This window comes from Mirounga leonina, unplaced genomic scaffold (assembly GCF_011800145.1).
Source record: "Mirounga leonina isolate KUSES-001 unplaced genomic scaffold, KU_Mleo_1.0 Mir_129, whole genome shotgun sequence".
NCBI lineage: Eukaryota > Metazoa > Chordata > Mammalia > Carnivora > Phocidae > Mirounga > Mirounga leonina.
This window is the reverse complement of record NW_023270323.1, coordinates 33,634,055-33,706,143: the sequence shown is the minus strand read 5'-3', so window position 1 is coordinate 33,706,143 and position 72,089 is coordinate 33,634,055. Positions and strand designations below refer to the sequence as shown.

The 72,089-nt window shown below is 35.3% G+C and overlaps 1 non-coding gene and 1 pseudogene across 1 annotated transcript; both read right to left on the bottom strand.

Annotated features, from left to right (window-relative positions):
* Window positions 1-48,573: 48,573 nt before the first annotated feature.
* Window positions 48,574-49,287, bottom strand: LOC118010877 (annotated as a pseudogene).
* Window positions 49,288-60,860: 11,573 nt separating this feature from the next.
* On the bottom strand, window positions 60,861-60,976 carry LOC118011001. Its single transcript, XR_004679394.1, has one exon. It is a non-coding gene; the product is annotated as a U5 spliceosomal RNA (small nuclear RNA).
* Window positions 60,977-72,089: the final 11,113 nt, after the last annotated feature.

Sequence of the window (72,089 nt, the reverse complement as noted above, 5' to 3'; positions counted from 1 at the left end):
TTTGGGTTCATTCCTTACATTTGAAGTAACTAAGGTAAAACAGAGATTAAGTAGTTTGTGTTAACACCCCCTAGCTAGTAAATGGCAAAACTAAGATTTGAACCAACCGGTTTTTACTTTGTTGATATTGTCCTTTTTAGAACATCATGTTTCTTATTTCTAATGCCTCTGGGTTTTTTTAGGAAACCAGGTAAATGTAGCTCTCAAACAGTGCTTGACTTGAAACTTACAGAAAAAAAAAAATTCTTATTTTACTCTTGACAGGAGAAATGTGCTTGAGTATTTTAGATACAAATCACTACTTAGTTGTGGCTCCTTTGCTGCAGTAGTCAGTGTCAACAGAGTCTACAATTACTTTTCCCATTTGCCTCATTTGACTGACAATAATTGACTTTGTGAACGCTTAGCAATATTATATCACTGTAAGGGGCCCCTCTTGTTCCACTTTGCTTGAAGTCTCCTCCTATTGCTCTGGATGATAGAAGTTAAAGGGGTTTTTGGTGTTTTTTTTTTTTTTTTTTTTAAGATTTTATTTATTTATTTGACAGAGAGATAGAGAGAGCACACAGATAGAGCGGCAGGAAGAGGGAGAGGGAGAAGCAGGCTCTCCGCTGTGCAGGGAGCCCGATGCGGGGCTCGATCCCAGGACCCTGGGATCATGACCTGAGCTGAAGGCAGACACTTAACCGACTGAGCCACTCAGGCGCCCCTGGTGTTGTTTTTGTTCTTGTACTTTTAGATGTAATTTTTGCTTTTAATACATTGAGGCTTAATTTAAGGAATTTAATAGCATTTGGGCGGACACTAGTATAAGTGGGCAATCAGTACTATAATGATTCATTTTAAATTGGGAATGAAAAATTATATAATTCTCCACCAATTCATAAATTGGATTAGAGAACTCTAACTGCAAGAAAAAACAATACAAAGCATCTTAAAAATGAAAGTGATTCTTCTCACACAGTGAGCATGATTTGTTGATTTATAGCTATAAAAATTTCAGTGTATTATAGTGCAGATTTTTTTCTCCCCCTGCGGACATTTAGACAACTGTATATTATAGAACAATAAATAAATTCATTGTCCATTGGCACATTCATAATTAAATGGCAACTTTAAAACAACATTTTTCATGAGTTATGTTCTGTAACCCAGCTTTTGTTACTCATCATTCTAAAAAGAGTAACAGCTAAACAGTGTCCACTCAAAGTTAAAGGAGTCACACTCAGTCACAAGCTTAAAGGGAGCTTAGATATACTAATCCCACTACTTAAAGATCACGTAAAGGACCTCTGGCAAATTGAAAGATCAAGGAGATTGGAAGTGGAAGTGGAAATATACATTTAAATATGAGTATAGGGGCGCCTGGGTGGCTCAGTCATTAAGCGTCTGCCTTCGGCTCAGGTCATGATCCCAGGGTCCGGGGATCGAGCCCCACATCAGGCTCTCTGCTCCGTGGGAAGCCTGCTTCTCCCTCTCCCACTCCCCCTGCTTGTGTTCCCTCTCTTGCTGTGTCTCTGTCAAATAAATAAAATCTTTAAAAAAATAAATAAATAAAAATAAATAAATAAATATGAGTATATATTTTTCCTGTCTTTTGCAATTTTTCCAAATGTGTGCTGAAATAACTGGTATAAAATTAGGTAACTGGTGAAGAATGTCATTCTAATAAAAATGGTCACATAAATAAAGCAATGGATATATCATATTACTCCCATTTCCAAATCATTTATGCTATAGAAAAGTCTGTATATATATATATATTTTTTTTTATATAAAAATACAAATATAGGGTCTCCTGGGTGGCTCACTTGGTTAAGCATCTGCCTTCGGCTCAGGTCATGATCCTAGGATCCTGGGATCAAGTCCTGCTTCAGGCTCCTTGCTCAGCAGGGAGTCTGCTTCTTCTTCTGCCTGCCACTCCCCTTGCTTGTGCTCTCTCTGACAAATAAATAAATAAAATCTTAAAAAAAAAATACAAATACAGTTTATATGGAATGAGAACCCAGTATTTCATTTTTTTTAAAGATTTTATTTATTTATTTGAGAGAGAGAGAGAGCATGCAGATGGTGGGGAAGGGGCAAAGGGAGAAGGAGAAGCAGGCCTCCCACTGAACAGGGAACCCTACACAGGGCTTGATCCCAGGACCCTGAGTTCATGACCTGAGCCAAAGGCATCTACTTAACCGACTGAGCCACCCAGGAGCTGGAGCCCTGTGTTTCAGATAATTATGTCATTATTAACTCATGCTGATTCTTAAACTAAGTAGGGCCCTTGTTACTTAGTCCCATACAATTTTGTATGTCTTCATAGATCATGAATATCAACTGTTCATAATTTTTATTTGTTAATGTGTATATATGTCTCCCTAGACCATAGTTCTTTGTTGGTAAAAACTGTGAATGGCTTATTCACAGATCTCAATGTTTAGCCCAGGGCTTAGCACAAAATGAAAACTCAATAAATGTTAAATGAATGAACAAGTGAATGAATGAATCTATAGAAATCTCATTCAATAAGAAAAAATAATTTAAGGGAAAATTACTAAAATTATGAATTCTTTTGTTTATGGCCAAATTCTTCCCATTTATAATAAATAAAAATGTATTTCCCCTTAATCTCATAGAAGTGTTCAAAAAGTAACAGCTCTCTTCCAACTGGACATTGTCTTTATTGGGAGCTAGCAAAATACACTCTGTCTCCTATTTGTATGTAAACTTTTATTAGAATAGAACCACGCCCGTTTGTTTACTCATTATCTACATCTGCTTTCTACAGTAGCTTTCAAGCTACAATGGTAACTGCAAGAGAGCTTGTCTCACCCTCAACACCTGAAATATCTAACACATAATCTTTCAAAACAAGTTTTCTGACTCTTTTAGTACATGCGAGCTACCTGTTGAGATAATATTTAAAAGCTGGCAATTCCAAATTTTGTCAAATTCTCCCAGGTTCTTTCTAAGAGCCGTGAATTTTTCATTTTACTAGTAGGTCTTTTGGAATAAATGTTATTCCAAAATAACTTTCTCAATGCAATGTTCTATATGTAAATTAATAAGGTTAATATCATAATCCTAAACAATTTGTTAAAAATGTGGATCATTTGCAAGAAACTGTCATTCTACTCTTGACTTAGAAATTTAGTTTTAAAAATAACAAAACTAAAAAATGACAACCACATGCATAAAGATGTTTGTTGTAATAACACTAATAATCATCATACATTAAGGTATACAGTACATATAGCCATGATGTATTTACTTAATCAAATACTGTATAATTAAAAATATGAAAATTACATAACCAACTGGGTGACAGCACTGGATAACCTCATAACTAGAAGGAAGAAGACAAAACTGTATCTATACTAACTATGCATGCTAAGGGATAAGAATGGAAAAGTTATTTTATGATAATGGACTTTTTTTTTCTCATTGGCACTTAGTGATTTTACTTGCCATTGTGTATTCTTATATAGTTTTTTTTTCAATATGGATGAAATCTACCACTTTGTTAACTTTTTTTAAAAGATGATATGAAAGGAAATGTAGTATATACAAAATTATTCTTATAGTTGAATTTGAAAAAATACCCAGGTATGAATTATTGGAAGATCTCAACCACTAAAAATAAAATTAGAGAATAATTTTTAGGGCTGGAAGAAAGAGTTGTCTCACTTATATTACAAAAGAAAAAAATTAAACCATAAATATGGTCAAATGACTTACCTGAGAAAGCATTACGTATTAGTAGCTAAAGTTTAACTACATCTGAAGTTTCCTATATCCTAGTCAGGTGTTCTTAAATCAAACCTCTTTACTATTGTTCTTACTTTAGAAAACATATGAAATAGAGGGAAAATGTTTTACAACTTCTTATTCAAGTCTTATTGATAATGTAGAAGCAAAATTTTTTGTTTCTAATTTTAATAGAATGTGGATGTTATTAGCTCTATATAAATCATAAAAAAGCACAGAAGTCTCCTCATATAAGCAAAAATAAAACCATATGATCTTTTTATTTCAATTACTATATATGCCTTTCAATTATTTTGGCTTTGGAAGAGACAAATAATCTTTCAGTACTTCGTTTATCCATCTACAAAACAGAAAAGTAACCTTGCTCCCAAAGGACTGTATTAAAGAATGTGCAGTCAAATACTGTACAACACTGTCAAAAATTAATGATTTAAATTTTAATTCTTTGGAGACTAACACTAAATTAGATTAAGTGAAATGAAGAATTAAGGATCATAAAGATAAAAAATTTAAAATACTTTCTCTTTTAAACATAGTCCTATTTATACTTTTAGTAATTCTATATTAAATACATTGAATATAGGGTACATTTAAATTTTACAATAGTACTATTTGTGATGTCCTATATGTGTCTTACTCATAATGTTCATTGATCCAAAAACAGTTTAGGACAGTTTGCAAGAATATGTGCACAAAAAGGGGAAAAATAATACAACATAATGGTGGAAGAGAGGTAAAGGGAAAATAGAAGTCAGAAATGACATTAGAACAAAAAATATGGCAGAGTAATGGTGCATAAATTTGGTTCTAAAGTCATGAATAGCCATGGCAAAGTAGGTAATAGTTCAGTTACATAAGCTAAATTTTTAGTTCATAAGCTAAAAATAAGCAGTTACTGACAAATATAATTGTTCCTTATATGGATACCAGAATGATCCTTTCATGTTTCATTCTTGTTAAAGATGTAATTGAAATGATATCCTCAACAGGGATTGTTAAAATAAATATAACAAGTAGTCTGAAAAAGCTAATTCTTAATCTACTCCTAAGTGTAAGCTATGGTTTAATGGAAGATGTCAAAGAAGTAGACCAGATTCTAATCTTTTTGACAATCTGAATGATCTATAGAGAGATTTTAGAATGTCCAAAATAACAGATACTTAATTAGAAAATATATATTGTTTCTCTTACTTGAGATTTCTATTGTAGAGAGTGGCAGTAAATTTGATATTGTATTCTGACAGATTCTTGAACTTCAGAAAATATTAGCTGCTAATAAATATTATTACTATGTGCCTTGAAAGTGAACTAAACTGATGAAGATTTTGTCATTCTCTTACAAAATTGATCTAATGAGGGACTTACGACTTAATAGAAGTTCACGTCAGCTTCTCTAAGAAGTGAGCCAGTGAAATAGATGCAGGAAATTATAAGTTTATCTCAAAGAACTTTTGTAAGTGCAAAATTTTTGTTTTGAAAATTTTAAAAAATAGATGACAGCAAATGCCCACCTTCATACAAAAATTATATGTGTAAGTACATTAATAAAATCTCTCGGGGCGCATGGGTGGCTCAGTTGGTTAAGCGACTGCCTTCAGCTCAGGTCATGATCCTGGAGTCCCAGGATCGAGTCCTGCATCAGGCTCCCTGATCAGCAGGAAGTCTGCTTCTCCCTCTGACCCTCCCCCCTCTCATGTGCTCTCTCTCTCCTCTCATCCTCTCTCAAATAAATAAATCAATAAATAAAATCTTAAAAAAAAAAATCTCTCTTGGAAAAATAAAACTTTCTAATTATTCCAGAATGGTGTCTGGTTACAACTTTATGCCTGGTCACAGAATAAAATTGCTATGTAGTGTTATTAGCTATGAGCAACTAAAAGTTGTAGTGAATAGGGTACGCTGAGGAGGGGATATCATTAAATTTCTGTCCAGGGAAATGAATGAGTGAATCAATACATTGTGCTTTAAATTTACAACCTTTATTCACCAAAGTTTTTTTTTTCTTTTTTTTTTTAAGACGTAACATGACTCACAAAATGAAGATCACCTTTCCTGCGCCTAACTATATCATAGAAAAATTTTGTCTACTTACTGTTAGGATTTCTCAATATTGCAAGGACACATCTTGCTGAAATTTCTCCAGTATTTAGTAGAAAAATATATTACTCAAAGGCAATAGAAACAGGCTTGTGAAATACCTTAATGTTAGGGAATGGATTCAGAGAGTAAAAATATCTCTCTCCAAATTGATAAGCTTTGTCCCTGATGTGAAAGCTGAAGTATAAAATACATATGGCTGAAGAAGATGTATAAAAAAGTTTATTGCTTAAATACACAATGTTTTTCAGATCTAAAAATATCATCAGTGCAATAAAAGCTTCATTTGCCAATTCAAATTGCTGTGCCTACCTATTTGCAAACTCCTTCATGTTAAAATTCAAAAAGAGTGACTCTGAATGGAAACTTAATGTGTGCCGAGTAGGTTCCATTATTGAGAACATAATTACCACATACAGTGCCTTGCCCAGCTAATAACACAAGCAAACTAAATGACAGGGCTGCAGTGAGAGGTGGTCTCAATTTTAATGACTAAACACGAGAGGTTTCATAAATCTCCACTAAAATAAAAGACTAACTCCTGGAAGAAAGTGCCATTAAAGTTAGGAAGTGCTGACAGAACTGATTATGAATGGATTGAACCAGAATATTCATACACATCTCCATTTCGTATTTTTTCTCTTGAAATTTAGAGAGATAGCTATTATATTATTTGGCCCACAATGTGGAAAAATGCAGATCCAATTGTCATTTCACATTTAGTATATCTCTTATCTATATATCTTTACCTCTATAAATCTGTATATCTATATTGTATATTATATCAAATCTATATTTTATATTACTATATCTATATTATTCTGTTATATTATTCTATATCTAATTATATGAATATTCTATATGTCTACAGTGATAGAGAATGATATAGAGATATATACATATATTTATGTATTTATATATATTTTACATATATACACATATTTATATCACTACTTAATATATAATATGTATATACTCCTACATACATGTATATATATCAATTTTGTGATTTTTCTCCCCATATATAAGCAGAATGATACTTGATGTATTGTTGAACAATTATCATTTTTCATTTAATATATTCTTCAGAATAATGACAGACATATGTATAATCCTTGCCCCTGAAATGAATATACATATTCAAATTCTAGGAAAATTATGTTCATAAATTTATAGAGGCAGATGTCTGGTAATTAAGATGCTGTAATTGCCTTACAATTAATTCTCCATTTAATAATAGAGAAGACGTCACATTTTTGTCACAAATAGCACAGCAATTTTCTATGGGTAATATATCTTTAGATTTCCTGAATGGACTTTTCTACCAAAGATCAGTGCAGAAAACAGAAATCGCTGTAGGCAGTTTTAAATATGAAGAAATTTCATACAGGAAATTATGTGGTTGAGAAAGCACTGCCAGGGCTGAAGGAACAGTTCTGAAGCCGGGGTATCCTGGAATAACTCCTGCATCTACAGAATTGACCTACTATGGGAGCACTAACTCTGAGGTCCCAACTGAAAATATGCCAGAAACAAGACTCCCTGCCTTTGCTCACGCAGCCCAACAGTCAGGAAGCAGGATAATGTACTCCCCAGGCTCCTCTCCCGGGATGAGACACCAGATTAAGCCACTTCATCCTTCTGCTTGTTAATGAGAAAGAATGTTGGGGTTTGGACTCTGCAACGCTATTATTGGGGGTCCTCACATATCCAGAGTAGTAACAGCCGAAAGCCACAAAAGGATAGTTTCTGCTTAACTCTTGCCTTTCAAATCTTGCTACACCAAGGCATCCAAATGGTGAACTCTAATTTGCATTCAAAATCTTAGATGAAAGGGAGTCTGGGAAATGTAGGTTTTCAATTTCAACCTTGCTGTGAATGAAGGTTTACATAAGATATTAGATTGAATGTCTAATATGAGTTACTTCTAACCAGTATAATCTCCACATAGGAATAAAACATATCCTAAATATAATGTAACAGCATACTATATTAATATTTACTCCCTGAAAAAACATATATATTCCCAACCTTACAGGGTATTTCTGTTCTGGCAGGAAGAACAATTATTCTAATGGAAAAAAAATTAAAAAAAAGAAATTGAATAAATTTGGCAAAGAGAAGTCAAATAGGGACAGTGCAGGAATATGCTAGAAGACTATTAAGAGTTTGATAGAGACAAATTCAGTGTATTTTGAGATCAGCAGCTATTGGTGGTCATCTGAAAAGTAAAAGCCAAACTGAGACCACTTATAATTAAGATCATTTCCCAAAGTTCATCTCTTTAAACTTGGAAGGTAGTGACATTCATGGGATAATGGGGGAGCATATATTTTAACTAGATATTTACTATATGATAATAATATATATCAACCTTGTTTTTAAAAAAATAAATGTTTCCATAAAAATTACTTTATCCGCTATTTTTTCTGTTGCTTATATAGCAATTTGTCACAAATTTAGTGGCCTACTATCACCTAAATCTACTATCTTACACTTTGTAAATTAAAAGTCCAACACACTGGGCTTAAATGAAGGTGAAATCAGGGCTATGGTCCTTTCTGGAGACTCTAAGGGATCTGTTTTCTCATGGTTTCTAGCACCTAGAGAATTCCAGAATTCTTTGGTCTCCATCTATCTTTAAAGCCAACAATTTTACATTTTTCTGTGACTTTTTTTTTCCTACAGTCTCATCTCTATTCTGCCTCTCTCTTCCACTTCACAAGATATGTGTGGTAACATTGGTCCCACCTGTATAATCCAGGATAATGTCCCCAGCATAAGGCCCATACCCATAATCACATTTACAAAGTTCCTTTTGCCAAGTAAAGAAACATAATCACAAGTTTTGGAAATTAGTACATGCACATTTTTGGGTGCCTGTCATTTTGCCTACCACATCTGCTAAGAGTAAGAATAACAATGAGTGAAACTTCCTATGCTGAGAAAACTTTAGCTGTGATAGCTTACTCTCATATTATTATATGTATGATAAAAGGGACACATTTTAATGGACCTTTTGGAAATGTCTGGAAGTTCATATCCTATATGGTTGTTTTGTACCAAATATATGCAGTTTAGACCAATCTAGTTGGAATACAGAAAAAGCAAGTTCACCTCATAGGAATAATTGCATGTGAAAAATAATATTTTATTTCAAAATGATTTTATTAATATAAGCGTATACATATGCTCTGAAAATTATTTCAGAAAATTTCTGAGTATCTAAATTGTTTTTTTAACATTCAACTGTAGATTAAACCTGACACTTGGATCTATATACTATCTCTAATATAGAATGTCACTGTTACAAAATACATAGAAACATGCCTATTATCTGCATCAGTTTTGCTGCATCTGTTTGAGGATAATGATTTAGTTAAAACCAACCTGAAAGTGATTTCCATTTGGAAGAAATGAATACAAGAGGTATATCATGCAGTTTAGAGGTTATAGTTTTTGGGGTAAAAAAGGCTTTACTGTTGACAGAAACATAACATGGGAATGTGAAGGCAGAGATTAAACAGGGACATGAAATAAGCCCTGCTTAGTATGTGTAAACTGATAAAATACAGATGTGTGACCGAAAAAAGAAAAAGTAAAATAAAAATTACACAGTGTGTAATTCTCCGAGGAGGTCAAGTGTATGTGTGTATTCATATTTCTGTCAAAACAGATTAAGAATAGCACCACTGTCATGAGTAGAATTTCCACAGACCCCCACCAGCCCATGGGGTACCATTAACAGAAATCATTTCTATTTCTCAAGCCTTTTCCCCAATGGCTAATGTAGAACATCAGCCTTCCTTCTGGTCCCTGCTCTTTCCACCTAAACTTCTTGGATTTCCCAAGTTGTCTTGCATGTGGAACAAGTCCAGACAACGTCATCCTCTGACTGCTACTGCCACTTTTGTGGGGTACTATTACTCCTGTCACTCACTGAGGTTCACTTCACTGTAGAAAAGCCCTCCAGAGGAACTTCTGACTGCTGCATATGCTCTTTCTTCCACTGGACACCACTCCATTCACTGTCTCTCAGAGCACACCATGAAGGCACCAAAAATGCCTATAAGCTCTTTGGTAGAAATGGGAGAGTGTCTTACTATTTCTTCAGTGTCAGAGCCTGTATGTAAACTACCAAATTTTTGCGCCCAGGTCCTGAAATGCAGCATTTTTTTTTTAAGATTTTATTTATTTATTTGACAGAGACAGAGACAGCGAGAGCAGGAACACAAGCAGGGGGAGTGGGAGAGGGAGAAGCAGGCTTCCTGCTGAGCCGGGAGCCCGATGTGGGACTCGATCCCGGGACCCTGGGATCATGACCTGAGCCGAAGGCAGTCGCTTAACCAACTGAGCCACCCAGGCGCCCGAAATGTAGCATTTTGTTGAAATGCTTTTTTCTATTTGCTGACAGGCTTCCCTTTCCTTTTAGAGGAGAGGTGTCTAAATGACCAATCTCTTCAAATTCATGTTTTCTCTTCTCACTTTGTGTATTCAAACAACCTTTGTTTTTATTTTTTATTTTTTTCTCTTCCTGTGAGTTCTGAGAGCCTCAAACCTCCACGCAAGTGGACTTACGCTTAGACTTCCCCACCAACTCACCAGATAGGCACAGGCACACTTACTTCTTTCTGAACAATAAGACAAAGCTTAAGTCTAAGCTGAAATCTACATGCATTCATAACACATAACACCTTTAATACTGGATCTGTTTCAGGTACTGAAATTTTCAAAAAGCAGAAATATAAAATATATAGAAATATTTTAAAAAATGGTAAGTAAGCCCCATTGATCTGAAACCGAAAATACACCACTAAATATCAAGTTGATCTAGCTACTGCTGGGGAAACTTTTAATCCAATCATAGAAAGCCCATAAATCTCTTATTTCCAAGTTTGGGAGGTGTAAATATCTGCAACATGGTTCTAGGATATATTGGGTGTATCCGTGTCTGAATGAGGAAAGAACAAATTCTAAATTTAGACTCACTTCAACCAGACTTGAGACATGTGTTGTTTTGTGATCATCCTGCATTCTGCAGAATCTGTGGACAAATTCCCAGAGTAGTACTGTGGTATAGGGATTTTGTGGAATTCACTTATCTCTGTGAAGCATTCCTGCAATGATATTTCCCACCTGACGATTTTCTAGTCTCTCTGCTGAAGAAAATGTTCTATTCATTTAGATTGAATACAAATTTTCTCTTATACTTGAATTTAAGAATATCAAGACTTAGGGCTGACATCACCTTTCTATTCTCAAAGGAAGGGAATATGTTTTAAAAATAATTGAAAAGTTGATTGGCTGTTTAACTTTAATATTTGACATACTAAATTTATATATGGCCTGTGGTTTAAAAAGTTAAATCAGATATTGAGAAGAAATAAAAATTATCCTACATATGACAGAATTTTATATACAGTAGGGTAACTTAAAAAAAAAGGTTTTGTTGATTATGTTGCTTTCCCTTTCAATATTTTTTGGCACTTTTGTTAACGTGTTATTTTAACATGTTTACGGTCAGACCAAAAACCATGATTCACTTAAAATATAGTTAAATTGTTAAACTCTTATTGAAAAGTAACAGAAAATGTTTGCTACTCATATTTTATATTTCATAATGTTATATATCATATATTTTTTATTTATGGTTAAAAAAAAGCTTTCAAAAGGCAAATTTAACCTGTTTTAATAGTGAAAGTAGATAAAGATTAAAGGATCTTACCAATAAGTCCTATCACAATCTCTCCATAATACAAAAAAATAAATCTCAGTTTGCAGTGAAACTCATTTGTCAGTATGACTCATTTCAATATGAAATTATTTTATTACTTTATTTGGTGAGTTATCAAGAGTGAAGAATAGGTCAAACTGAGCTAAAGCTCCATCAACATTTTGAAATAGAACAGGGAAAAACAATGGAAGAATCTGTATGAAATGAAACAAATAAATACAAAAAAAAAAAAGAAAGAAAGTTACGTATGTAGGCCAAGTAGATGTGTTCTATATGCAATCTATAAGGCAATTATTTTTCCCAGTATGATCCATGGTCTAATATAAAGAGCTACTCGATTCTATCATAATTACAAAAAAAAAAAGGGAAATGTTATTTTTATACCTATTAACATATATAATATTTTAAACACATATTCAGGTATAATGTCCATATTCTTTGTTACCTTTCTTATGTTTTAACTCTTTACATGGCGATATTATCAGCCTAGTCTTGGTAATTGTTACAACAGTTGTTAAGCCTGAGTAGAGTTTTGAAAGGTAGGTAGGTGGACAGGCACAAAGTCATTGCAAATCCAACATCCCTAGCATGTTCTGATGACATTTAGCTAACAAGAAAATTCAGTGAAACTAAGAAATATACTACTAAACATATATTTATATATAGATACTTTTCATCTGCACTAATTTTTTTGAAGGCTTTTTTTTTTTTTATAAAAGAACATTTAGTTTCAAAAGTCAGCCATTAACCATTATTATTAAGAAGCAAAATATATTTGGGAGAGAATATTCATATTGAAATGTGAAAAAAACCCAAACGATTCGGCCAAAGGACCAGGAATTCTCACTGAAACAACTGTGAAAATAAGTATTCATTTCCTAATTTGGGGGCATTACTTCAAGTTTATCCATATACTTCCCTTTTTCTTGTAATATCTGCCTTCTGGCATTCGTTGTTTCTGATTAGACATTAGCTGTAAATCTTACTGAGGTTTACTTGTCCCTGATGAGTCATGAATGAGTACTTTCACTCGAGATTTTTCTTTTACCTTCAACAGTTTGATTTTAGTGTGTCTAGCAGTAAATCTCTTTGAGTTTAGCTCGTTGAGCTTTTCAGATGTGTAGATGAATATTTTCCATCAAATTTGGGGAGCTTTGGGCTGTTATTTCTTTCTTTTTCAGAGAGAGAGAGAGAGAGAGTGCACGTGAGCATGGAGGGTGGAGGGGCAGAGGTAAAGGGAGAGAGAGAATCTTAAACAGCTTCCATGCCCAGCATGGAACCTGACAGGGGGCTTGATCCCAGGACCCCGAGATCATGACCTGAGCTGTAGTCAGATGCTTAACCCACTGAGCTACTCAGGTGCCCAGCATGCTCTAATTCTTTAAACATGCTTTCCATTGATTCTTTGAACATACATATGGTAGCTATTTTGAAGTTTAAATAACTATAGTTTGATTAACTGTATCCTCTCATTCTTTTTTTTTTTTTGCCTACTTTTATTATGTTTTGTTAATCACCATACGTTACATCATTAGTTTTTGATGCAGTGTTCCATGATTCATTGTTTGCGTATAACACCCAGTGCTCCATTCAGTACATGCCCTCTTTAATACCCATCACCAGGCTAACCCATCCCCCCACCTCCCTCCCCTCTAGAACCCTCAGTTTGTTTCTCAGAGTCCATAGTCTCTCATGGTTCATCTCCCCCTCCGATTTCTCCCCCTTCGTTTTTCCCTTCCTGCTATCTTTTTTTTTTAACATATAATGTATTATTTGTTTCAGACATACACGTCTGTGATTCAACAGTCTTACACAATTCACAGCGCTCACTATACACATACCCTCCCCAATGTCTATCACCCAGCCACCCCATCCCTCCCACCCCTCACCACTCCAGCAACTCTCAGTTTGTTTCCTGAGATTAAGAATTCCTCATATCAGTGAGATCATATGATACATGTCTTTCTCTGACTGACTTATTTCGCTCAGCATAATATCCTCCAGTTCCGTCCATGTCATTGCAAATGGCAAGATTTCATTCCTTTTGATGGCTGCATAATATTCCACTGTATATATGCACCACATCTTCTTTATCCATTCATCTGTCGATGGACATCTTGGCTCATTCCACAGTTTGGCTATTGTGGGCATTGCTGTTATAAACATCGAGGTGCACGTACCCCTTTGGATGCCTACATTTGTATCTTTGGGGTAAATACCCAGTAGTGTAATTCCTGGATCGTATGGTAGCTCTATTTTCAACTTTTTGAGGAACCTCCACCCTGTTTTCCAGAGTGGCTGCACCAGCTTTCATTCCCACCAACAGTGTAGGAGGGTTTCCCTTTCTCCGCATCCTGCCAATATCTGTCATTTCCTGACTTGTTAATTTTAGCCATTCTGACTGGTGTGAAGTGGTATCTCATTGAGGTGTTGATTTGGATTTCCCTGATGCTGAGCGATGTTGAACACTTTTTCATGTGTCTGTTGGCCATTTGGATGTCTTCTTTGGAAAAATGTCTGTTCATGTCTTCTGCCCATTTCTTGATTCGATCATTTGTTCTTTGGGTGTTGAGTTTGTTAAGTTCTTTATAGATTTTGATTACTAGCCCTTTATGTGATATGTCATTTGCAAATATCTTCTCCCATTCTGTCAGTTGTCTTTTGGTTTTGTTGACTGTTTCTTTTGCTGTGCAAAAGCTTCTTATCTTGATGAAGTCCCAATAGTTCATTTTTGCCCTTGCTTCCCTTGCCTTTAGCAATGTGTCTAGGAAGAAGTTGCTGTGGCTGAGGTCGAAGAGGTTGCTGCCTGTGTTCTCCTGTAGGATTTTGATGGACTCTTGTCTCACATTTAGGTCTTTCAACCATTTGGAGTCTATTTTTGTGTGTGGTGTAAGGAAATGGTCCAGTTTCATTCTTCTGCATGTGGCTGTCCAATTTTCCCAACACCATATGTTGAAGAGACTGTCTTTATTCCATTGCACATTCTTTCCTGCTTTGTCAAAGATGAGTTGACCATAGAGTTGAGGGTCCATTTCTGGGCTCTCTATTCTGTTCCACTGACCTATGTGTCTGTTTTGGGGCCAGTACCATACTCTCTTGATGATGACAGCTTTGTAATAGAGCTGGAAGTCCGGAATTGTGATGCCACCAGCTTTGCTTTTCTTTTTCAACATTCCTCTGGCTATTCGGGGTCTTTTCTGGTTCCATACAAATTTTAGGATTATTTGTTCCATTTCTTTGAAAAAAAGTTGATAGTATTTTGATAGGGATTGCATTAAATGTGTAGATTGCTCTAGGTAGCATTGACATCTTCACAATATTTGTTCTTCCAATCCATGAGCATGGAATGTTTTTCCATTTCTTTGTGTCTTCCTCAATTTCTTTCTTGAGTATTTTATAGTTTTCTGAGTACAGCTTCTTTGCCTCTTTGGTTAGATTTATTCCTAGGTATCTTATGGTTTTGGGTGTAATTATAAATGGGATCGACTCCTTAATTTTTCTTCCTTCTATCTTATTGGTGTATAAGAATGCCACTGATTTCTGTGCATTGATTTAATATCCTGCCATTTTACTGAATTCCTGCATGAGTTCTAGCAGTTTTTGGGGGGGAGTCTTTTGGGTTTTCCACATAAAGTATTATATCATCTGCAAAGAGTGAGAGTAAGTATTTTTAAACTTTGAAATTGGAAAGAATTATCTCACTTATTCCTCAATATGTTTCTACTGCTCCCTATGGCAGGTTTTAATTGACATAATTGGATTTTAGACCCAAATAATTAATTTTATATTCTGTGTATTCTTGCTCAATATTATTTTTTAGTTTTTATTTGTTGTAACCATATTAAATACAGGCCATTTAAACACTTTTACTTTATTGATCTCATTTATTATTCTATTTCTTTCCTACTGTTTAGTTATTGATTTTAGTTATCCTTTGTTTATCAAGATTGCTTCTTAAACTCTACTTGGCTTTTCAACAGTTGTTATTCTGACTCATTACCTGTCTGAGAATATTTTTTCTTATTTTCAACAAAAGACACCAATTCTGTAGCCAGGTGTGAAATTCCAAAGTCAAGTTTTGCCTTTAAAATTGTACATATTTCAGCAATAACTTTCACATATGTACTACAGAGAAATTTGATGTGATATTTTTCTTATAGTTCCATATTATCATGTACATATGTGTGAGTAGGGAGGACTGAATTATATACATGTATGCTTACATAACAGGGGTTGGGGGGAGATCATTCAGTGGGAAGCAGAAGCTTAATACTTATTGTAGTTTTACTAAAGCTCAGTATAAGGTAAATCAGAAACCAGCCCAGCTAATACAAAAATGATACCAAGTTTACCTAGTTTGAGTGGTAGGCAGAATTTAAAAGTGGTTTCCATAATTTCAGCTACTAATTTTCACACCTGTGTTTCATCTCAGCTCTCAACCATGATTTTAGTAGAGTTTCATCTACTGTGGCTCAACTTTTTTGAGAGGGGAGATTTTTCTGTTTCTGCAGCTTATCTCTCTTTCAGTCTAAACATATGTTTATCATGCAAGTTGCTAGATCTATACCTGGCCCCAAGAGTTTCTCAACCTCACTCCATCCCAGGCATTGTGTATCTTTTGATTCTATATTTCCTGGAATTAAATGCATAAATGCTAGCCATATTCTACTCATGACACTGCCATTTTATGGGAGTCGGTGTCTCTGAATGAATGTATAGGAAGTAACAAGTGCAACCAGACAGGTTATAAATCCATTAATAGTCAATAGGGCAAATCTTGCTTAATTTCTTAGATCATGTCCTACATACACTTTTGAAATACAAGGCATCTATTTGGGGTAAAATCAAGGACACTTCATTCGCTTTTAGGCAGGAAAGTTGATTTGTTTTAGATTTATGGATCATCTCTTAATTAAACCTTTTTAATTAGATTTTTAAAATCTAGTGTTCATTTGAAAAATTTCCAGATACAATTAGTATGTATCAACCAACTTATCTTATTAATTCATTCAGGAACAATGAAAGTGTCCCTACTATGTATAAAGAACTTGATATTTTGGATAAGATCAATACACTCAATAAAGCCATTCTGGCTTGTTGTGTTTTTTTTTTTTTTTTTTTTTTTTTTTTTTTTTTTTGATGTTGGCCCTGCCCAACATCAGTATCAGGAGCCTCATCTACAAGGTAGGGCTGGGAGATCTGTCCAGCAGCTGGTGCTTAAGTAGCAGGAGGTTTCACTTCCTCCACCACTGCTGCCCTAGCTGAGAAGTGGAAACAAAAGAAGATGATCTGAGGAGTTCCCTGACGACAATGGTTTTCTTCTTTTTGAATAAACCCTTTTTGTAAGATGTTCAATGAAAAGCTGAAACTTAAAAAAAAAAAAAATTGAATGAGGCTTAGAGAAGTAGAGGGTAAGTGATAATATCTAGTTACAGGAAAGACTCCATAAAAGCTTAATGAGATGAGAAAATAGGATGTAGTCATGTTATTACAATTAAAGCACACATGAGGTAAAGACTAGAAAGACAGGGACCATATTATAAAACTCAAAAAGATTTACATGTTCTGTGCATATTATAAGTGCATTATTATATGTAAAAATAAGATTTTAGGATTTATAAAGAAGTTATTCATATAATTCATTTAGTTCCTTCCTCTTAGTAAATTCTTTGAACAGATCAACAAATCCCATTAAAGTCCCAATTAGCGCCCATGCAGAAGAAAAAATTGAGTTAGTCTGATTGAAAATTAACCAAAAATGGATGTAACTTATTGGATGAGTCAATATTTATGTGTGTGGTACATCCACATATTTATGTTTGTGTACATGTATGTGTGTGATACACATATGTGTGTACATATACCTGTATATGTATCTATCTATATATATCCTTATGCATATTTGCATATAAACACACACATAAATACATTTAAGTAAATATACATATATGTATAAAGTACAAATACATATATTTACATATACAAATAAATACATATATATAAATAAATAAATTTAATGGACTCTCACACCAGTGATCATAGATACCTCACACCAATGATCTTGGATAGTTGTTCTTCTGGAAATATGTTACAAATAAAAATTTTCAGGTCTCATCCACATCCGATCTACTAAATCAGAAACTGTAAGGATTGGTCCAATAATTTTTTTTAACAAGACTTCCAGCTGATCATATGCATACTAATTTTAAGAACTACTGACCTAAAAAAGGCATTTTATTTTTTACATAAGTAAAATATTGATAAAACTTTTTCCATGTGTTTTCAAATGAGGACACTTTATTAGGTCATCCTGGAGCAAGATCAAGTACTTTAAGAAGATTATATCCTTTGCCATTTCTAGTCAAGGGACACTGGGACATGACAGTTCATATGTATTTTTATTAAAAAAAAAAAACTAAAATGATCAATGACATATTTATTTGTGTATTTCTACAATCATTACAAAACAACCTACCATTAATAAATGGAGCCTAGATTAAAAATAGAAAACAAGGCAGATAGAAAATGGCAAAAGCATCTTTGCAAAAAAAAAATCATTTTTGTTTCAAAACTAGAGAACTTTTTTCCTGAGCACTTATGTAAGATAAAAAATTAAATCTTAACATGAATAAAATAGAAATCTAGGGTTCTGATATTTGCCATCAATATATTATTTTGGGAAGTATATCATATCTTATAAAGCTAATTATACTTTTTTAAAAGATTTTATTTATTTATTTATTTATTTATTTATTTATTTATTTATTTATTTAAGAGAGAGCACAAGCAGGGGTTGGGGGAGGCAGAGAGAGAGGGAGAAGCAGACTCCCCACTGAGCAGGGAGCCCAGTGTGGGGCTAGATCCTAGGACCCTGGGATCATGACCTGAGCCAAAGGCAAATGCTTAACCAACTGAGCCACCCAGGTGCCCCTATTTTTAATACTGCTTAAAGAATATTAGTAAAATATATGCCATGAACCCACATTCTATCTCAAGACACAAAACTGTAGAAGAGTCTTTAAAGTCCCTGTTTGCTCCTCCTGTTCTGTTTTTCTTTTCCTAGGCATAAAATTCCTTTTTTTATATTATAGAAAATGGATTTAAAAAAAAAAACATTTTATTTTGCAAATGTTTGCTGCTAATATACAAAAATGTAACTGGTTTTCATATATTGCTATTATATTCTACAACCTTGCTACATTTACTTTTTTAAAGTAAATTGTATTTGGAGAAAATGGTAGATTCATATGCAATTGTAAGAAATAATACAGAGAGGTTCTATGTACACTTTATCCACTTTCCCCAATGGTTCCATATTGCAAAACTATAGTAAAATATTCACAACCAGTATACTGACATTTATAGAGCCATAATATAGAACACTTGCATCTCCACAAGGATTTTTCATGTTGTGCTCACCTCCCAGTATCCCACCCCCATTTCTTTAATCCCTAGACATCACTAATTCCTTCTCCATTTTTATAATTTTGTCATTTTAACATTGCTATATAAGTGGAATCAGACAGTATTTAATCTTTAGGAATTTTTTTATCTCAACATAAAGTCATCCCAGTTTTGTATGTCTCAATGGTTTGTTCCTTTTTATTGCTGAGTAATACTCCACAGTATGGTTGCTCTATGATTTGCTTAACCTTTTGAAAGACATCTGGATTTATTCCAGTCTTTTGATTATTAGGAGTAAGTCTGCTTTGAGTATTTGTATACAACTTTTGTGAACATGTTTCCACTTATCTGGATAATGCCCCAAAATGCAAATACTGTGCCATATGACAGTTTCAGGTTTAGTTTATAAAAAAACTTCCAAAATATTTTCCAGAGTTATTGTACAATTTTACATTCTCACCAGCAATGTGTAAGTGATCCAGTTTCTCTATGTTTTTACCAGTATTTGCAACTGTTACTGATTCTCCCCCTATTAAAAAAAAAAAAATAGCTATTTAGCTAGCTATAGAATGATATCCCCATGTGGCTTTATTTTTTTCATGTTTTTTAAAACTTATTTATGTATAATCTCTACACCCAACATGAGGCTTGAACTCACCACCCTGAGATCAAGAGTCACATGATCTATGAGCTGGACCAGGCAGGCACGCTCACTGTGGTTTTATTTTGAATTTCCCTAGTGGCTAGTAATGTTGAACATTTTTTCAAGTGCTTATTTGCCATCTTCTTCACTGAAAGGCCTTCATGTATTTTTCCCTTTCCCAATTGGATAGTTTTTGTTTTTATGTTTACTGTTGATTTGGGGGAATTTTATATATATAACGTGATTCTACTCCTTTGTCAGTTATATGATTTGCAAGTAATTTTTTTTTCAAATTTAGATTTTTTTTTTAACTCTCTTCATAGGGACTTTCACAGAGCAAAAGTTTTTAATGAAATTCAAATTAACAATTTTTTTCATTTTATGGATTGCTCTTTTGGTATCAAGATTAAGAATGCTGCAGAACTCTAGACTCTGATGATTTTCTCCTTTATTTTCCTAAATGTTTTATATATATATATATATATATATATATATATTTTTTTTTTTTTTTTTTTTTTTTACATTTTTTTCATTTAAGTCACCTATCCATTTTGAGTTCCTATTTATATAATGTATAATTTTTAAGGTCAATATTTACTTTTTGTCTTTATATATCCAATTGCTTTAGCACCATTTATGGAGAAAGTCATCCTTTAACGATTTAATTGCATTTGCACCTTAGTCAAAAATCAGATGGGCATATATACTTTATATTTCTACTCTATTAGTATACAGTGTGTGTGTATAAATTATGAGATATATCTATCATATTGCCTTATGATAACACCATATTGTCCTCATTGTTGTAGCTTTATACTGAATCTAAATATCATTAGTGTGAATTCTCCAGCTTTATTCTTTATCAAATGTTTTTGGAGTATTATAGACTCTTTGTCTACTGACATACATTTTATTTTATTTTACTTTATTTTTATTTTATTTTTTATTAATTTGTCTACAAATGTTCTACATTTTAGAAATAGTTCTCGGGGTGTCTGGGTGGTTCAGTCGTTAAGCGTCTGCCTTCGGCTCAGATCATGATCCCAGGATCCTGGGATCGAGCCCCGCATCGGGCTCCTTGCTCCACGGGAAGCCTGCTTCTTCCTCTCCTACTCCCCCTGCTTGTGTTCCCTTTCTTGCTGTGTCTCTCTCTGTCAAATAAATAAATAAAATTAAAAAAAAAAAAAAAGAAATCGTTCTCAATTTAAATACCCTGCTAGACTTTGATAGGGACCATGTAGAATCTATGAACTACTAATCCCTTTGGGGAGATTGACATTTCAACAATATTGAGTATTACATTTCTGTTTCCAGTTGTCCATTAGAAGTATATAGAAACACACTGATTTTGTATATTGAACTTTTACCTTGTGATCTTGATTAATTTACTTGTTAGTTTTAGTATCATTTTTGTTGACTCTAGGATTTTCAATATTCATGATTTTGTCATATAAGAGTAACTACATTTTAACTTACAGTCTGGAGGTTTTTATATAATTTTATTTTGAAATTAGTTAAAACAGTATGCTTTGATAATTTGTATTTCCATTTCATTCAGTTTTAAAATTTTTACTTTCTGCTTATTCATTAATATGTGAAATATTTAGAAAATTTTAAAAAATGTGGTTCTATAGGTATTTTTAGTTTTAATTTATATTTATGTATATGATTTTTACATAATATGTTCAGTGTTAAAAGATATGATTACATTTTTAAAACTTGCTTGAAGCTTACTTCATAGTTTAAGATTCATTTTTCAATACTCTCTCTCCATTTGGAACGACATGTATTCTCCATTCATTTCGTGCACTTTGTCTATTATAGCAAGCATTCTAATTGTGTTATGTAAGTTTTGTTCTTGTCACTGTTTTTTAATTGATTTGATCTATATATCTGTGGAAAAACTTAAAGTCTTTTTTTGCTAAAGCACTGATAATTGATCTTTCCTTTGGAGAACTGACAATTTTTGCTTTATTGTATTGAAACTTTTGGTGAATAAAATGAGTTTTCACATTCTAGTTAGTTGATTACAGCTTTTATCAGTAAGTGGTGATACATATTGTTTCTAGCAATGCTGAAATTTTCTCTCATTTCTTCATGCCTAAAATGAGCATAATATCTAAGTTTAAAGATAAGTCTGATGAGGGGCGCCTGGGTGGCTCAGTCATTAAGCGTCTGCCTTCGGCTCAGGTCATGATCCCAGGGTCCAGGGATCGAGCCCCACATCGGGCTCCCTGCCCAGCAGGAAGCCTTCTTCTCCCTCTCCCACTTCCCCTGCTTGTGTTCCCTCTCTCACTGTATCTATCTTTGTCAAATAAATAAATAAAATCTTAAAAAAAAGATAAGGCTGATGTAAGGTTTAAAAGATATATTTGAAGTTTATTTTATTCAATAAAGAGTACCTACTACCATACTAGCACAATTGTTATAAACAATTGTCATAAAAATATATTGTTTAACAACACAATACCATTTACATTATCACCTTCCCTGATGAAATACTTATATATAAATCCCACAAAATATGTGCAAGATCTATATGAGATAAAATACAACACTCTGGTGAATGAAATTAAAAAAAAAAAAAACAACCTATATAAATGGAGAAATACTCCATGTTCATGGGTAAGAAGACACAATATTGTCAAGTTGTCAGTTCCTCCCAAATTGACTTAGATAGTCAGTGGAATCCCAATCAAAATCCCAGCAAGATATTTTGTGGACATTGACAAACTGATTCCAAAGTTTACACGGAGAAACAAAACAGCCTGACTAACCAACACAATATTGAAGGAAAAGAACAATTGGAGGACTTGGATGCTACCTCACTTTAAAACTTACTGTAAAGCTACAATAATCAATAATCAGGACAGTGTGGTACTAACAAAAGAATAGACAAATAGATCGATGGGACACAATAGAATGTCCAGAAACAGGCCTCCATAAATACAGTTAACTGATCTTTGATAAAGGAATAAAGATAATAAAATGGAACAAAAATAGTTTTTCCAACAAATGGTGCTGGAACAACTGGGCATCCACATACCAAAGGGAAAAAAAAAAAAGGATCTAGACACAGACCTTCATTAATATGAAGTAAAAATAGATCTCAGAACTAAATGTAAAGTGCAAAACTATAAAACTCCTACAAGATAATAAAGGAGCAAATCTAGAACCTTTGACTTTGTAGGAAAAGACAATGACTTTTTAGGTAAAACACTAAAGGTATGATCCATGAAATAAACAGTTGATAAACTGGACATCATTCCAATTAAAAACTTCTGCTCTGCAAAAGACAATGTCAAGAGAATTAGAATACAAACCACAGACTAGAAGAAAATATTTACCGAAGACACATCTGATAAAAAATTCATCCAACATATACAAGATTCTTAAAAAAATTCAATAATAAGAAAACAACCAGATTTTTTTTTAAATGTGCCAAAAATCTTAACACATACCTCACTAAAAAGATATACAGATGGGAAATAAACATATGAAAAGATGCTCCACATCATCTGTCATCAGGGAAATGTAAATTTAAAACAATAATTAGATAGCATTACACACCTATTAGAATGGCTGAAATCCAGAACACTGACAACACCAAATATTGGTCAGGATGTTGGCAATACGAACACTCATTCACTGTTGGTGGGAATGGAAAATTGTACAGTCACTTTGGAAGATGTTTGGTGGTTTCCTATAAAACTAAACATACTTTTCCCATATGTATGGTAATTGCACTCCTTGGTATTTATCCAAAGGAGATGAAAATTTATGTCCTTACAAAACACACCTGGGTGTGTATAGCAGCTTTGTTCATAAATGCCCAGACTTGGAAGCAATCAAGATGCCCTTCATTAGGTGACTGGATAAATATACTGTTGTCCATCCAGACAATGGGATATTATTCAGTAAGAAAAAGAAAGGAGTATCAAGCCATGACAAAATATGGAGGAAATTTTAAGTGCATTTTAAATAAGTAAAAGAATCCAATCTGAAAGGGCTACACACTATATAATTCCAAGTATATGACATTCTGGAAAAGACTAAACTATTAAGACACCTAAAAGATCAGTGGTTGCCAGGGGTTGGTGAGGTGGGAGATGGGGAGGGTGTAGGAGGGATGAATAGGCAGAGTACAAATTATTACTAGGGCTGTGAAAATACTCTGTATGATACCATAATGATGGATACATGTTTTTTTTTTTTTTTTCCATTTGTACAAACCTATAAAATGTACAAACCTAAAGTAAACTGTGAATTTGGAAGATTATGATGTGTCACGCAAGTTCATCAACTGTAACAAATATACCAATCTGGTGGGGTTGTTATGCATGTGTGGGGCTATGCATAGGGAGTATACAAGAAATCTCTGTACCTTCCCCTCAATTTTGCTGTGAACCTAAAACTGCTCTAGAACAATAAAGTCTTAATTTAAAAAACCTATTATTAGTATTATGATAATAGAATATAAAACAAAAAACTGGGTATGAAATTTGCCAGGGATAGTTAATTATAAACAAAATTTTTAGTTTACATTTATTTTTTTAATCAAATGGCTCCAATAATATTTTCTGTGGTATTTTAAGCAATATATGCTTTAGAGCACAAAGTATATTGGTTTTAAGTAATTTGTGTTTCAGAAAAAAATACTTCTGTGTGTGTTAAGTGTGTTAATTTGTCATGTTTGATATATTTTTATTATTTAAGGTGTTTTACAATTCTTTTATTATGATCAAACCAAAAATAATTTAGAAAGCTGAGGAACAATAATGTAAGTCACTTTTACATCTGATTTTACTTATTTGAGTAATAAAGCTAGAACTTTCACAACTATGTTGCCTCAGGGTATGAATGAAAAATTAGTCTTTCATTAAAATAAACATAAAACAAAATTACATTATGAAATTGTGTATATTAAAATACTAACTTAAAATTTAGTGCAAGTTTGCAGTGCTTTCTATTTTCTCTCATTCCTTCACTCCTCATGAGTTGTGGAAATAATGCCTGTTTGACTAAAGAGCAGAAGTTACAGAAAATGTAGCTATTCTGATTCTATAGGAATTGACAAACTTGATTAAAAATAACAGCACTAAACCTATATTATGCAGTTGGCTTATTTCTCATCAGCTAACAGGTTACAGAGGTAAAATTTAATTTGTAATACCTAAAGTGATAGAGCTATTCCCCTCAACTTGATACAATTTCCAAATTTCCACTTGTTATTTTGACTGAATATTTTCTTCACACAGAAACTGTTGTTAGGCAGAATAAAACCTTAGCTTCCATTTTTAAGAATAGCATGAAGAAAGAAAGAAATATATAGAAAAAAGAAATTTATACTACTTTTTAAAAGAAATTTATACTGTTAGTGGGTTAAATTTTGTCACCAGCTAAGTCACTAAATCTTTTGGGACCCAAATAAAAGCCAATTGAATTGTGAAATATATCAAAAAGGGTCTTTGAAGTAACAAATCAATTATATAAGTAAAATGCTATGAGTGGCAAATATTTTTTTTCAAATACAGCTTATTTGAACTGTGGGAAAATATTTCATTTGATTTTAATTTTTCCATTATTTTTATATAAGAATTTTAATTTTAAAAAATTTTTTAAAGATTTATTTGAGAGAGAGAGAGAGAGAGAGAGAGAGAGAGAAACAGCATGAGAGGGGAGAGGGTCAGAGGGAGAAGCAGGCTCCCCGCTGAGCAAGGAGCCTCGTGCAGGACTCAACCCAGGACCCTGGGATCATGACCTGAGCCCAAGGCAGATGCTTAACCGACTGAGCCACTCAGGTGCCCCAAGAATTTTAAGTTTTAAATAAAATCTAGCCAGATATGTTTCTTCTGCAGTTATAAGCACATAGGCATCCAATTAATATTTTTACTTTTATCGTTGGAATTTTATAGTTTGTCCAGTAACTTTGATTAAAGTTATAAAACAGTAACATTCCTCATTTGAAATGTAGGTCCCTAAGAATCCTAAGGATTAGAGGCACACTTGAACCTTGTATACTCCAAACAATATCAAACTGCTGTGCTAGTGCCAGAATACATAGTTGAAATTGTTTTAATACTAGTGACAGATGAGTCTTAGAATGGCACTTTCATGCCATTCTGAGCTTTTACAATTCGTTTCCTCATGGCTGCCAAAAATAATATGATCTTGGATTAAGAGTGTATCCATTGTGACTAATAATTTTTCTTTTTTTGTATTTCAGTGTCATATATTCATAAAAATACTTTAACATTTTAAATTTGATTTAAATGGTTATTAGGTAAATGGGGCTTCCCCTTCATACTTTAATTCTTTATGATTGTACTATAAATTGTATTGCTTGTCTTTAAAATGTATTATTATTTTCCTTGGAAAGAAACATCCTATTGTACTATTCCCTTTCAGAATACTCTTGGGATGTACACCAGCTGTGAAACAGAAGAACAAATTAGAAATGATTATAATTAGAAGCTAAGCCTGCTTATAATTTCCCCCTCCACTTAAGACCAAAGCTGGCACTACCATAAAGTGACACCAGGAGGCCCTATTATAGTCTGTATCAAGTAAACAGATTCACAAAATCTTCAAATGATCTTCCAAAAATCATACTGAATTAGACTTGTTTGGGTTTTTGGAAATCATTTGAATGAAGATGAGGAAGTGACTTCACTTAAGCAATTTCTTGAGCACCTGTATATCAGTTTCCTTTTGGGAATATCATGTCTAAGACTTAGAATCCATCCAAATAATCAAGCACAGATGTTATAAAACACACAGATAAAAGCTCACTTGTTTCCTTTAGGAAGTTATGGAGTTCATGAAGGCATATTGGTAATGCAGGCAGGCAAACCTAAGCAGACTAGGAAATAAAATCATCATTTACTCTTATTCCAGAAGCATCATTGTTCTGACACACATACACTTCTTTTTTTATTTTTATACACAGAGATGTTTAAAATAATTCAACTAATCTAGTAGTCCTAAAAACAAAACCAGAAAAATTCTTGGTGCTTTAACTTGAATGAAAAACTTAATAGAAGAGAATTTGCCAATCCTAAATCAAGCTGACTGGCTGGATTCATCAAGATTCTCTGGAGAAACTAAACCAATAGGATGGATAGATAGATGATTGATAGGTAGATAGATAGATAGATAGATAGATAGATAGATAGATAGATAGATAGATGATAGATAGATGATAGAGATCTGATATGATACTGGTATAAAGACAGAGACAGACAGAGAGGGAGGGGGAGAGGAGAAGGGGACACTGAAAAAATATCTTCAAAGCAACATCGTGATTGGTGTTTGAACACACAAATGTACACCATAGTCTAAACAAGTTTAAACATAAAACTATGACAGTGGTGTATCAAACTTCAGAAAATATAAAGCCCAAGTGTCTGTCAATGGATGAAGGGATAAAGATGCACAAACATACACTGAGATATTATTAAGCCACGAAGAAAGAAGGAAACCTACCATTTGCATCTTGGATGGAACTTGAGGTCATTATGCTAAGCGAAATAAGTCTGAGAGAGAAAGACAAATACTAAATAATAGCACTTATATGGGGAATCTTTTTTTTTTTTTTTTTTTTAATACAGGGCTTGAACTCACCACCCTGAGATCAAGAGTCAGATGCTTAACCAACTGAGCCACCCAGGCACCGCTATGGGAAATCTTAAAAAGCCAAATTCAGAGAAAGCAAGAGTAGAGTGGTGGTTACCAGGGATTGGAGGAGGTGGGAAAATGGAGAGATATTGGTGAAAGTATACAAATTTACATGATCATAATTGACAGGAAGAAGGTATTAGCTAATACTATGGTGGTAAATATTTTGTAATACATAAATTATCAAATCAACATGATGTATACCATAATTTGCACAGTGTTACATGTAAATTATATCTCAACAAAGCTGGGGGGAAAGCTTCTCATATTCTCTCTTCCATGTTTCTGGATTATACTTTTAAAGGAGTTTATCCCTGTTCCTTTGGCTGAGTCACAAATTACCCAAAACGAGGGCATGTAAATGAATTTATTATGCTCAAAAATTCTGTGAGTCATGAATCTGTACAAGGCGTAACAGGGATAGCTTGTCTCTAATCGTAATATCTGGAGCTTCGGTAGATGATGTGAAAATTTGGGATTGGAATCATATAATGTCTTGTTTCCGCAGAGGTCTAATGGTTGATAATGGCTACGAGCTGAGAGTCTTAGTCACTCTGCACAGGGACTTTGCCATGTGGTGTTTTCACATTGGCTAATTTGAGCTTCTTCATAACATGGTAACTGGGCTTCAAAGGTAAATGTCCCAAAGAGAGAAATGGGTAGCCAAGTGGAAATTGTACTGCCTTTGTTAGACTAGCCTGAAGTAACACAGTTTCACCATATTATCTTCATTGAACAGTTACAAAGTCCTTCCTAGCTTCAAGGAGAGGAGGAACAGATCCTATTTTTTAATGGGGAATATCAATTTTCTGCAAGAGGAGCCAGACATATTGCTGTGACCCTTTTCTGAAAATACAATCTTCCACATTCCACCCTCTGGCAACAACAATGAACTCTCCTCCATATGCACGGTACACTCAGATGGACATATGTTGGCAGTTTATTGGCTAATGATCGGATCTGTTGCCTGCAAATGATTCACTGTAGCTCTTGGCTCCATCTTCTGGGCTTATGATCTATCATCTGAGTCATACTTCCTTTTCCATAAAAAGAGTAGATCATTTTGCAACTAAGCTATTTTCCCAACATGTTTCTTCATCTGAAATTTGGGGGCTCAAATACCTATTCCTATTATAGGCTCTCCAATACAATTATTTCTTAAAAATATTTGGTATGTCTTATTAATTGATTTATAACCATTAGACACAATTCCTACACCTATAAATCTCACCAAGAGAAGCTCTTCTTTATTTTGGCCTCCTTTACAGATGCTCTAGGATTTCAAACTTAAACTGAGAGTCATGACTATAGATTTTTAGAGGGTCTTTGCCTCACTGAATGATATTCTGAAGCACAACCACACCATTTCTTTCTGGGATCCTAACAAAGAATCTAATTGTCCTATCTTGGATTTGATGCTTGCCCTTAAATCTTTTAATTTGGAAATACTGAAGAGACTGGAAAGGAGACAGTTTTGTTTTCAAAACTATCATTTCTTGACTCCTTTGTATAACACGTCTTTCTTTGATTTATCTGATCCCTCTCATATTATCCAATATGTAGCAAGAAAATGCCAAACAGCACTTTCCACCCACTGTCTATTCCTGTTGGTTAGATCATTAGGTTTATTTAATTCATTTTTTTATTTTCCAGGCCACCACAGTCAACACTATTGCTAAACTTTTAGCCATCACATACAAGGAACACTTTTTCTTAATTTCCAATAATATTTTTTTCACTTTCATTTAAGTACTCACTGACAATCTCCTCAAGGGTTATCATGCTTCACTTAATAATTTCTTCAGAACCATAGCTTGAAAACCCCTGACATGTTTTTCGTTTTTTGTTATGGCACTGTCTACTCTGGGAACCCAAATCTGTTTAAGTTTTTCTGACTGCATAACACATTACCATATCATCCCAAACTTAGTATTAGACAACTTTTTGTTGTTGTTTCGATAATTCTGTGATACAGGAATTAAAACAAGAAACAGCAGGAATGGCTTTTTGATTCATAATAGATGGGCCTCATAAAGAAGAACTGAAACGTGGGTGCTAAATTCAACTGCAGTTTTGTTCACTCATAATGGTAGTAGATCCTTGTTGTAAGCTGGCCATCTCAGTTTCAAACTATGGGACTCTGTATGGACCAAGAGGGACTTCCTTACAGCCTGGTGCCTGGATTTCAAAAGCAATATTCCAGAAATACAGTGAATATCGCCTGGAAGCAACCCCACTTTTTCTGACCTAGCTTCAGTTATACAGTGTCATTTCCACTACATTGTATTCATCGAGGCAGCCATAAAATCTTGTTCATTTTCAAGGGAAAGGGAAATAAGTTCCAGTATTTTTGGGGGGAGTGGGGCTGTTTGGGACTAGAACTATTTCTGTGCCTGCTTTTCGAAAATGACAATGGCCACAGAATGAGATGTTAAAGATGTTAAAGTAAAACATTTAAAAACACTCTTTTATTTACAAATAGTTTGTGGATCTAAACATTTTATTGATATATTGCAATAAATTAGACAAAAAGAATTTTTATCTAAAACCATGATATTGGTTTTACATATGCCAAAACAGTTTTATTATTCTCAATGCATGATGTTAAATAATCATTGTATTATGTTTTAAATCAAAATAGTATAGAATACAATAGTGCCTTATATATATATGTAGTTAATAAGGTATTATTTCAAATAAAAAAATCCTTTTGCTAAAATATTGGACAACCACTGTTACATCAGAGAAAAATGGCTTCAAATAATTGTATGTAAAAAAAAAATGAAACTTTCAATTTGAGTCTTAATATACTTTGTGTTAATCACTATCAAGAAAATGTCTTAGCAGGGGGCGTCTGGGTGGCTCAGTCATTAAGCTTCTGCTTTCGACTCAGGTCATGATCCCAGGGTCCTGGAATCGAGCCCCACATCGGGCTCCCTGCTCGGCGGGAAGCCTGCTTCTCCCTCTCCCACTCCCCCTGCTTGTGTTCCCTCTCTTGCTGTGTCTCTCTCTGTCAAATAAATAAATAAAATCTTAAAAAAAAAAAAAAAAGAAAATATCTTAGTAGTAATGTTAAAAGGCTAGGAAATTTAACATTCTAAGCATACGTCAAAATAGACAAGGGAATATGTTGCTATGCTTGGAAGGTATATTTTGAAACAATGCTTTGTCACAAAGACTTAAAATTCATAAATTATTATGGTTTTAGGCATAACCAGTAGGGACCAATATACTAAAAGAGGTCTCAGAAGATTATCTTATGAATCTGATGGTTCATTCTGAAGACAAATGGATTGGATGATAAGGAGTCATATGCATTAATGACAGGAAACTCTACAATCATAATGTCAGGAGTACCCAATATTATATTATCACATAAGACAATAGAAAGATAATGCCACCAGTGTGGGAATATTGTTTTCAAGGAGTATAATAGTTTATAATCTCTATTCTTTGCCTCCCAACAAGCAGGGAAACAACTGAAAAGTTCTTTGGTCATAGGAATAAAAGTAATTTTCCTTGATAGCTGATAATTATTCAAAGATCTATGCATAAGGGAGGGCGCCTGGGTGGCTCAGTTGGTTAAGCAACTGCCTTCGGCTCAGGTCATGATCCTGGAGTCCCGGGATCGAGTCCCAAATCGGGCTCCTTGCTCAGCGGGGGGCCTGCTTCTCCCTCTGACCCTCCCCCCTCTCATGTGCTCTCTCTCTCTCAAATAAAATCTTAAAAAAAAAAAAAAAAGATCTATGCATAAGGGAAACATCTTAATAAATCAACCTTAAAATTTCAGTTTGTAACTCAGTCATGTTAACTTGTCCTTTGTGTTTAATCATTTGTAAAAATATTTTATTCAACTAAGAAACATAAATATGATTGTTAAAATTATGCTTATCTACGAACTAACTCATACTTACATGAATCAATTTTTCTTTTGTTCTCTCTTCTAGGCACTTAACTGGTAATTGGGACATAAGTATGAATGAGACAGCAATGGGGCCCTGGATGGCGCAATCGGTTACATGTCTGACTCTTGGTTTTGGCTCAGGTCGTGATCTCAGGGTCTTGAGATTGGGCGCTGCAATGGGATGCATGCTCAGCATGGAGTCTGCTTCAGATGTTCTCTCCCTCTGCCTCTGCCCCTCCCTACCATGCACTCTCTCAAATAAATAAAATTAAAATCTTAAAAATAAGAAAGCAATGATCTCTGCCTTGGAATGAATGGAATGGAATGAATGCTTAGTAAAATGTGGACTTTCAAAGTATTTTAGGAACCACTATTTGCACATAAGTAACTGTTGTGTCAATAGCAACAACTACCCATGCTTACTATTGTGTAACTCAAAACATTTGACAAACTTCCTCTTAAATACATTTATTTTAATACATGTTAAGCTCCCACAAAACATATATAATAGCCTTTCCATTTTTATGGCACCTAAACTTGTTTCCTTACATTTTCTCAGGAAGCTGCTTTCATATCCTATAGAATAACAAAAGACATTTTTCTATAGTAGGGTTTATCAACCTTGGCTTTATTGACATTTTGGACTGAATAATTTTGGGTGTGGATAGCTGTCCTGTGTATTGTGGGATGTTTAACAGTATTTGTACCCTCTACCCACCAATAACATCACCTTTAATTTTTGACAACTAAAAATGTTTCCAGACATTACCAAATTTCCCTGGGGGTAAAATAATCCCAGTTGATAACTACTGTCTATAGTAAATACAGGTTCTTTAGAGAGGAAATATGTGTTCCCTTCTGTGTTTACTAACGTCAGACTTAGAAATACAAGGAGAGATATATTCTTCATTAAATTCCACCTTTATTAAAGCTATTAAGGGTGGTTATGTGTAATATGAATATATAATTAACAGTTCATATTGCATTGAAAAGTATGAGACTGTGAGTATAATATAAACAATATTTATTAAATCTAGTTCAATTGGGATAATTACCTATATTTATAAAACCAACAGAGAATACAGAAATATTTTATAATTAATATCATCAAAGCCCAATAAATAACAGGAAAACAGATAATAAAATTAGCTAATTCAAACTTTGCCTCTCTGATTGAAAATTTCATAATGTGGGGCGCCTGGGTGGCTCAGTTGGTTAAGCGACTGCCCTCAGTTCAGGTCATGATCCCAGAGTCCCGGGATCGCGTCCCACGTCAGGCTCCCTGCTCAGCAGGGAGTCTGCTTCTCCCTCTGACCCTCCTCCCTCTCATGCTCCCTGTCTCTCATTCTCTCTCTCGCAAATAAATAAAATCTTAAAAAAAAAAATTAAAAAAAAAAGAAAATTTCATAATGCTTATTATGTAAGAGGTGGGCCAGGATGAGAAAAAGGGAAATGACAGAGGAAGATCTTAAGTACTTACTGTAATTCAAGTCCTATATTATAATTCAGGTACGTTTTATTCTCAAAACAAATCTTTGAGTTAGATTGTCATATATGCATTATAAAAATAAGGAAAATAAGGGTTGTAAATTTTCAGTAACTTTTTCATGAGCATATACATATACAGAACCAGCAATTTAGTATTTAAATCCAAATCCCTCTTACCCTTCTATGGTACTATAGTGCTTCCTTTCTTTCTACATAAAGAAAATGGAAAAAATAACCAAATACAACCAATCTAGGACACTGCAAGGTCAGATACATGAATCTGCAAATATAGAGATAGGATATAGTCTTCTGTTTGTCCCCATTATTCATTTTTCCCTTCTTTATCACCAGGATCATTTGACTTTTAACCAGACACACTAACTTCCTTATAAAGGCTATACTTCTCATCCTGTACTACAGCTAAATGTTATCATATAACATAACTAAGTTCAGAGCCAAAGATGTTTGTGAAAGGGATATGGGCAATTTAAAGTATACTTCTGAATGACGGAGTTGTTTATTTTCTTATTCTTTTTTTTGGCCTACAATGACTGAGAAAACCTTGGAAGCCATGGCTTAAGGACAGTAATATTTCCCATTAGCCATGAGTTGCTTATGTTTAGGCTGTTACTGGGGGCATGAAATATTTAATTTACTGTACATTGAGTTTCTTTGCTACGACAACTTAGCCAGTACTCGAATGAATGGAGGGGGCATTTATAAAGCAGAAGTGCAATACTGAGGGTTTTTTTTTTTTAATTTTTAATTTTTTTTTTGCAATACAAGGTTTTACACACAAATGTTAAATAAAAAATTTAATCCTAATATCAAATGATCTGCACATCATATCTATTTTTTTCTGATGGCATACCCCTTTTATCATTATGAATTTAGTTCCTATTTCAAAAATAAATGGCAATACCCTACTTTTTATAATTCAAAAATAGTATAAAAGACTTCTACTACTATCCATGATGGAGTACTTTATACTAGATTTATCTTTTCTTAATTGCTTGAGAAAATTATTTAAGCTGTAAGATAATGATGCCAGATGGATATTAGATCCACAGGCTTAAAAGGAGAACACTAGATATGGTTAATATATGGGTAAATATAAAATCTACCATACTTTTTATCTCTTAATATCTTAAAAAATATAATGATAGGTAGAGAAAAAAATTAACTATATAGTATGGGTCTTTAACATAGGAGGATCCAATATGTACATTACAACACTAGCACAAAAATCAAGGGGGGGGATGATAATATTGTTACAAGGTTCTTAGATTCTAAGTGAGGTGATAAAACACTAACTGGAAATAGAATATGATATTTAAGGATGTGTGGTATAATTCCTAAAGCAACTAGAAACAGTAATGCAAAGAGGTACCCCATAAAAAAAAGTGAATAAAAGAATTAAAATTGGAGTAGGAAAAAAAATTAAGCCCCCAAAGTGCTAGAGACAAGTAAAAGGCAGTCAAAGCCAACAAAACAAAGAGAAAACATCTAGAAAAATGATCAACATACCCAAACATAATTACATTTAATAGAAATGGAATAAGTTAATTAAAATGCAGCAATTTTCTGACAGGATAAAATTAAAAACCAAACCTTATTAACTTTCTCCTCGTAGCATTCTCTAATATGAAAACACAGACAGGTATAAGGTAAGAGTATAGAAATAGAAATACTGGGACACCTGGGTGGCTCAGATGGTTAAGCGTCTGCCTTCCGCTCGGGTCGTGGTCCCGGGGTCCTGGGATCGAGCCCCGCATCGGGCTCCCTGCTTGGCGGGGAGCCTGCTTCTCCCTCTCCCTCTACTGTTCCCCCTGCTTGTGCTCCCTCACTCTCTCTATCAAATAAATAAATAAAATCTTTAAAAAGAAAAAAAATAGAAATACTATGCAAACATTATGAATAAGAATGGAATGGCTATAATAAGAGCAGGCAAAATATCTTTGAAGACAAGGAGTATATCACAGCTAAAGACTAACATTTATAATGATAGAAGGCTAATTCATCAGAGACATATCAATCATAAATGTGTCAGCTGTACTCCACTTAAGAAATAACCATTTAAAAAGTAAATATAGGGGCGCCTGGGTGGCTCAGTTGGTTAAGCGACTGCCTTCGGCTCAGGTCATGATCCTGGAGTCCCGGGATCGAGTCCCGCATCGGGCTCCCTGCTCAGCGGGGAATCTGCTTCTCCCTCTGGCCCTCCCCCTCTCATGTGCTCTCTCTCTCCTCTCATCCTCTCTCTCAAATAAATAAATAAAATCTTTAAAAAAAAATAAAAATAAAAAGTAAATATAAATAAAGATGATATAGATATATATAATCTGGCATTAACTGACAAAAAGGTGAAGTAGACAAATTCAATAATATTATTTTGAAACTTTAAACACTATTCTCTCATCAAATGATAGATGAGCCAGAAAACAATTTGTAAGGATGTGAAAAATAATTAATTATGAGGAGAAAAATAAGTTTATAGTGGAAAGTCCTAGCATTTACTACTTTATGCAAATGATCATTTAATACCACCCATGTTGGGATAATAATACCAACATGTACATACTGATATCATGCACTGAGAGATTTGCAACTTTGTAGTTGCAATTTTGCAATTTTGTAGTATTCCTGCCTAAAATGCGAAGCTCAAATCTAACCATGAAGAAACATCACACAAACCCACATTGAAGGACATTTCACAATGTCCTTTAAAGTCCATGAAACAAAAATGTTTCAGACTAAAGGAGAATAAAGAAAATAATCACTAAGTGCAATATGTCATCCTAGAGTGGATTTGGGACAAAGATAAAACAAAATGTAAATTATATTATTGGCACAATTAATAATTGATAGTTCATTTGAATAAGTATTATTGATTAGATAATAGAATTCTGTAAATATTAAATCTTTAAATTTCAGTTATGGTTATATAAGAAAACATACTTATTCTTAGAAAATGTGCTCTGGGATTTTCACAATCTGAAAGGAAAATAATATCTCCAACTAAATCTCAAGCAGTGCATAATTGATTTCTGCATGTTTAAATTATAATAAAAGTTTGCAAAATAGTATGAGAATCATGAAATATAATTTATTGAATTACTTTCAGTTAACTTAAATATTTTACTTATATATCCAAAATATACTTTATCTTAGCAAATTCTATAGACACAATAAAAATAGATTGACAGTGGCTTCTACTGACTTAAAGTGTTAATTATTCATAAGCAATTTTGGTATTATTGAATCAGGTCAAACTATATGTGTCAATCTTTCTCTTATTTGAACCTTTATGTTAACAATCCAGCAACAGTTATGTTTATAAAGGCAGAATAATCTATCACATCTATTGTTTTTATTTAACTGCTTAGTTAGAACAATTACAATTAATTTCATTTTCAATTCAGTGGTATAGGTCCTCTATTTTTAGATTTTTTCTATGTTCCTCTACTACATTTTACTGACTGTCTAACTTTGGAATGCTCCTTGTCTTCTCCCTGCCTCAGTTTTATCAATACAGTAATAGTTCCTATATCATATGGATATTGGGATTAACCAGAAATACAACTGAGCACATAATAAGTTATTGCTAATTGCTATTAAGTGGAGGCAGTATCTGTGGTTTTCCAGAGACTAGAGCCATATTGCTAGAGTTCAAGTCCAGCTTTGTCACTTCTTAGTGAATGAATTAACCTCCCTTTGCATCAGTTACCTCTTCTGTAAAATGCAAAAAATAATACTATCTACCCCATGGGGTTATTGTTTGAATAAAAATCAACTGTTTATAAAATACTTAGAGCAACACATGGAAAATAGTATGTGGTTCTTACATTAAATAGTAATAATAATAATAATAATAATAATAATAATAAATTCATTAATCACAGGCCAATATATGTTACTTTTGTATTTCTTTCCTCACCTTTGGCCAGCTCAGCTAACTGTATTAACAGTACCTCAGCAGAATCCATGTTACTTTAGAGTAATCTATCTGAGTATAGTTCTTCTAAATTCACATAAAGCACAAGTTTAGTCCCTCAAGGCTTTTAGACATCTATATTGCCATAGTTTTCACAATCTGAAAGAAAAAGAACTATTTCATTTAGTTCCCTTTGCTAGAGACAATATCTTAGTTTCAATAGCTCACTGTACAACTGTTAATACATTATTTCACTGAAAAAATCCTATACAAAATTTTTATTGAGTATAAATTCCACCCAATATATTTACTTTAATTTCAGTAACTCCTTCAGCAATATCAGTTATATAGTATTATTTTAATGTCTATAAATGCATGAAAGTGATCAACATGTGAAAAAAAAATTGATAAATTTAATAGGTATTGTGGTATGCAGATTTGAAAAATGGTCTTCAATGATGCCCACCTTTTAATATTCACCCACTTGTGTACTCCCCTCTCCTTAAGTGTAGGCCAGACATAGTTACTTCTAAACAGACTACCACTGTGGGTATAAGCCATAACTTCCATGATTAGGTTAGGAATGATTGTGGCTTTTATCTCTTGCTAGCAGTCTTGCTCTATTGCTTTCTTGGTTTAGACGCTTTAATGAATAAGCTGCCGTATTGGAGAGGCCCACTTGGCAAGGAGCTAAGGGCAGCATCAGTCCAACAAATTACTAGGAACTGATTTCTGCTAACATCCTGTTCAGTTAAGCATTGAGGTGACTTTGGCCTAGCCAACACTTTTATTGCAGTCCATGAGAAACCCTGAAGTAGAGAACTCCGTTAATATGTATCCAGAAATTTGACCCCCAAAACTGTGAAATAATACATGTGTGTTTTTTTAAGCTATTAAATTTGGGGGGCAAGTGTTATGCAGAAATAAAAAAATGCATACAGTGGTTTACCCATAAAGCAACTAAAGGACCATGTTAGAATGCACTTGATTATTTTAGGAAAAAATATCTGCAACAGAGTAATAAATATGTATATTGTTTGGTTTTGCTGGGAGAAATAATTTCTCAAAAAGAGATCTTCCTACTAGAGCACAGAAACTCTAAAGTAATTTCAAGTCAGTTTGAATCCTATTTCATTAGATAATTCCCACTCACATAATCCAAAGTCAAAGAACAAAAATTTAGCTTTAAACCACCATTTTTATGCTATATATTAGTAGAACATTAGCTGAAGAACTCAATTAGCTGTAAACTGGAATCTCTATTTCTCAAGAGAATAAATAAAATTTTCCGAATATATAAGATAACATAGAATAAGTAACTTGGTATTTCTAATAATTAAGAGTTCTGTGGGGCTGGATCAGTCCTGAACCTGAGCTGCCTTTGGATGTTGCGGGACCACTGAGTACTACTGGATTTGCATCTTTTAGGCAATCCATAATTACAGTGTATTATTATATGGATCCTAGTTACATAAAGGGCCACTTTGTAACTTTCACATTGATCAGATTTATATTGAATGTTATCAAAATTATTCCAAAGAGCAAAGTTTGAATATGTGGAGTCCACAATGGCTATAACTAATTTCTAATTCCCTAAATTGTTCTTACACATTTTTTTTAAAGATTTTATTTATTTATTTGACAGAGAGAGACACAGCGAGAGAGGGAACACAAGCAGGGGGAGTGGGAGAGGGAGAAGCAGGCTTCCCACGGAGCAGGGAGCCCGATGTGGGACTCAATCCCAGGACCCTGGGATCATGACCTGAGCAGAAGGTAGACACTTAATGACTGAGCCACCCAGGCGCCCCTTACACTTTTTTTTTTTTTCCACTCTTCTTTCCCTTACATTGCTGCCATTGAGAAGGGCAACTCATCTGATAAAGTTTTTATTTTTTATTCTATTTTATTTATTTTTTAAAATATATTTATTTATTTATTTGACAGAGAGACACAGCGAGAGAGGGAACACAAGCAGGGGGAGTGGGAGAGGGAGAAGCAGGCTTCCCGTGGAGCAGGGAGCCCAATGAGGGACTCAATCCCAGGACCCTGGGATCATGACCTGAGCCAAAGGCAGACACTTAATGACTGAGCCAGCCAGGGGCCCCTGGTAAAGTTTTTAAATTTATGTCTTAATCATAAATTGATTTCATGCCTACTGTTCCTGCAAGATACCGCATATAAGCCAACCACACAACAAAACATAGTTAATTCATGCATTATTTTGGAAAAAAACTTTCTTCCATGATGTTGAAATTATTATTTTAGCATAAAAATAAATTTCCCCTAAAAAATAAATATTCCCTAATTATTTCTAAATAGGAATTTAAGCTATATTTATAGGTTCAATTAAATTGATGCCTTATTTCTCTTAAGATTTTATTTATTTATTTGAGAAAGAGAGCATGAGGGGAGAGGGGCAGAGGGAGAAGCAGGCTCCCCACTGAGCAAGGAGCCTGATATGGGGCTCAATCCCAGGACCCTGAGATCATAACCTGAGCTGAAGGCAGATGCTTAACTGACTGAGCCACTCAGGCGCCCTAAATTGATGCTCTATTTCAATGTGAGTTTCAAAAAGATTCAATATTCTGAATTTCTTCTTTAATGATATTAATACAAAGAATTATAAGTTCATATAAACTCAATAAAGAAATTAAGAACATTGTATTTTAATACACATTCTGACATTTTACTCTGAACCTTATTTTTCTATGCTGTAACATAAACCTATTGTGTACAGGAGTGTGTGGGAAGGGAGAGAAAGTGGAGTACACAGAAGAACACACAAGGAGAACACTTCCCCAAAGCCACTGGCTAGGAAAACAAGGGGCTGATTTTCATAAGTTTTTGCAAGCAGTGGGGCTCAAAGACTGGAATTTTAGAGGTCACTGTGCATGTCTGGGACAGAGCCCTGTGGGCACAGCCCTACGCCTGGAGAGAAGGCAGACAGTGCAATCTGAGGATCACATAAGGCCCACGGGGAGGGACTATCCCCGCTTCCTGGAGTGCATCCGTGAGAGGTGGCCTCCACACAGATGCTTCTCCAGGGACAAAAGAGCCAGTGGATGCCATTTCCCTCCTCTGCTCCTTACCATCGGCACAAAGACACTTGCTGAGGATGCAGATCCAGACCCTGGTTGTTTAGCCTGCTTTGCTCCAAATCCCATGCCCCTGTGCACTGGCACAACTGCCATTATTAGTGAAGCCTGCCTCAGTCCCAGCCCAACAAAACCCTCCCCCAGAAGACCAGCACAAGTCCTGCCACACCAGTTCCCTAAAGTATCGAGTTTTAAAAGTCAGCAGGCTTGGCTGAGATAGAGCCCAAAGCACATTGCCCTGCTCCAGGTAGCTGAGAAACCCAGAGCAGACAGCATGAAAACAGTGATCTGAAAAATGCTTGGGACACATAAGGGGAAATTATTCACTCTTCTGGGAGTGCTTTTCTGAGAGCAGCAAGCACAGAGACTCCTCTCCAGGGACAAAGGAGCTGGTTGACACCATTTCCCTCTCCTGCCTTTCAGCATAAACCAACTTCAGTAAACAGCAAAGTGCCCACACTGCCTGCCTAACCTGTTTCCCCCAAGTCCTGCCCACCTGCACTCTGCTAGTACTGCTTTTCCTGGGCAAGTGTGCCTAAGGACCAGCACAGCAGGCTCCTTCCCCAGAAGACCAGCAGAACACCCCCCAAACACACCACATCTATAGATCAGAGAGTTCTACAAGGCTTTAGTTTTTTTTTTTTTTTAAGATTATTTATTTATTTATTTATTTATTTATTTATTTATTTATTTGACACAGAGGGAGAGAGAGAGCACAAGCAGGGGGAGTGGTAGGCAGAGGGAGAAGCAGGCTCCCCACAGAGTAGAGAGAGCCCGATGTGGGACTCTATCCCAGGACCCCGGGATCATGACAGGCAGTCATTTAACCAATTGAACCACCCAGACACCCAACAAGGCTTTAGTTCTAATGGAAGTAGCATCAGGTCTCATTTAGCAAGCAGACCAGAACACACCTAGTTAAAACTTGCATACTCTGGCCGAGGTCCAAACACTCCCCATTGTAGGCAAGGAGAGCCTGTGCAGATAACTGGCCTTAAGGATAAAGCAGTCAAAACACAGCAGCAGAGTGCATACAGCACACATCAGAGAAACTCCCTGAAGCGTCAGGCCCTGGAAAGTACATGACCTCTTCTTCATAAAGCCATTACTTGGGGTGCCTGGGTGGCTCAGTCATTAAGAGTCTGCCTTCAGCTCAGGTCATGATCTCGGGGTCCTGGGATCAAGCCCTGCATCAGGCTCTCTGCTTAGCAGGGAGCCTGCTTTTCCTTCTCCCTCTGCCCCTCACTCCCTGCCCCACTTGTTCTCTTTCTCTTCCATTCAAATAAATAAATAAAACCTTAAAATACAGCCATTACTCTTAGGAGCAGGAAACATAACAGGCTTTTCTAACACAGAGAAGAAGACAGAGACTTAGACAACATGCCAAAATGGATGAATTCATCCCAAAAGAAAGAACAAGAAAAGGTGATGGCCAGAGATCCAATCAAAACAGATATAATATGACTGATACAGAATTAAAAGCAACAACATAAGGCTACTCGTTGGGCTTGAGAAAAGCATGGAAAAGATCAGGGAGACCCTTACTGCTGAGATAAAAGAGATAAAAACAATCAGTCAGAATGAAAAATGTAATAACTGAGATTCAAAACTAACTGGATGTAATGACCACAAGGATAGAAGAACCAGAAGAATGAATAAATGATATAGAAGACAGCATTATGGAAAATAATGAAGCTGAACAAAAGAGAGAAGGAAGAATTATGCATCATGAGAGTAGATTCAGAGAAATCAGTGACTCCATGAAACATAATAACATTCATATCATAGGAGTCTCAGAAGAAGAAGAGAGAGAAAGGGGAGAGAAGGTTTAGTTGAGGAAATTGTAGCTGAAAACTTCCCTAATCTGGGGAAGGAAACAGACTTCCAAATCCAGGAGGCACAGAGAACTCCCATAAAAATCAACAAATTAGGCCAACACCGAGACATATTATAGTCAAATTTGCAAAATATAGAGATAAAGAAAAAAATCTTAAAAGCAGCAAGACAAAAGAGGCCCCTAACTTACAGGGGAAGACAGATAAGGTTAGAAGCAGATCTCTCCACAGAAACTTAGGAGGCCAGAAGAAAGTGGCATGATATATTCCACGTGCTGAATGGGAAACATCTGTAGCCAAGAATACTCTATCCAGCATGACTATTATTCAGAATAGAAGGAGAAATAGTTTCCCAAACAAAAACTAACGGGGTTCCTGACCATTAAATCAGCTCTGTAAGAAACTCTCTGAGTGCGAAAGAAAGACCAAAAGTGACCAAGACTAGAAAGGAACATAGAAAATCTCCAGGAAACAACAACAAAACAAGTAATAAAATGACATCAAATACTTATCTATCAATAATTACCTTGAATGAAAATGCACTAAGTGCTTCAATCAAAAGACCCAGGATATCAGAATGGATTAAAAACAAAAAAGAAAACAAACAAACAAAAAAAACAAGACACATCTATATGCTGCCTACAAGAAACTCATTTTAGACCTAAAGACACCCACATATTGAAATTGAGGGGATGGAGAAACATTTATCATGCAAATGGAAGTCAAAAGAATACTGGAGTAGCCATACCTATGTTATACGAACTAGATTTTAAGCCAAAGACTGTAAGAGATGAAGAAGGGCATTATATCATAATAAAGAGGACTATGTAACAAGAAGAACTAACAAGTGTAAACATTTAAGCCCTCAACAATGGGAGCATGGAAATATATAAAATAATCAATAACATAAAGGAACTAATTGATAATAATATAACAATAATAGGGGACTTTAACACCTCACTTGCATCAATGGACAGATCATCTAAGCAGAAAATCAACAAGGAAACAATGGCTTTGAATGACACACTGAACCAGATGGACTTAACATATATTCAGAACATTTCATCCTAAAGCAGCAGAATGCTCTTTTCAAGTGCATATGAGACATTCTCCAGAATAGATCACATACTAGGTCACAAATCAGGACTCAAAAAGTACAAAAATATTGAGATCATAGCATACATATTTTCTGACCACAACACTATGAAACTTGAAGTCGACCACAAGGGAAAACTTGGAAAGACCACAAAAGCATGTAGGTTAAACAACATGGTATTAAATTATGAATGGGTCAACCAGGAAATCAAAGAAGAAAAAAAAAAAAAAAAAAAAAAACACATGGAAACATGACAGTCTAAAACCTTCAGGATGCAGCAAAAGTGATCACACAAGGGAAGTATACAGCAATACAGGCCTACCTCAAGAAGCAAGAAAAATCTCAAATAAACAACCTACCCTTACACCTAAAAGAGCTAGAAAAAAAGCAACAAAGCCTAAAGCCAGAAGAAGGAAAATAATAAAAATTAAAAGCAAAATAAATAAAAAATAAATAAATAAGTATATAAATAAAACAGAAACAAAACACAGACCAGATCGATTAAACCAGGAGCTGGTTCTTTAAAAAAAAATTAGAGGGCGCCTGGGTGGCTCAGTTGGTTAAGCGACTGCCTTCGGCTCAGGTCATGATCCTGGAGTCCCTGGATCGAGTCCCGCGTCGCGCTCCCTGCTCAGCAGGGAGTCTGCTTCTCCCTCTGACCCTAACCCCTCTCATGTGCTCTCTCTCATTCTCTCCCTCTCAAATAAATAAATAAAATCATAAATAAATAAATAAATAAATAAATAAATAAATAAATAAATAAATAAATAAATAAATAAATAAATAAATTAGAAATATGATAAATGCCTGGGCACCTGGGTGATTCAATCACTTAAGTGTCTGTCTTCAGCTCAGGTCATGATCTCGGGGTCCTGGGATGGAGCCCCACACTGGGCTCTCTGCTCAGCAGGGAGTCTGTTTCTCCCTCACATTCTCCCTCTGTACTCTTCTTCTCATAAATGAGTGAATGAATGAATGAATGAATGAATGAATTCTTTAAAAAAATTTGATAAACCCCTAGACAGACTTACCAAAAGAGATGGGAAGCAAATAAATAAAATCACAAAAGAGAGTGGAGAAATCACAATCAACACCACATAAATACGAACAATTATAAGAGGATATTATGAAAAATTACATGCCAACAAATTGGACAGTCTGAAAGAAATCTATAAATTCCTAGAAACATATAAACTACCAAAACTGAGGGTGTGTAGGTGGCTCAGTTGGTTAAGAATCTGCCTTTGGCTCAGGTCATGATCCCAAGGGCCTTGGATCAAGTTCCATGTCAGGGTCTCTGCTCAGCCAGGAGCCTGCTTCTCCCTCTGCCTGCAGCTCCCCCTGCTTGTGCTCACTCTCTCTCTCTCTCTCTCTCTCCCTCTGTCAAATAAACAAAATCTTAAAAAAAAAAAAAAAAAAAAAAACTTACCAAAACTGAAACAGGAAGAATTAGAAAACTTGAACAGACCCACAACCAGCAAAAAAAATTTAATCAGTAATCAAAAATCTACCCCCCCCACAAAAGTCCAGGACCAGATAGCTTCCTAGGGCAATTCTACCAAACATTTAAAAAGAGTTAATACCGGGGCGCCTGGGTGGCTCAGTCGTTAAGCGTCTGCCTTCGGCTCAGGTCATGATCCCAGGGTCCTGGGATCGAGCCCCACGTCGGGCTCCCTGCTCTGCAGGAGGCCTGCTTCTCCCTCTCCCACTCCCCTTGCTTGTCTTCCTGCTCTCACTATGTCTCTCTCTGTCAAATAAATAAATAAAATCTTCAAAAAAAAAAAAAAAGAGTTAATACCTATCCTTCTCCAACTACTCCAAAAAACAAAAATGGAAGGAAAACTTCCAAATTTATTCTATGAGGCTAACATTACCCGGATTCCAAAACCAGACAAAGACTCCACTAAAAAAGAGAACTACAGACCAATATCCCTAATGAACTTGGATGCAAAAATTCTCAACAAAATACTAGAAAATCAAATCCAACAGTACATTAAAAGAGCCATTCATCATGATCAAGAGGGATTTATTCCTGGGTTGCAAGTGTGGTTCAATATTCACAAATCAATCAACATGATACACCCACATCAATAAAAGAAAGGATAAGAACCATATGATCCTCCCAACAGATACAGAAAAAGCAGTTGACAAAGCACATCTATTCATGATAAAAATACTCAACAAAGTAGGGACAGAGGGAACACACTTCAACATAAAAAGGCCTTATATGAAAAATCCACAGCAAAATCATCCTCAGTGTGGAAAACCTGAGAGCTTTTCCCTCTATGGTCAGGAATAGGACAGGGATGTCCACTCTCATCACTGTTATTTAACATAGTACTGGAAGCCTAGCATCAGTAATCAGACAATAAAAAGAATTAAAGGCATCCAAATCAGCAAGAAAGAAGTCAAACTTTCACTATTTGCAGAAGACATGATATCCTATATAGAAAACCCGAAAGATTCCACCAAAAATTTGCTAGGACTTATACACAAATTCAGTAAAGTCATAGGATACAAAATCAATGTACAGAAATCTGTTACATTTCTATACACCATTAATGAAGCAGCAGAAAATCAAGGAATCAATCCCATTTACAAGTGTATCAAAAACTGTAAGATATCTGGGAATAAACCTAACCAAAAAGGAAAAAGATCTATACTCTGAAAACTATAAAATAGTGATGAAAGAAATGAAGATGACAGAAAGAAATGGAAAAACATTCCATGCTCATGGATTAGATGAACAAATATCGCTAAAATGTCCATATTACCAAAAGCAATCTATACTTTTAATGCAATCTCTATCAAAATACCACCAGCATTTTTCACAGATCTAGAACAAACAATCCTAAAATTTGTATGGAACCACAAAAGATCCTCAATAACCAAAGCAATCTTGAAAAAGAAAAGCAAAACTGGAGGCATCATAATTCCAAACTTCAAGCTGTATTAAAAAAACTTTAGTGATCAACCCAGTATGGTACTGGCACAAAAACAGACACATAGATTAAGAGAACAGAACAGAAAACCCAGAAATCATCCCACAACTATATGGTCAACTAATCTTCAACAAACAAGGAAAGAGTATCTAATGGAAAAAAAGACCGTCTCCAGCAAATGTTCAGAAAACTGGACAGCAACATGTAAAATAATGAAACTGGACCACTTTCTTACACCATACACAAAAATAAATTCAAAATGGATGAAAGACCTACATGTGAGACAGAAAACCATCAAAATCCTAGAGGAGAACACAGGCAGTAACCTCTTTGACATAGTCCATAGCAACTTCCTACTAGATATGTCTCCTGAGTCAAGCAAAACAAAAGCAAAAATGATCTATTGGAACTTCATCAAAATAAAAACCTTCTGCATAGTGAAAGAAACAATCAACAAAACTAAAAGTCAACCTACAGAATGGAAGACGGTATTTGCAAATGACTTATCTGATAAAGGGTTAGTATCCAGAATCTATAAAGAACTTATCAAACTCAACCCCCCCAAAAACAAATAATCCAGTTAAAAATGGGCAGAAGACATGAATAGACATTTTTCCAAACAAGACTTACAGATGGCTAACAGGCACATGAAAAGATGCTTAACATCACTCATCATCAGGGAAATACAAATCAAAACTCCAATGAGATATCTCCTCACACTCATCAGAAATGGCTAAAATTAAAACACAGGAAACAACAGATGTTGGCAAGGATGTGGGGAAAGGGGAACCCTCTTACCCTGTTGGTGGGAATGCAAACTAGTGCAGTCACTCTGGAAAACAGTATGGAGGTTCTTCTAAAAGTTAAAAATAGAACTACCCTACCATCCTGCAATTGCACTACTACATATTTACCTAAAGGATACGAAAATACTGATTCAAAGGTATATATATATATATCACCACGTTTATAACATTATCAACAATAGCCAAATTACAGAGAGAGCCCAAAATGTCCAACCGCTTGAATAAAGACGTTGTGTTATATGTATACAATGGGATATTACTCAGCCAAAAAAAAGATTGAAATCTTGCCATTTGCAATGACATGGATGGAGCTAGAGAGTATTATGCTAAATGAAATAAGTCAGTCAGAGTAAGACAAATACCATACAATTTCACTCATATGTGGAATTTAAGAAACAAAACAAATGAAGGTAGAGCGGGGAGAAGAGACAAACCAAGAAACAGACTCTTAACTACTGAGAAAAAACTGAGGGTTACTGGAGGGGAGGTGGACCTAGGGGATGGTTAAAATAGGTGATGGGGATTAAGGAAGACACTTGTGATGATGAACACAGAGTACTGTATGTTTTTGTTTTTTTTTTAAGTAGGCTCTATGCCCAGGGTGGAACCCAATGCCGCTCCCCCTGCTTGTGCTCATCTCTCTCTCTCTGTCAAATAAACAAATAACATCTTAAAAAAAAAATAAAACAGAAAACTAAGTTCAACTTAGGTTGAACTTAGGACCCTAATATCCAGACCTGAGATGAGATCCAGAGACAGACTCTTAACCAACTGATCCACCCAGGTGCCCTGGACACTGGGTGTTTTATGTAATTGATGAATCTTTGAATTTTATACCTTGAAACTAATATTACACTGTATGTTAACTGGAATTTAAATAAAATTTTGGAAAAAGAAAAAAAAAAGTATGTTTATCCATGAGTGTGTTTAGTTTGATCTAAATTAGTTCTTTTATAAGTTCTCTGGTGTAAATAAATACCTAATAAACACTTGGAACAGCCATTATTCTCATGTAAGATAGCAAGGTTCTTTTTTTTTTTTTTTTCCCCTTCATGGGAGTTTATTTCTTGGCAGAAAAGGAGAAGCAAGGTCAGGCACCTGAGCATTCTAGGCAAGGTGGGGCAAGGGGAGGGGAGGCACCGGGGAGGGCTCCAACTGTGACACTTAGTCCTACAGTTGTCCTGGCTGGATCCGGGGAGGGCCTGCCAAGGAATGGTGCCACTGAGCCTGGGGACAGAGGTGTCAGGCCAGGGGGCCAGGAGGACAGCCCATATGGAGGCAACAAATATTGACAGGCCATGCACATGACTCCAGGCCGGCAAGCCCAGGTAGACAAGTAAGGCTCAGGTGCTGGCTTTGTCTGGTGAGGGCTGTTGGCTGGGGTTGTGGGCTCTGGTACTGCCCACTAGAACAAAGAAGGCAGAGGCGTGAGGACACCTGGCCTCCCAGATGGGAATGGGAGGTACTTCAGTTTTGACAGTTTGGCTTTCCCCAAGCCCCTGGAGCCATCCCCACAGCCTTGGCCTGGGGAGGGGGCTGGTTAGTCCCTGGTGGGGAGGGGAGACGGAGCAGCGCGTCCCACACACCTCCCCAGGCCATAGGGATTGCAAATGGGGCAGGGACCAGGGGAGACCACATGCTCATGCAGACACAGGGGATTAGAGGTTCATGTCAGCCCCCACAGCACACGTTCCACATGTTAAGGCATCATGGCTAGATGGTTACCCACAGCTATGGATGAACTGACCAAGGACAGGTGAAAGCAGGAGGGTGGCTGGCCCCCAAGAGGCCTCACCCTAGAAGAAAAGAAGAGGATTCAAGGCAGCTACAAAGACCCACAGGGACCTACGAAACCCATGATTCCCTTGGAAAAGCTAGGGCCTTAGGTCAGGTTAGGACAGGTGGAGGAACCTGAAGGGGTACAGAAGGGGAGGTGGAGGCCTGTGCTGGAGGTTCCCTGTTCCCACTACTTCCCCCTGTACAGGCAGAAGCAGGAAGACCAGACCATCGAGGAGGCTGGGGCCTACAGGCAGGGCCAGGAGGGATGGGTGGGGCTCGCCAGGGAGCAGACCTGTTAGCACTTTGATAAGCTGTTGGGATGGGGGTGGTGGTGGTAGGGGTGGGGCCCATCAGACAGGTCCGTTCATCTGTCCAAAGGCTGCTCACCTCCCAGGCCAGGACTCAGTCCTTCCATCCCCCCCCACCTTTTTTTTCTTCCATTCTTTTTTGATGGTAAGATTCCACTCCCAGACAGGTGGTCAGTCTTGTCATCTGTGAAGCAGGACTTGTAGCTGCCACGAGCCAGCATATCCTTGGGCACCTCCTCCATGAGGGTCAGAAACTTGTACTCCTCGGCCTGGGGCCCATAGCTCCCCACCAGGTTGCTGGTCTTGTCAATCTTGATGCCTTCCCTGTATGTGTGCTGGACGTACTCTACACCAGACAAAGTTTCCCGGTTCAACGGAAAGAGATTTTTCTCCGGTATTCCATGCCCTACTTCAGTACAAGGACTGCTTCTTGAAGCTCTCCAGGTTACCTGTCAGGTCCAGCTCCAGGGGACCCAGGGCCAGGCTACACACCAGGGGCAGGCAGGTCACAACAACACTGGGGACACGGGGGTCAGCAGACACTGCCACACGGCCCAACAGGGCGTCTTTGTTCTTGCGCAGACTCTCATCATCCTTGCCCAGCTCCTGGATCTCCTGGATGCTCTTCTGGGCAGGGGGCTCATAGTTGAGCCAGTGTTCACCCTTCTCATTCTTGGCTGCCATCTGTGCTAGCTGCTTTGCTGTGGGCTCCTGCTTCCCCCTGCTCACCTCTAGCTGAGTCTGGGATGCCGGAGGCTCCACCGGCCACTCATGTGCTCCCTTCCGCATGGAACAGCAAGTAAGTTCTTAACTGAGTAAATGACTGTCTTAATTCTTAGTCTGATTTTTGTCTACACACGCTATATAACCTTTTGTCTTCGTCTGCTCAGGCTCCCGTAACAAAATGCCATAGACCGGGTGGCCTTAGCAACAGAAGTTTATTTTCTCGCAGTTCGGAAGGCTGGAAGTCTACTATCAGGTGACAGTTTGGTGCATTTTTAACCCCTAAATCTCATGTATCAATAGATGTTACTTGGAAAACACATAAAGTAATTATTCTTGTTCAGGATTTAGTTAGGCAGCATACAACCCTTGATGTTTCTCTGACCTCTCCAGTATAATTCAGCATAATTCATTTTAATGACCCCTTCACATATATTGTAAGAATAGAAAGTTTACTGACACTTTAGATAAATGAAGTAAATGAGGTATAACAAAGACTGTTCTGCCCTAACTCAAGTCAGCTTCTCCGCAAGAATGTGGTTGCTTCAGAGAGGACTTGCTTACAGCATGTAGGGATAATAGTACATTTCTCAACAGCAGAAAAAAGCTGCCTTGCTCTTCATTCCAGGAAAATAGTATTTGCAGCCATTATGTTTAAGTAACACAATATTTAGAACCTATTAATGTTGCTTTTTTTAATGTTGATTTTTTAAATAGCACAGCGTTTTACCAAAAATAGAAGAATTGTCACTTTGGTGTCTGAAAAATTCTCATCTAATTTTAGAGTAATGTATTCAGCAATAAATAATTATTGTTTAGATTTAAATTCTTTAAGAGATTCCAAATAGTAAGCAAAGTAAATAAAAAATCTCTGGGAACATAGAACCACACTTTCATATTAAGCCATTCATATTTAAGCTTAATGGTTAGAAGGACAAAGAAGGGAAAAGAACTCTTCTATGTTTAACATGCGAGAATGCACATTGCTAATGTATACCAGATATAAAGAGAAGAAAGCAACTTTATCACATCCTATTATTTGGGAAATCTCTAAATATTTCCTCATATATTTTAGCTTTTATAATATTCTATTTTAAGGCCTCTTTTCTAATCCCAAACAATCCCTATATTTATAAACTCTGAAATCCATTTTAAAAAAAATGCTTGTTGAATATGTATGTGTATGCATAGTTGTTCTTTCTAAATTGTTAATGCCTTTCTCTTGTGTCTCTGCCTTATTTATGTATATGTAAATATGCATGTAAATACTTAAATTATTGATTTTAATAGTAGTAAATTTAACAGTAGTAAATATAAAGATGTTACTTTTATTTCACATAATTTTTATAAATAAGTTTTCACTAATAATATAATACAGAAACATATTACTAACTCTGTTACCCACAGCCACCTATCATCATATATCTGAGAATTTCTAAGATTAAGAAAAAAAAATTATTTCTTTCACTATATAGTATGTGCATGCACATGTTATTTATTTACTTTTACTAATAAAAAAATTAAAGGAAGAACTATCATATAATTCAGCAATCCCACCTCTGGGTATATATATGAAGGAAATGAAATCACTATCTGAAAGAGACATCTTCACTCCCATGTTTATTGCAGCATTTTTCACAATAGTCAAGAAATGGAAACAAGATAAGTGTTGATCAAAGTATGAATGGATAAAGAAAATGTGTATGTATAATATTTTTAAAAGTTATATTTATTTATTTATTATTTATTTAAGAGAGAGGAGAGAAAGAGTGCGTGCATGCAGGGGAGAGGATCTCAAGCAGACTCCCCGCTGAGCACAGAGCCAGACAAGGCACTTGATCTCAAGACCCTGAGATCATGATCTGAGCCTAAACCAAGAACCTGACGCTTAACTGACTGAGCCAAGCAGGGGCCCCATGTGTGTGTATAATATTATTCAGCCATGAGAAAGAAGGAAAATTCTGTCATTTGTGACAACACGGAATGACCTTGAAGGCGTTATGCTAAGTGAGGTAAATCAGACAAAGACAAATACTGTATGGTATCATTTAAATGTGAAATCTAAAATATGCAAACTTGTAAAAACAGAGTAAAGCGGTGGTTAGCAGCAGGTGGGAGGGGTGGAAGAATAGGAGAGATGTTGTTTCAGGGTACAAGTTACAACTAGTAGGTAAGTAAGTCCTGGAGATCTAACGCACAGTACAGTAAATATAGACAATAATATTGTATTATAATCATCAAACTTGCTAAGAGATTGACTAAACGTTGGAGCAATGTTGAAGCAGAGGAAATTTATTTTATGTCTCAAAATAAATTTTTTCACAGATAAGATATCTAAAGGTCAAGTTATTCATATGTGAAGATGCCATTATCTAGAATCATTTTTTTGAATTCATTAACTTAAAAAATACGGGTTACTCAGGTGCAGACAAGTACTGTGCTAAAAGCTGTGCCCTAAGAGAAGTGAAAGGTATTTTACATAAGTCTACTGTAATTATTTCAAGTTTTACTCCTGATTTACAAATATTCACCATAAAAAAAAAACTTCTAATTATTTACTCTGATGTAGTTTAAGGAGAATTGTCATTGTTTAATTTATTGAAAACAATTCAAATTATTTTTTGCACATAATTATATGAACGTAATATACTGGCATCATCATAGATTTGTGATTTAAGAGGAAACAATGAGATTCATTCTTTTAATCACATAAATGAGTAAGTTAAGGCTTAGAAGGGATTACTGATTGTCCAAAGCTAATAGACACATGGATGAGAGTCAAAAGTTTTGAAGAAATAGCTATCATGTATTGAGCAGGTACCATATTCCATGTTCCATATTAGATATGTTCTAGGGAGACAGTTTACTGTTGTGGTAGTAAACTATTAATTTACAGGGATACCTTGGAGATATTGAGTGTTTGGTTCCATACAACTACAATAAAGGGAATATCACAATAAAGCGAGTTAAATGAATTGTTTGGTTTCCCAGAGCATGTAGAAGTTATGTTGAAACTACACTGTAGTTGGGCGCCTGGATGGCTCAGTTGGTTAAGCAACTGCCTTCGGCTCAGGTCATGATCCTGGAGTCCCTGGATTGAGTCCCGCATCGGGCTCCCTGCTCAGCGAGGGGCCTGCTTCTCCCTCTGACCCTCCCCCATCTCATGTGCTCTCTCATTCTCTCTCTCTCAAATAAATAAATAAAATCTTTAAAAAAAAAAAAATCTCCAGATGGTGTATTTAGTTTTGAATTATTTTATATATTTATTTATACATGTTCCTATATGTGTAAGTATACCACATCATATTTTGATAGATTACTTTAAAAAAATCAATGCTTTACATTTGATTTTCATAAAACATTCTGAATCATATGCATTATACAAATTTTAAAAATTTTAATTATTCTGGCTATTGCTAATCCAGTTTCTAACAGTTTCTTTTGTTATTTGTATGCTTAGTGTTAACAAAGAGCTGTTAAGTAGAAATACATTCTTTTACACATGAAAGGTAGATATTGAATAATGTTAGTAAACACCTATGTGATAAGTTACAAAATGATATTCTGTTAGTAATCACAAATTGCAGACAAAACGAAATAACTAATTGTGTGTAGTATAGCATGGCATATGCCAATACAAAGTAAAAATCCATAAAAAGTGTTTGTTTTCTACTAGAGTTCAATGTATATTGGTAATTGTTTTACAAATAAATCTTACCACTAAAATAAAGCAGTATTTTTTTTAAGTATACTGGATATTGAGAAACTGTAGCTAATACTTTAGAGAGAGTATCACTATCTGTTCAGTGTAAAATGGTTATTGCCTTCAAGGTTTCAAAGAATTAATACCATCCTTAAATTCAAAAGCAGAGAGTTTCAGTACTATCAACTTTATCAAAGTATAGTCCAAAACAATGAATGATTTTTCTTGTGCTTTTGTTATATATTTTGTTATTGAGCTGCGGGGTCAACATATTTTCTTCTGAATTGTCAAAATAGAGTATAGCTACATTTATAGTGAATGAGCAATCAATAATAACTCTTTTAACCAGTACAATATTCTAAAACATTTTCATATCTTACCTTTTTCTGAATGCATAGAGTAACTGAATCCTTATTGAAATTAGAAACAGATGCAATCATCATAAAGAAATATTAGAACCATTCTTACTCTGTTTCCAAATTCCAATAGAGAGTTCTACCTTTACAGGAAAGCATGCAGTCTCATACTCCACTCACCTATACTCTGTATATATACCCAGAGGTGGGATTGCTGAATTATATGATAGTTCTTTCTTTATTTTTTTTATTATACTCTGTGGAAGTAGTTTGCAAATTGTGCCCTGGCAGTTCCAAAGAGCCTGCTCCCCTGGGTCCCTCCTGGGAGAAAGGTTGTAAGGGAGGAACCAAGAAGATGACATTGGATCATGCCATCTCCTTTTTGTGAGCAGCTCTGCTTTCAACTGTGTTAAATATTAGATTTCTGAAAATTTTCTTTAAATTATGTATTCTTTGATTAAAACATCTAAGTGAGTTGGAAAAATAATGCCACTATAGTATGCGTCTAATTTTAACTTTAAATGAAAGGTGACTTTTCCCCTTATAATGCAGTTACTTTTTTTTTTAAGATTTTATTTATTTATTTGAGAGAGAGAGAATGAGAGACAGAGAGCAGGAGAGGGAGGAGGGTCAGAGGGAGAAGCAGACTCCCTGCTGAGCAGGGAGCCCGATGTGGGACTCGATCCCGGGACTCCAGGATCATGACCTGAGCCGAAGGCAGTCGCTTAACCAACTGAGCCACCCAGGCGCCCATAATGCAGTTACTTTATAGTTTCAAGAATTCTCTTAAGATTATGGGAAATACAATGCCTTATGTGTTGGGAAATAACATTTAGGCATACAGGTGTATGCTCTCTCTCTCTCTTTCTCTTTCTCTCTCTCTCACACACACACACACATACACACACACACACCAGCTGAGAAAAGAAGTTAAGTCCATTTATGGTGGCACAATATGAATCTTCCCTGAGAAGATCAAGGAATCTTTAATGCTAACATGTTACCATTTCTGTTACATCCCTCAAAAAGGTAGTATCTGTTACTATCTCCTTTATATAAATAATGACATAATACAAACTGACTTTTGGTCTCCATAATTAAAATCCAAACATCCCTTCTGCACAGCTTAATTTTTCTAAAATTTTATTCTTAGTATTAAATATCTGGGTAATTCTCCTGACTGTTCATTTACTTTATTTGCACAGGCTCTTAGGCATGTTCTTATATGACCAAATAATTTGCGACATAGAGGAACCAGAAAAAAAGAAAAGGAAAATAAAACCTATGTCACCCTTAAGTACTAGAATGAACTGCATATTTTCTACTTTGTCAAATCCATCAATTGTAAGACACATCATTAATTCATGTACCCATAAGAAAGAACAATAAACATTACCAATTAAACTATGGCATGCTACCTATGGTAGAACAGATTCTAATTTTAGAGATATCATAATGTTAAATATATGTACTTAGAACAAATGTAGAAATCATTCATTTGATTTTTACAAAAACACCACATGGAATGAATTTTTAGTTCTCTTCCTAAACTGGGGAAAATTAGGGGTGCCTGGCTGGCTCAGTCAGTTAAGCACAATTCTTGGTTTCGGCTCAGGTCATGGTCTCATGGTTTGTGACACTGAGCCCCAAGTACAACTCTGCGCTCAGTGGGAGTCTGCTTGGATATTCTCTCCCTCTGCCCCTTTCCCTGCTTGTACGCACTCTCTCTCCCATGCTCTCTCTTTAAAATAAAATAAAATAAAATAATAGAGGAAATTAGTACAGAACTCTAAGTAACAACCCTAAGAGCACAAAACTAACATATAGCACAGTCGGAATTCAGAATCAGATTTGTCTGGCTATCGATGAACCATCTTCTCCCTACAGATCTCCACTTTTTTTTTTTTAAAGATTTTATTTATTTATTTGACAGAGAGAGGCACAGCGAGAGAGGGAACACAAGCAGGGGGAGTGGGAGAGGGAGAAGCAGGCCTCCCGCCGAGCAGGGAGCCCGATATGGGGCTCAATCCCAGAACCCTGGGATCATGACCTGAGTCGAAGGCAGGCACCCCACAGATTTCCACTTCTTATGAGTTCACTGCAACTTGTAATGTAATGTAATGATGATGTCCCACTGCTGTTTCACTTCTAGAATTGCCTCTCATGACTCTTATTTAATAACCTGTATGCCACAATCTATAAAGAGACCCTGGTGTAACCAAACAATAGATTTTTAACATATTCTTAAGTCATGATTACTAAGAAAAAGATACTGCTTCTCTACTCCTAAATCTCAATAAATGTTTTTTAAATGTTCCATGTCATGATATTTATGGCAAATATAGTACCTTCTACTTAATAGCTTTAAAATGCTTTGATCATTTGGACAAACTGTCAAAGCAACCATGGGACTGAACAACCAAACCTGTTTTAACCAATAAACCACACAATCCAATGTAATGACTTTGGCTTCAGCTTTCCATGTAATGAGTTTTAGTGAACTAATGAATCAGTGAATTAGTCTTTAAATCATTGAGGCCTTATAAATAGTCAATATCTTATATACTTAAGCAGGTAGTAATATCAATGTATGCAAATATTTATTGAATGATTATTGCAAATCAAGAACTAATCTAACTTACATAGTTCCAGTTTTAACTATGTAAATGAGTTGTTGAGCTTATATATATTATATACATATATATATTATGCCCATTTTTTAGATGAGAAAAACAAAAGCTCAACAAATAACTCATTTACACAGTTAAAACTGGAACAGAGAATTCATAACAGTTTCACAGCCAAGGCTTTTAACCTACCTACAATATATCTTTCCAAGAAGAAGGAGAAATGGGCTGGAACTCTAGAGACTACCACTGAATTTCAGGTTACAAACTGAATCCTGGAGCTTAATCAAATCACTTCATCTGATTCAGAGTAACCTTTGTGAAAGATGTGCCTTTCTCTGATTATTCCAGTTTCACTTATAACTTAAAATGGGATTTGCTTTACCTGTATTTCCTCCTCCCTTGCCCAATCCAAATCTGTTGGTCTGAGTTTTCCTATGGACTCTGTATGAACTTGCTTCTTTTAGTTCCAAGGTCTCGAATCCTAATCTTCATGTAGAGTGTGGTGCTCTTTCTTTTATGCTCCCATAGCACCCAGCACATACACTTTTTTAGTGCATTGTTAATTAGTGATATTCTCCAAAGTCTCTGAACTTCTTTAAAGCAGAAATTGTATCTCATTCCCAATACATAAACAGAGAGCCTAGCCTGACATACACAAAGCATTTAGTAAATGAATGCTAAGTGGTAGAAAGAAGAAATGAATGAATGGACATCCATTTACTGATTTATATACAGAATTTGGTTTAGTTGAATGTAAGATTCTTCTTAGCCCTAAACTCAGTCATTTCTGCCTCTATTGATATATTAAAGCACTTTGTACATACTTATTGTTGATCTTTTTTGACCTCAATCTCCATTACACATGTTTGTTGCTTTCTTACTTCCCCAAACTGGCAGAGATTATGACTGTACCGAAGTATGTGCTTCTTTTCACTTATCAGACTCTCTTGCAAATAATTAGGCCCAGTGACTGACATCTTCCCAAGAAAATTTTGGGGAAAGGATTATGTTACTTTCAGGCCTGACACTTAAAACATCCTGAAGAACCTAATGGACCTTTTTGGCTCCCCAGTCACCCTGAAGTAAGGAATCATTGAGCCCTAGGACAATGGAGCAACAAAATGAAAGACTTCTAGCATCTGAAGTCAGTGCTACATAAAAGTGACCCAAAAAGGCCACATGACTTGTGTCAGGCTGTGTAAGCAATAACTAAGTCTTTCTGATGTAAGCCAAGAGAATTTCTTTCTATTTTTTATGGAAGCTAGGATTAATTACTCTAATTCTGAAACAAACCAATTATCTTCAATTGCTAGACTAATTTCTCTCTTCCTTTTTTTCTTTCCATTTTGTTTGTTTTAGGCTAAAAAGAAGAAACTATGTAGAACTGATTCATGGTATCTTCATCCAAATTGTTCCTCTCAGACTTTCTGGGTCTGAGTTATAAATCTGTATAGTCTTGGACACAGTAGAACCATTATTAAAGAAAGAATAGAAACAGGAAAGTTTCAAACTGACAATAGATCCTTTAATAATCAATTAAGGCCCAGCATATATACTAGTTATTTGTAGATATATCAAACAAGCAAAAAATTTAGCATTCAGGATGTTTATGTCTCGATGGGTGGTATATAAATGTATACCTAAATACATTTCTTTCCTCTACCTGCATTTTGGTTTTGCTTTATTTTGAATAGATGATATTTGAATAGATGATATAACACTGAGACGAGAATATGAAACACATAGGAAGGAGGCCACACTATAAGGAAGTCACCTCTAATTTATTATCTCAAGATCAAATATTTGACAAAGCTAGATTTATTTTATCTTCTTATAGTTTAAGATTTAACTTTCTAAACTCTAATAAAGAAATCCCTCAAAGAGAAAGAGAAAAAAAATATGGTTCATTATTATAATTCCCCAAAAGAGTCTTTAAACCAGGATTACTTTAGGTGAATTATATTTTAAATCATTTGCTAAAATATTTAATGTTGACTCCCAAGTATCTAAAATATTACACTAAATTGGCTTTCCAAGATGTTTTTTCAGCTATTCCTTTCAGATAGGATTATGACAAAAGAAGAAAGTTATGCCATGTTTAATTCTTTAGCAAATAAGCTCAATAAGTAGTAATATTAACATCTAATTTCTGATCTCAGATTTCTTTATTCCTTTATCTGCCTCCCAACATTTCACAGGCCTCTTGATTTATCTGTTAAAATGTATAGAGACAGAAAAGGATGAAGAAAGAAACAAACAAAAAAAATCAAGTGAGAGAAAGGGAGAAAGAGAAAGGAAGGGAGAAAAGGAAGGATGGACATATGGAGAAAAAAACCTATCATTTTGTACTTGTGTACAGAAGAGGCTTGGGAACCCATCCTACTCAGAAAAAGCAAATGAGAGAGGAAACCCACAGCTTTAATACAGCGGTTAAATTTGAAAATATGCAAAATCTTGGAAGAAATTCAAAACGACAGAGAGCTAGACATACATTACATGGTGGACATTTTACCTTGGCCCTAGAGATCACTGCATGAACATGAACTGATTTGGTTACACATTTAAAACATTAAATTCAGAAAAGGGATAATAAGTGAAACACAGCTTAAAAAGAAAAAAAATATATATATTACCCTAAATAAGAATGATAAAACCTGAAAGCAATACTATTTTACTTCGTGTTTATTCCTTTTGTTTAAAAATTTGCAAACACTGATCATATTGCTCAGAGATCTTTGGAAACTAGGAAAAATTAGATTAATAAACCTTGAAAAGAATTATTGGTTGTGAAATAGCCTGTCTCAAAGAAGACATTTAAGTAACTTCCCTAATTATTAAGACCTTCTAATGGATAGTAGACACAAATGTCTGTGCTTAAATACCTCATTTTTTTTTTTCAAATCACTTTTACTGGCATTTATACTTTAAAAAAATCCGATTATCGTTACTTGAGTCCACACAAATCTGCTAATTAATGATAGAATTTGGACTGAAGCACGGTTCTGAATCCCAATCTCAGCACCATCATTGCTCTTCTCACTCCACTGTTCTGACCCTTGGGATATATACCTTTCCTTTATTTCTCATTTTAATATTAAACAGAAACGATCAATCTTTTGAGTTTCCTAACATCTTAAAGATATTTTTTAAAAATCCTGTTGTGGATTGCCTGGGTGGCTCAGTTAAGCATCTGCCTTCAGCTCAGGTCATGATCCCAGGGTCCTGGGAATCAGCCCCATGTCAAGCTCCTGCCTCTCCCTCTGCTTGTGCTCTCTCTCTCTCTTTCTCAAATAAATAAATGTAACTGTATTTGGAAATACGTTCTTTACAGACATGATTAAGTTAAAATTAAGTCGTGTTTTGCTTTGTTTTTACAGTGGGCCCTAATCCAATATGACTGGTTTCTGCATAAGAAGAAGCAATTCAAGTACACACAGAGAAACATTAGACACACATGCACACAGGGATGACCATGTGAAGACACAGCAAGAAGGTGGCCATCTGCAAACCAAGAAGGGAAGCCCCAGAAGAAACCAACTCTGCCAATCCCCTGATCTTGGACCTCCAGCCTCCAGAACTGTGAAAAAATAAATCTTTGTTTTTTAAGCACCCCAGGCTGTGGTGTTTTGTTATGGGAGCCCAAGCAGGCTAATATAGATCTGAAGATTTATGTCTGAAAATTTACCAAATATTGTGGAGAACATGTGCACAATTTTACATCAATTGCCTGGAAGGACTGTTGTGAACATTTATGAGATAATGATTATTAAAAAATTAGGGAACATTTATGAGACAATGATTATTTAAAAATTAGGGGTTAATATTAATATCATACGAATAGCTATCAACAGATTTTTAAAATGTTCAAAATTTAATTGATCCGTTACATAGTTTTCAAAGTAACATAGTAGATTAGAACGCTGTTTAAAGATATTCACTGCTGTCCTCACCTTCATAGAAGCGTACTTCCCTGCCCTGTTATGTTGGGTTGGCAACATGGCTTGCTTTAGCCAGTGGGATACTAACAAATGTGATGCGAATTAAGGTGTGAAGTATGCTTGTGCAGTAGGACACCTGTGAGTCTGTCTTGGCCCTGGGAAAAGTTTTCTGTTCAACTTGGGTCTCAGAATGTCCTCACATAGAGCAGACGTGAGGCCAATGCATATGGAGGAGCCAAGGCCAATTGCCCCCCAGCATAAAGCAGGGCTCCCAGGTAAGTCTAGCCAAGATGACCTGATGCACAGGTGAACTGCAGATGTGTGAGAGAGAACAATGACAGCTGTTTTAAGTCAGTCAGTTTTGGGGCGCCTGGGTGGCTCAGTTGGTTAAGCGACTGCCTTCGGCTCAGGTCATGATCCTGGAGTCCCGGGATCGAGTCCCGCATCGGGCTCCCTGCTCAGCAGGGGGTCTGCTTCTCTCTCTGACCCTTCTCTCTCTCATGCTCTCTCTCTCTGTCTCTCTCAATAAAATAAAATAAAATAAAAAATCTTTAAGTCAGTCAGTTTTGAGGAGTTCTGCCACGTAGCATTATTGAGCCATAATCGACTGATGTGGAAAGCATGATTGCAATAAAAATAAATAAACAAATAAAGCAAGTTGATTACAATGTAGGTAGAACTTTTCAGTAATTTTCAATAAAGTATTTAGGAAATCAGTATTCTTGTCGAAAATGTAAAATATTATTATGTATTTTCAATGCCAGAAATAGAAGCTAATGCGAAAAATATGACATCTCTTGGGCATTTATTATGTTGTAGGCACAGTGACAACCTCTGATTATTTTATTTCATCTCAATAATGACACCAAGGTTAAGTGTAATGATTACTACATTTTATGGATATTCAGTGATTTTTCACAGGATCATACTGCTAGTATGTCGTAGAATTGGAATTTAAACCCGGGCAATCAGTTTCTAATGCCTGGGCTCTTAACTTTTTTTTTTTTTTTTCAGCCCTGGTAAAACAAGCCCTCAAAAAATTGACTTAAGACTCAGAGTTGTTCCTCTCCACAGAAATCTCTAGTGAAAGGTAAAAGACTTATATGATTTGAAGAGACAACAGAACATATTGGGCTCTTAACTTTTATAGCATATCCAGATATCACAGATTCTCTATTATTTAAAGGTGATTTTATCAATTTAATTGCCACTCTAATATATAATACTTTGTATACAAAGATGTCTTCTGCACATTATACACACTAAAGATCATGCTTTCATTATATACCCTACCATATGTGAAGAATCTTACCTATTTAAAAAAACTCTCTCATTTTATGTTTAAGTATAATATATATATAAATGTGTATATTAATTTATGCCTAAATAAATGGGTGTGTGTATATATATATGTGTGTGTGCGTGCATGGATAGATGATAGATAGATGATAGATATAGATTCTTAGATTCTTTAAAAATATCAATTCTCTGTAGCCTTCTACATATCTCACAGGTGACCTATTTAAGAGTTATTACTGGACAAAGAAAATGTGAAGCATGCATGTTAATGGAAATTATCAGAGAACTTAAGTTACTTTCAGAAAAAAAATGGGTGATTAAAGAACTTTCATAACATTTGAGAATGTTTTTGTGACTAGGTCTAAGGGAATCCAGAATCCTCTCAGGTCATTAGAAAGCATTCTGGGAAGCTCTAAAATATAATGGTCCTTTTGGGCTAGTCCTCTATAAATTCTCCACAGTGCCTATCCCTACCCCTTACCACCTCCAAATGTCCAGATCCAGGTAAACAAAATACAGTTTCTAGGAAATCAGCGGGGTATACCAAGCCATACATAGAGATCTTAAAATATGAACATGAGGAAGAAGTTCCTATACAGAATGCTAACCAAACATTAGCCAATTACAAGGCACGCCTGAAATTAAAGTCGATGCTAAAAGCAGCCAAATCAGATTAGTTTATCCTAACAGACCACACTTGGACATTCAAAGTGAAAGAACTTTGTTTATTTTTATTGATCAGTAGTGTTCACCAGAATCTGAAATCAAATATTGGCTTGGCCTGAATATAAACGCACTATCTAGTTGAATAATTTGAATGTTTCTCATTTCCCTCTATCATTTAACTTGCATTATACGAATTCATGTTATTCTCTATGATATTGCTCAAAAGGATATAATTTTTTTACAGTTTTATTTTCCCAGCTATGCAACATTACAGCCTCTCAGCAGCTATTGATTTGCAGAAATGTTTGGATGGACTAGATGGTATTAGGCTGTTTCCATACCTCCTTATGAAACGTGGTCTAGCATCTCTTTGAATTAAATGATTTTAGCCATGGTTACTTGACTTCGAGTTAAAGATATTCCATACAAATACCAGGCCTAGTCACTTACTTTAATATTGGTCAGCTGGCTATTTTCCCAGATCATTTAGAATTCTTATACTATTAAATTTAAAAGACTATTGATTTTAAACATCTATAGATCAGGTGACTTTTCAACTCTGTGATTCTAAAACAGTGTCAATACACATAGTGAGTATATTACTAAGGAACTGCTAAGCCTAAAAATAATACACAACATTAAATAGGATTAATTGATATGACAATTGGTAAGGTTTTCTATTTGATTTTAATGGAGTAAATACCAAATGCTTTATATGGTATTTTAAAGATTTTATTTATTTATTTGACAGAGAGAGACACAGCGAAAGAGGGAACACAAGCAGGGAGAGTGGGAGAGGGCGAAGCAGGCTTGCCGCTGAGCAGAGAGCCCGATGCGGAGCTCGACCCCAGTATCCTGGGATCATGACCTGAGCCGAAGGCAGACACTTAACGACTGAGCCACCCAGGAGCCCCCTTTATATGGTATTTTAATTGTGCAGTTATTAAAACATTACTGAACGATCTACCCTTTTAGTTTCTCATTTGACTGTCTTGAAATAATTACATATTAAACCACTCAACACTATACATTGAGGATTATGTAAAAGAAAAAAGAAGCAACACTTATACTTATTCCATATATAAAAGAATAAGGTACTACTCAGGTACTTGGAATTTCTCCAAAACATACAGCTCATCATTAGAGTCAGAAATAGTTAAAATATATCTAAAAGGTGCATTTTCTGCTGATCATTGAACACTCTCTCAAGCTGGCAGAAACTGCCTCTGTGGATCTTGAGTCACCATCTCTAGCTGTGTGTCACAGAGTTCCACAGGCCATTCTTCCCTTCTTTTCAGGTGAACTCTAGCATATCCGTGCATATTCATAGGCTGTAATGCATTTCTCATTCACTTTACCATTTTTGGTCTCTGAGATTTTTTTTAATATATAAAAGGAACAGCATGACCCCATCTTAAAAATTGAAATATTCACTGATCTATGGTTATTCCTGTAATATCACAAGTGTTGGTGAATAATTCAAGTTAAATAGTTTCCTATATATTCCATTTCAAAGGGACTTCATTTACTTTCTTTCAATGGTTTCCTCCTGTGCTGTTCTCACTCTGCATTATTCATATGCAACCTCACAAATTGCTTTGAGTTTGAGCAGTGCTGATATAAATCATAAGGCTATTTTCTCTGGAGGACTTCAGCCTTAAGCTCTACAACTTGTTTTAAAATGAAAACTGTGTTCAATTAAGGTGATTTGTTTGCTTCAAAAAATTAACTATCTTACATGGCCATTTGCAAGGAGAGAAGACTGAAGTTACATTCCTGGGTGCTGAATAATTTTAGAAGTAATTTACTTTCTCCCTCTGGCTGTATCCCTGCATCTAGTTTATCCTGTCCATTTATTTGTGGCTAGGTCATATTCTTCAGGATATATAGCTATCAAAAATTCCTTTCCCAACTGTTTTGCATTTTAACTTTTGACTAGTTCCTTTGTAAACAAAGTAAAATAATGTGTTCTTCTCTGCTTTCAGGTCCTTCACTGAAGGAGAAAAACAGAGAGAGAGGAAATGAATGGAAATGCAAGCAAACTGAGAAATTAGATTCATTGTGGAGTACTGCTATAAAAATAGTATTTTAAGAGTGACTGAAAATGGTGGAATAGGGAATCCAATCCATCTCTCCCCAAAAATAACTAATAAGATGAAAGGCAGCTTATGGAGTGGGAGAAAATATTTCAAATCATGTATCTGATAAGGTGTTAAATCCAAAGCATATAGGAAATTCGTACACCTTTATAGCCAAAAAAAAAAAAAAAAGTCAGAGTAAAAAATGAGCAGAGGACCTGAATACACATTTTTCCAAAAAAGACATACAAACGGCCAACATGATGGATGAAAAATATTCAATATTACTAATCATCAGGGAAATGGAAGTCAAAATCACAATGAGATATCATTTAACACCTGTTAGAATGGTTATCATCCAAAAGACAAAAGATACCAAGTATTGGATAGGATGTGGAGAAAAGGGAACCCTTGAGCACCCTTGGTGAGGATGTAAATTGGTTCAGCCCCCACGGGAAACAGAACGGAGATTCCTCAAAAAATTAAAAATCAGCAGCTGCTCTTCTAGTGCAAATTGTTAGAACTAGAGAAAGCAACAAGGACCTTATTCTCAAAGAACTGTGTTTATGGGTCTCCATACATCTGGTACCTTTCTCAACGACCAGTACAAAACATTTATTTCACCCAACTTGAAGCATTCCCAGGGCTGGGATGACTTCCCCAGTGGCTTTTGCCAGAAGCATTTAAACTTATAGATATTGGTTACAGCAGTCTGGGGCAAGGAATAACATTTGGAACAAGCTTGGATTATACTTGAGATTCAATCTTAACTAATGGGCCAAAGAAGAAATCACAGGGGATATTAGAAAATACATTAAGACAAATAAAAACAAAAACAGAACACACCAAAACTTCTGGGATACAGTGAAGGCAGGGCTCATTTGGAAATGTAGAGCTATAAACATTTATACTGGGGAAAAGAAAAGAAAAAGAAAAGGAAAAAGATTTCAAATCAATAGCCTAACTGTATACTTTAAGGGACTAGAAAAAGAAAAGCAAGGTAAATTCAAAGCTAGCAAAAGAATGAAGTCTAACCCCTATTTCATACCACATACAACAGTTATTAAAAATAGATCCAAGACCGTTTAGATGTCTTCTTTGCAGAAATGTCTGTTCATGTCTTCTACCCATTTCTTGATTGGATTATTTATGAAGCCATCGAAAAAAATGAAATCTTGCCAGCCATTTGCAACGACGTGGATGGAACCAGAGGGTATTATGCTAAGTGAAATAAGTCAATCAGAGAAAGACAAGTATCATCGATCTCACTGATTTGAGGAATTTGAGAAACAAGACAGAGGATCATAGGGGAAGGGAGGGAAAAATGAAACAAGACGAAACCAGAGAGGGAGACAAACCATAAGAGATTCTTAATCTCAGGAAACAAACTGAGGGTTGCTGGAGGGGAGGGGGGTAGGAGGGAGGGGTGGGTGGGTGATGGACATTGCGGAGGATAAGTACTATGGTGAGTGCTGTGAACTGTGTAAGACTCATGAATCACAGACCTGTACCCCTGAAACAAATAATACATTATATGTTAATAAAATAATTAAAAAAAGGATCCAAGACATAAATGTGAGAACTAAAACTATAAAACCTTTAGAAGAAAATATAGAAGTATATCTTCACGATCTAGGATTTAGTATTCTTATATGAGACCAAAAGCACAAGCAGAAAAAGAAAAAAAAATTAGACTTCATAAAAATTAAAAACAAAATTGCTCTTCAAATGACACTATTAAGAAAGTGAAAAGACAACCCAAAGAATGGGAGAAAATGTTAGCAAATCATAAAGCTAATAAAGGTCTAATATCCAAAATACATAGAGAATTCTTACGACTCAATAACAAAAACAAATGTCCAATATAGTAAATGACTTGAATAGGCAGTACCCCAAAGAAGATATACACATTGCCAATAAGCACAAGAAAGATATTCTTCTCCCTCTCCTATTCTCCCTGCTTGTGTTTCTTCTCTCTCTGTGTCTCTGTCAAATAAATAAATAAAATATTAAAAAAAAGAAGGGGGTGCCTGGGTGGCTCAGTCGTTAAGCGGCTGCCTTCGGCTCAGGTCATGATCCCAGGGTCCTGGGATTGAGCCCCGCATTGGGCTCCCTGCTCGGCGGGAAGCCTGCTTCTCCCTTTCCTATTCCCCCTGCTTGTGTTCCTTCTCTCTCTGTGTCTCTCTCTGTCAAATAAATAAATAAAATCTTTTTTTTTTAAAGAAAGATATTCGGGGCGCCTGGGTGGCTCAGTCATTAAGTGTCTGCCTTCGGCTCAGGTCATGATCCCAGGGTCCTGGGATCAAGCCCCACATCGGGCTCCCTGCTCCGTGGGAAGCCTGCTTCTCCCTCTCCCACTCCCCCTGCTTGTGTTCCCTCTCTCGCTGTGTCTCTCTCTGTGAAATAAATAAATAAAATCTTTAAAAAAAAAAAAAGAAAGATATTCAATATCCTTAGTCATTACAGAACAGCAAATCAAAACCTCAATGAGATACCATATCATAGTGGCTGGAATGGCTATATATATATTTTTAAAAACAAAAGTATTGGTCATGATGTGGAGAAATTGGAACTCTTGTACATTGCTGATGGGGAGGTAAAATGGTATAGCCACTCTAGACAACAGTTTGGCAGGTTTTTTTTAAAAAGGTTAAATATAGAATTACCATATGACCCAACAATACCCCTCCTAAGTTTACATTGAAGGAATTGAAAAGAAGTATTCAAATACATATACACCATTGTTTCTAGCAGATTTACAATAGCCAAGAATTGGAAACAGCCCAAATGTCATGAGCAGATGAGTGGATAGATAAAATGTTGTAGATTCATACAATGGAATATTATTCAGCCATAAAATGGAGTGAAGTACAGATACATGCTACAGTGTCAATGAACCGAAAACATCAAAGTTGGTGAAAGAAATCAGACCTAAAAGTTCACATTTTAATGCACATTTCATTTATATTAAATATCCAGAATAGGTAAATTGATAGAGATAGAAAGCTGACTAGTAGTTGCCAGTGGCTGGGGGGTGGGATGGGAGGAAGGAGGAATGGTAAGTGACTATTTAATGGGTACAGGGTTTCTCTGTGGGGTGATAAAAATATCCTGGAACTATGAAGGTGGTAGTTGTAAGCATCATGAGGGTATCAAACAACTCTGAAATACGCACTTTAACATGCTTAATGGTTAACTTTATGTTGTATTAATTTTACTCAATGAAAGGTAAATAAATAAAAGTAACATTTTATCAATACAAAGATAAACATTGGTCCAAGAAGGTCCAGGACTAGCTCATCTTTGGACTGGTTTCTGTGGGGAGTTAAGAGCTAAGAACCCTCCGTGTTCCCTGGAGGTGTTCTCTGTTAAGTCAGAGACTAAAACTTTCCTTATGTGGAAGTCCTTAAGGAACCTTCTCACCTGAGTTTGCTTCTGTACCTAACACCTTACCCAATTCTCTGACCAAGGAATTGCACCTCATAGAGAACTCATGCTATCTAATTTAAGGGCAAAATAACTACATGGAATTCTTTTGCACATGAGATTTATTTATTTCCCCATTTAGTTACTCAAGCATTTATATCAGTATGGACTCATGGATATTTATTTTAAACTTTAGGTTATAATCTAATACTACTTTATTCATTTTGTTGCTCAAATTGTCCCAGCTTTGGCATTGGAAGTTCTTTCAGTTGACTTTTGTTTCCCTTTGATGTACCCACATCAACATAGAGTTGTTTTATGAGTATCATCTTGCTTTCTGATACTCTAAGATACTCTAGGCTCATCTTGTGTATTTCCTGCTTTAGTTTTAAAATCAATCATTTTTCCAAAGAGTTCTGCTCCCTTTCATTGGAGAATGTTATTAGAAATCGAGTTCTGGGCTCTAGGTGTTTGTTGCTACTACAGGGTTGTTGCTTCCAGGCCCTTTCAGGTGACAGAACGAGGAAATGTATGTGCATATACTACTCTGGGTACATGCACACATATATAAGTATTTCCATATATAACCATCTGTATCTATATTAAATTAAACATGGTTTCCTTCTGATATCTCCAACTCTATTTCATTACCCCATGGGCCATTCTAGCCTCCTCTCATTTCTTATCTGTAAACTCCCACTCCAACAATGAGAAACCTGACTCTCACCATCTGCCATTCCTTTATTAATTGCTCAATTTCAGTGCACATATACCCAGTACATGTGAATAGCAGCATCGGAACCAATACATCGTGAGAAATAGCTTAATCAAGTAAAGACTTAAAAACTTCACTCATTTCTGAAGTTATCTAGTTTAGTACTTCTTTCCCCACCCTCTTCAGGGTGGCTCAATATTTAAAACAGATTGTTGCCTCTTTCTTTATTCCAAACAAGGTTACCCCCAAATCCTAATTTATTTTTTAAAGTTACATACATTAAGATTCACTCTTCATGCTCTAAAATTCTATAGGTTTTGACTAATAGAATGTCACTTATTGACTATTGCAGTAACATTCAGAATAATTTTATTTCCCTAAAAGATCTCCTGCGCTTCAAGTATTTAACCCTTACCTATTATTTCCACTAGCAACCACTAATCTGTTTACCATCTCTGTAGTTTTGCCATTATTAGAATGTCATATAAATGGGATCAAACACTATATAGTCTTTTCAGACTGGTTTATTTTAGTTATTAATATACATTTAATATGCATCTATATCTTCTGTAGCTTAATAGCTCATTTATATTTATTAAAGAATAATATTCCATTCTACAGATATACCACAGATGTTTTTATCCATTCAAGGGCTTATATGTTGCTTCCAATTTGGAGTAACTATGAATAAAGTTGATAATGACATTCATGTGAAGATTTTCAAGTATGCTTACATTTCCAAATGGTTTAAATATACAGGAGAGTAATTACTTATGTGATAAGACTGTGCTCAGCATTGTAATAAACTGTTAATATCTTTCAAAATGGTTTTACCATTTAGAATTACCACCATCGGCGAATAAAAGTTTCTGTTACTCTGCATTCTCACCAGCAATTGGTATTATCAGTTTGTTCAGTATTAGCCATTTTATTAGTATGTCACAATGTTTTGTGACTCTCTAATTATAAATAATATTGGTTATCTTTTCATATGCTTATTTTCTATCTGTATATCTTCTTTAGTGATATGTCTTTTCAGATTTTTTTACCCATTTTTTAATTGTGCTGTTTGTTTTGTATTGTTGAGTAATAAGAGTTCTTTGTATGTTGTGAAAGTAAGTATTAATTGTGTGCTTTTCAAATATTTCCTCCCATTCTATGGCTTATCTTTTGCTTCTCTAAACCATGTATTTCACACAGAAATTTTAAACCTTAGTAAGTATTTTTTGATAGTGCCTTTGTGTTGTATCTAAAAGTACATTGCAAAACACTAAGATACTTATAGATGAAGAAAATATTATAGTATATTTCTCGTCAGAAATTGTGCAAGCAAAAAGAAAGTGGAGGGAAATATTAAAAGTGTTGAAAAAAACTATTGACCTAGAATCCTATTTACAATGGGATTTTTCTTAAACACTGAAGGAGAAATACTTTTCTTGGAGAAATACTTTCTCAGAGGAATAAAAGCTGAGGTATGCTCACTAGCAGATCTTCCCTGCAATCAATGATAAAAGATGTTTCAAAGAGGAAGCAAGTTATATAAATCAGAAACTTTATTTATATTAAGAAAGGAATAATATCAGAGAAGAAACAATTGAAAGTAAAATACAGTCTATTTTGCCTATTGTTAATTGACCTAAAATGTAATGGTTTGGGACGCCTGGGTGGCTCAGTTGGTTAAGCGTCTGACTTCGGCTCAGGTCATGATCTCAGGGTCCTGGGATTGTGTCCTGCATCAGGCTCTTTGCTCAGCGGGGAGCTGTTTGTGTCGCTCCCCCTGTTTGTGCTCGCTCTCTGACAAATAAATAAAATCTTTAAAAAAATAATAAAATATAGTGGTTTATTTAAAGTAATAATAACAATGTGCTAGGTTATTATAGCATATAGACAAGTGAAATAAATGATAGGATTGTCATAATGGATGGGAGGAAGGAACTGGGAATGCTTTGTTATAAGTTACCTGCACTCAAGTGAAGCAGTATAGTGTTATTTGAAGGTAAATTAAATTACTTAAAAAAATATATTTTAAACTCCTGAGCAACTAATAACATGTTTTAAAAGAACAAGTTATATCTAAGTAGGGGAGAAAATGGAAACATATAATATGCTCTCAATGGGCTGAAATATGCACCACCTCCCAAATCTATATGTTGAAGTCTAAACCCCAGTAACTCAAAATGTGACTGCATTTGGAGATAGAGCCTTTAAAGAGATGACTAAGTTAAAATGACACTGTTAGGATGGGCCCTCTTCCAATCTGACTGGTGTCCTTATAAGAAGAGAGAATTTGGGCTTAGAAAGAGACACCAGGGATGCATGTGCACAGAAGAAAAACCATGAGAACAGGCAAAAGGGTAGTTCTGAAAACCAAGGAAAGAGGCCTCAGAATAAACCAACCCCGCCCATATCTTAATCTTGAAACTTCTACCCTACAGAACTGTGAGAAGACAAACCCATTGTTTAAGCCACCCAGTCTGTGATATTTTATTATGGTAGCCCAAGCAAACTAGTACAATACTCACTTAAAACTAGAGGAGAGAGAGAGAAACAAGAAAAAAATGGTCTGTATATACGAAATAAAGACAGACTGTCACAGTGGGTAACATATATATATATATATATATATATATATATATGTTTATATATATATATATATATATGTTTATATAAGATATATATAAACATATATATATATTTTATTTTACTTTATTTTTAAAGATTTTTTTATTTATTTGACAGAGAGAGATACAGCAAGAGAGGGAACACAAGCAGCGGGAGTGGGAGAGGGAGAAGCAGGCTTCCTGCCGAGCAGGGAGCCCGATGTGGGGCTTGATCCCAGGACCCTGGGACCATGACCTGAGCCGAAGGCAGACGCTTAACGACTGAGCCACCCAGGCGCCCCTATATATATATATTTTAAAGATTTTATTTATTTATTTGACAGAGAGAGACACAGCGAGAGAGGGAACACAAGCAGGGGGAGTGGGAGAGGGAGAAGCAGGCTCCCCGCAGAGCAGGGAGCCCAATGTGGGACTCGATCCCAGGACCCTGGGATCATGACCTGAGCCGAAGGCAGTCGCTTAACCAACTGAGCCACCCAGGCGCCCCTATAAATATATATATTTAACTGTATGTTGTCTAAAAGAAATCCACTTTAATCATCAAGACTCAGAATACAAGGAAAGAGATAATGGAAGATATATCGTGGTAACATTAAGCAAAAATAAGCTAGAATAAGTTATATTAGTTTCAAACAAAGCAGACTTCAGAAAAAGGAAAATTTTCAGGGATAAAGAGGGACTTTACAAAATGATACAGACACCAATTCTCCAACAAGCAAAACAATCTTAAATGTGTATGCACCTCACAACAGTGTCAAAATCTATGACATGAAACTGACAGAACTTCAAGGAGAAACATATGAATCCATTATTGTAAATGAGATTTCAACACCCTTCTATCAGTAACTGAGAGATCAAGTAGGAAGAATATCAGTAAGGATAAAGTTGACCTGAACATCACTATCAATCACCATGACCTATTTATTCCACATTTCTTCCCAAAGTTTTGACTTCCTTTTAAAAATATACATTTTAATGTATCAGAAGACTTATGTACCCTCATTTCATTATTACTTATTTGTACTTCCAGATCATTTATTAAGCTTACAAGATGATTTATAATTTCTTCTGAAATCATTCTTCACAGAGCTTCTTGTATCTTCATCTAATTTCATTTTATTGCTAAGTCTGGTATTTCTAATTTTACTATCTTTTTTACATTTTACAAGAAGATATATCTGATTAATTTAGTTTTGAAAGAATACATGGAAAATGCATTGTAGTAAAACTTGCAAGTTAGAAATTTTATAATTCTGTCTTCATCTTAAAGTTTGATTAGCTCTACATTCTATGTTCAAAATCACTCAGCAGAAGTTGATAAACATTGTTTTATGGTCTTCTAGCATCTAGTGTTGATAGCGGAGTCATATTAGCTTCCCTTTGATCTCTATTGATTTTTAAGATTTTCTTTTGATTTTTATAACATTAGGGTTTAG